This window comes from Dasypus novemcinctus, chromosome 16 (assembly GCF_030445035.2).
Source record: "Dasypus novemcinctus isolate mDasNov1 chromosome 16, mDasNov1.1.hap2, whole genome shotgun sequence".
NCBI classification, from domain to species: domain Eukaryota; kingdom Metazoa; phylum Chordata; class Mammalia; order Cingulata; family Dasypodidae; genus Dasypus; species Dasypus novemcinctus.
Window position 1 is genome coordinate 84,224,524 of NC_080688.1, and position 72,089 is coordinate 84,296,612.

The 72,089-nt window shown below is 37.8% G+C and overlaps 1 protein-coding gene across 1 annotated transcript; it reads right to left on the minus strand.

The window, feature by feature from the left end:
* Positions 1-29,023: 29,023 nt before the first annotated feature.
* DSEL (dermatan sulfate epimerase like) lies at positions 29,024-38,736 on the minus strand. The gene is made up of 2 exons (XM_058277877.2): positions 38,572-38,736; positions 29,024-37,745 (listed from the first exon to the last, which is right to left on the minus strand). Exon 2 carries the CDS (start codon positions 36,851-36,853, stop codon positions 33,215-33,217), a length of 3,639 nt encoding a protein of 1,212 aa, XP_058133860.1. The 5' UTR covers positions 36,854-37,745; positions 38,572-38,736; the 3' UTR covers positions 29,024-33,214.
* Positions 38,737-72,089: the final 33,353 nt, after the last annotated feature.

Consider the following 72,089-nt stretch of genomic DNA (forward strand, 5'->3'; position numbering starts at 1 on the left):
TGAGTAGGTTATCTTACATAAGACTCCATTTTAGCAGCCTGGAGATGCTCCCCATGGAGAAGCAAACAGCCATAGAATGAACGAACAGCCTGTGGAGAGAGCCAAGGCCCAGGAAATGTGGGCGGTCTCAAGTTGCCGAGGTGGCCTCCAAGCAACAACAGGACTCAGTTTGGAAGAAGGTCTTTCCCTAGCTGGTCCTACAGAGGAGGACACAGCCCAGCCGACACCTTGACGGTAGCTTTGTGAGAGCCTGCAGAGAGGATTCAGCTAGACTGTGTCTGGGTTTTTCACCCACAGAAACTGCAAGGTAATAAATGCGTGCTATTTTAAGTCACTAACCTTGTATATCCTTACTCAGCAATAGAATTTACATAGAAACAAAAACAATTCGGGCACATCTTTAAAAATGTTTAAGTAAACACTATGTTTTTTAAACTCTCCCAAGAACTGTCAAAAAAAAAAAGACAAGGAACATGAACACTTTGAATACCAGATGTGAAGTGGTCTCCCCTAGTGAGAAGTCAAAATACTTTAGTGCCTCAGTGCTGTGACAGCTAGCACCCTGGAGATAGTCTCTTTAAAGCAGCAAAAGACTGAGGAAATTAATGATATGTTTCTGTTAGACTCAACCTAAACGTCTACATATAAAATACTTGAATAATGTTTCCAAGCAGAGAGTCATGGAATCATATTTTCAAATGTGGAATACAGTAGTAAGAAATGCTAACTTCACTTCTGAATTTCCACTTCAGCAATGCTAGCTGATCAAGGTACCACATACAGTTTTGCCCTGAACCATGGTGCTTTGCCAAAAGGGCAAGTGGGAGCAGAAATTCAGCCAAAGGTCAGCTTACCAGCCAGCATGGGGCTGCAGCTGCCTGAAGGAAGAGGCCACTGCAGGGCTATAGAGACCCAGAGGGCAGCTACTCTCGTTTGCACAAAGATGCTCTAGGGACTCGTGACAGGTCTGCACACAATGTACAGATTAAATATCATAGAATTTTTGGCTAAAGTGGTGGGTTAAATAAATAAAATAAAGAAATAAAATAATAAGCTCACAATGGTTCTTCTGCATTATTTCAAGTAGTGATACTAATGATGACTGCATTTTGGATTTATTCAGAGTAGAAATTTGCCTGAAATACACTTAGGATTTCAGAACTTTTTAAAAAATTTCTATGTATTCATTAATTACTGAGATTTCAAAACTCAGGATTATTTTTTTTCATTTAATTTTTTGTTCTCTCTTGAAATAAAATACCCCTCAGAGATATTTTGTACTAATAGTTAACAGTGTTTTTATAATATGATTTCTTGCAAGCCTTTCTTGGTAAGCTATGAAGGGAAAATTAGATGGATATTCCAAGGTATACCTCCATGATCTGCCAATGTAGACTCTCCTTGTTCTGATATATGCTGCTGCTACACTTAGTCATCTGAATCATATTTAACCATGTCATTACTTGGATTCAAAATCTTAAGGTATTCCTATCTGCATGTAGTATGAAAACTAAACTTCAAATATGGTAGTATCAGCTAATCAGGCCCTTTGCCCTAATCTCCCATCACCCCACACATGTACCCTACACCTGAGCTACATCTTTAAATAATCTTCAAAAGAATAAGCTGCTGCTTTAATCTTTTTTTTTTTTCTTTGAACAAGCACCATTTTCTGTGCTTGAAAGAATCTACCCCACTTTATCTAACAGGCAATGTCTTATTCCTCCTTTAGATCTAGATCTGACTTTATGTTACTTTGTGAAATCTTTCATTAGCTAATACAGCCATTATAAGAGATACTATATTACAGTGTGATGTATTATTATATATTAACATGGCATGTAATTAAATTTCTTAAAGTTAAATTTTCTGAATAGAAATGTTTCAAGATGTCTGAAGTCATAGAGCATTCACCTTTTATTCTCCAGAGCATTTCACTGGTTCTTGAAAATATTATTATTCAATATGTACCTGTATAAATATAAGTTCATGGAGGAAAAATAAAGGAGGGGATAGAATAAAGGAAAAAAGTATGAATGAAAGATAAAGTAATTTGCATGCTAAGGGGAGAAGGGATGGAAGGTGGAAAAGAAGGAAAGAAAGGAGGAAGAGAAAAATTCACCTCAGAAAAAGTTGAGAATGGTTCTGAGAAAGAAAAGGTTACTAACTTCACAATCTGAATGATTCATCTCTGGTAAAGAATGAGAGGAAGATTAGGCTGCCAAATAAGCATTTTTAAATGAATGGATATGGACTGAAAATGGGCTAATGAATGAGGATATAATCCCTGGGACTCAAGAGGAGTTTGCTCCTACTCACAGGCTTTTTCTCCAGAGATATGGAAAGCTTTCCCCCAGGAACCCTACTGGGTACTTAGAAGAAAGACTGGATAAAGAGCAGGAATACAGAGCACGCACACCACTACCACCCCACCCCCACCCCCATTAAACAACACAGGAGTTGATGAGCAGCTGCCAACTCAGGAAAGGCAGAATATCTTGCCTCGGTACTTCTCGCATGGGAACAACAGTCTCGAGCCACTAAGGGAAGGGCAGAAAACCTGATCACCAGCAGGGAGAGGTGAAGAACCACTAGAAAAGGGAAAAGCAAGAGGAAAAAAAATGACCATCTGTGTTTAAGAAAATAACCAGGAAGCATCCTTGGCTCACTGTACCTCCTATTGCTGGAGTGGGGAAGGATCATTGAAAAAGCCCCACTCCTGAGACCCAGAAAAGTAAGACTTGATCTAGACAGCATAAAACCATCACCCTCCATCCCCCATCTAGCAGCACTGAACAAGTATACCACAGGTGCAGGAGCAAAAGCATTGAGAGATCTCCTCTCTAAGATGTAGGTCCACATGGAAAGTTAAAGCTGAAGGTAAAATGTGAGCAGTAAGAAGAATCATTGGCAACCTATTCCCCACCCTCTGCATAAGGTAATGCCAGGAGAACTTGAAACCAATCTTGCCTCAAAGATAAACCTCACAATAACAAAATCCAAGCCCAGCTCAAATCCTGACTAGACTCAATCAAATCTTCAGCATAAACGTATCCCTACTTCAGTTTCTATGGTACTACAAATTATTTTCTAGAGAAAATCGTTAAATGCACGAAATACATGGAAAAGGAAAAACAACCCACTATCAAAAGACTAGGAAATCAACAGAATCAGAGATATGCACCAGATGTTGGAATGGGCAGACAGAGAGACCTATGATTAATATGTCAAAAATTCCAGTGAAAAAGGCAGGCATAAATAAAAGGGAAATTTTGACAGAGAAATGGAAAAAATAATAAATATTACAAAGGAAATTCTAGATATTTATAAATATGGTAAAAAAGATGAAGATGCTTTTAAAGGCTCATTCATATACTCAACATAGCTAAATAAAAAATCAGTGAACTTGAAGATAGGTCAAGAGAAATTACTCAAACTGATACACAATGAGAAAGCAATAGGATATAAATATTAAATGATCTAATATATGTAAAATTGGTAACTGAGAAAAAAAAGAAAGGGGGAAAATGAGGCAAAAGGAATACGTCAAGACATAAAGAGCAAGATTTTCCAAAAATAAAGAAATGGATCAAACTACAGATCCAAGATATTCAGAGTGCACTCAGCAGGATAAATACAAACAAACAAAAACAAAACAAAACAAACCATTAACCTGGACATCTTATATTCAAACTTTGGGAAAACAAAGATAAAGAGAAAATTCTGAAGGTTGGCAGAGAAAAAAGATACACTGCACACCTAATTTAGAAAAAATAAAAGATAAGAATGCAGCAGACTTGTTAGAAAAATAGACAAGACAATGCAATGACATCCTTAAAGTACTCAGGAAAGAAAAGTAAATCCAGAATTCTATACCCAGTGAAAACTTCAAAAATGCTACTAACTACCTCAAGGACATCAGCACCATCCTCAGGGCACTGTCTTCAGTTTAGGACTACTATAGTGTCCCCATCTGTCCTTGGGCAGACCTCGCAGCTACTCTACCTGAAACATGAATAGGTCCTCCTTAATCCCCCAAAGCACAACTGAATCCTTCACTGAATTTAGCACAACTATCCTGAAGGCCCGGGGGAAAAGGAAGAGAAATTAACTCCAGAGTATCAGATCTGATGCCTGCCTCTGAGCTAGCCTGACTCAAGTTGGACAGGAGGCAGCTTGTTACTGATTGGTGATGGTTCAGACTTCTCCAGGGGCACTTCATGGCCCAATACAATGAGGAAGTGTTTTCTACATGTAGGATTCACCAATTCCTAGGATGATTAAAAATGAAAGCAAGCATTACCTCCAGAAGAGAGCCTCTCCCTGACAACCTAACATAATGGTGAGGCCAAGGCCCTGAAACAAAAACTTTCTGCCTTCTTTTTTCACCAGAGAGTTACATTCCAGATCACCAATGAATAAATGTAGAAAAATAAAACACATGTATTAACAGGGAAGTTTAAATGAATTTTAAGAAAAATAAATTTCTCTTTTGGAAATAATTTTCAGTGGGGTCATTCTACTGGAAAAAATATAAGTATTTTTATAAAAATGTAATTATTTGTTATATAGAGAAGACAGTATCACAGTTACAGGCTTCTCTTTTAGGGTTATTTTCCTTCATTTAAGTCATAAATTTTCCATGGGCAAATTGTTTCCTTGCTTCATTTTTAATAAGAAAATGTAGAATATAGAATAATTATTTTATGAAATGCCTTATAAACACATACATATGAAGTGTTTAAAAATCCAAAGTAAAATCCTGGAATTTGGATTCCAGGATCTAAAGTTTAATACATAGGTAATTTTGCCAGATAGTTACAAATTGCCTTTCAAAAGTATTTGACCAATCTGCATTGCCATCATTAGATATATGAAAGTTCATGTTTCTCCACAGCCTTGCCAGCAAAGTGTATTATTGTATTTCCCAATTTTTGTCAATGAGATAAAATAATTTTAATCTGCATTTCTTTGATTATGAGATAGACTGAACATCTTTCATATTTTTAATGTTTACAACTTTTTTTGGTGAATTGTTTATTTTTATTCCTATTTTTATGGGTTTCTTTAATATATTTGTCTCATTTATAAAAGGCTTCTTTATATTAGGGGATAGTAGTCCTTTCTGAGTGATATAAGTTGCAAATATATTCTTCCTATTTGCCATTTTTCTTTTGACTTTGCTTATGATGTCTTTTGCTCTGTGATTCTTTTTAATTTTATGTAGACAAATGTATTGTGTTTTCTTCTTCTTTTCTTGCATCTGAATTTTGCACCATTCTCCCACCCAGTCAATCAAGAAAGGCAGCTATGATAGCATTTTTGATGGGTTTCATTCCTTCCTGAATATCCAAATTTCTGTCTGTTTCATTTCTCTTCAGCCTGAAGAACATATTTCAGCATTTCTTATAACTCAAGTGAGCTGGTGATAAATTTTCTGTTTTTGTTCTTGAGAAAATATTTTTACTTCTCCTTTTTTTTCTGAAACATGTTCACTGGATACAGAATTATGGACTGACAGTTTAGTTTATTTTTCATTCAGCACTCTAAAGATGCTCACCCAATATCCTCTGAACTCCATTATCATTAAAGAGAAATTAGGAATCATTTGAAATATTATTCCCTACTTATTACACAATGCCATTTTCTCTAACTGATTTTCAATTTTCTCTTTTTTTTTTTTTTTTTTAAGATTTATTTTTTATTTATTTAATTCCCCCCCTCCCCTGGTTGTCTGTTCTTGGTGTCTGTTTGCTGCGTCTTGTTGTCTTGTTTCTTTGTCCGCTTCTGTTGTCGTCAGCGGCACGGGAAGTGTGGGCGGCGCCATTCCTGGGCAGGCTGCTCTTTCTTTTCACGCTGGGCGGCTTTCCTCACGGGCACACTCCTTGCGCGTGGGGCTCCCCCACGCGGGGGACACCCTTGCGTGGCAAGGCACTCCTTGCGCGCATCAGCGCTGCGCATGGCCAGCTCCACACGGGTCAAGGAGGCCCGGGGTTTGAACCGCGGACCTCCCATATGGTAGACGGACGCCCTAACCACTGGGCCAAAGTCCGTTTTCCTCAATTTTCTCTTTATCATTGGTTTCTAGTATTTCAACTATGGTGTGTCTAGGGGCACTATTTGAGGTTTCCTGACTTTACTGAATCTATAAATCTCTACTGTTCAACAAAATTGAAATAATTTCAGCCATTATTTCTTTAAATATTTCTGTTCCATTCTTTCCCTCTTTCTGGGATACCACACACATGCACATATATATGTTATTGCCTCACAGGTCACTAAATACCCTATTTTTTTCATCTTTTTATTCCATTTGGATTAGATAATTTCTATTAACCTATCTTCAGGTTCACTGATTTTTAACTCCACTATCTCTATTCTGTTAACTCCATCCAGTATTTATTTTTATACTTCACATATTCTATTTTTGAACTCTAGAATTTCAATTTATCTATATACATTTTTCATTTCTCTGCTTATATTTTCTGTTTTTCAAGGCATTACAAACTAATTTCCCTTTATGTCATGGAGCATGGTTGTAAGATCTGCTTTGAAATCCTCATCTACTAATTTCAACACCTTGATCTTCTCATCAGTCAATGTACAATGACTGTCAATCTTCAGAATAGCCACCTGTCTCTATTTCTTCATATATTATTGAATTTTTAATTATTTCTGGAAAATTGTGAAAATTATGTTGTGGAGAATCTGGTTTCTGTTATTTTTCCCTGAAAGGACATTTTTGTTTTATATTTAGTAAGCAAAAATTTCACTGTTCTCAATATACACACTCTGTCCTTTGAGTTGCAGGTCAAATCTCAGTTATTTTATCCTTGTGGAGCGACTGTTAAAACTTTGTCCTGTTTGTGGTTTAGGGGTCAGCCAATATTTGGGCTGAGTTTTTTTATAGAATCTGTGCCCCCTTCCTCTGACTCTTTTTCCCCAGTTTCTTCATTCACTTTTCAGTGAAGTTATTTTATTGGAGTTTAACCACCATGTAAGGTGTAGGCTACGTCTGCCTGCACAGGATATCAGTGCTGAAAATGGAAAATTCACTAATACAATTCCCTTCTTTTAATGGTGAAATTCTGACCAGTTTCTGCCAACTTTTGATGACTCTGATGTCTTCTAGTAGTGTTTCCTATTTTCTCTAGACTTTGGAGTTGTTATGTATGGAAAGGTTGGTCCAACAGGAGCTTTCCTGGCCCCTTTTTGAATCATAGCTAGAAGTCTTTTATTATGCTCTGGTTGAGGACAAGTTTCCCAAGCAATGAGTAGATTCTAACTAGAAGACATCCTAATTTTCTCAAATATTCACTTTCTACAAATTTCTCACTAACTTTTAGTACAAAAACAATTTCATTTAGCTAGGAAAAATGGTTAAAACTTTTGTCAATTATTGTAAAACTTCAATCTGGTTTTAATATCTCTTATGATAATAAAGTAAAGGTAACTATAATTCCATAGAAAAAGAATATTTTGGTAACTCTAAGAGATATCATAATCACTAATACAAAGCAATTTAATGTTCACTTTTAATTAAAATTAGGACAAAACATTATTATATCAATAATAATCTGTGTTCAGGAGAGGATGGATACTTTGTGGTGCCCTTAACTTTAGCAACTTGAGATTCGCTTTTATAGTTCTATGAAAGATAAAAAGGACTGGGGGAAAAAGTGACAAAATTAATGACAAGATCTGGGAATTATCCTTCTTTTGCATTAAGTGTCCCAGTTCTTTACTGAAAGCTAAAGAGTACTTTCAAGGATGCTTCTTTACCTGGAGACTGTTTGAATGTGTGTGGGGCTCTATGCTGAATGGTCCCTAAAGCTGTGAATAGTTACATTAGCATATTAAAAGCCTTCCAAAGTGTCTTTGAGAGATGTTTTTCTCTTATCTGAAGGTATTTTCTGTTTGGAAGAGGTTAGTAAGGAGTAAATCCTGGGATCTGAGTTTATTTCAGAGTTGTTGAAATATCACAGAAGTGCAGTCAAATGGAAAACTGATGAACAGTAGTATCCAGAGAGCACTTCTAGCAAGACAACCCTATATTTTCAAGCAATTTGAGAAGTAATAATGAAACATTTTTATTCTATTTTGTTGCTAGTGAGAATAAAAAATATAGTGATGGAAAGTCCTCATTTGTCCAAGTTTAGCTATATATTATAGATTTATAACCTTCTAATTCACTATGTATACATTATCATTTCACAGTGATAAGATCATATATTCAAGAGATATTTAGTCATTAAAACACCATTTTGCTGTCTAAAATATAATATGAAAAAAATACATTCATGCTCATTTTAGCAGTTTGAAATTGTTTATGAATTCCAAAAGTAGATATTGGATTATATTTGTAAAATGGTCTGTTCCTCTGGGCATATTAGATTATATTGGATTCAGAGGTTTCACTTTTACTTGATTAAATAATGATTAAGGCTTTGATTGGGCCATGTCAGCAGAATGTTGAGTCCCCATCCCCTTGGTGGGTGAGAACTCAGAGAAACTGCACTGAAGAGAAGGGACGTTGGAGTTTTGAGCTGGATGCCTGGGAATTATACACACAAGAGAAGAACACAGAGCAATGGAAATGGCTCCTTAGACATGGCAGAGGCTCCAGGAAGAGATATGAGCCATTCGCCTGATAGTCTACAGCTGGCCTTGCGGAGACAGCAAAGCACCTGAGCCTGGAGAAAAAGAAGCCCTGGGAGAGAGATGAGACCTAACTCAACCTACAGCTGATATTGGAAGAAGCTGGGACCATGGAGCCTTAAGAGTAAAAGGAAGCCTGAACCCTTGCCAACAGAGGCAGCCATCTTGCTGCAAGACATGGCAACAGACTTTGGTGAGGGAAGTAACTTATGCTTTTTGGCCTGGTAATTGTAAGCTTCTACCCCAAATAAATACCCTTTTATAAAAGCCAACAGATTTCTGGTATTTTGCATCAGCACCCCTTTGGCTGACTAACAGACCCATTTAGAATATTCATTGTTGTTGTTTAAAAGTAAACACTGGTAAACCAACAACATCTCTAATAAAGAAAAAAAAGTAAACTTCGGGGTAAATTTCAGGATGATTTCACATGCCCATGTTGTGATTAACTATATTTCCACAGAAAAGCTCACATACAGTATTTAAGCATAATTTTCTACATATATAAAATACCTGATTTAACTTTTCCTTCCAAATCTAAAGTTTTTATCATTGAAGATTGTCCACTTACAAGATAAAACAGTCTTAAAATATACAAATGATACAACCGAATTATACACTTGAAAGTATAAAATAGAAAATTTTAAATTGAATATATGGTGGTACAATAAAAAATTGTTAAATATATATAAAATAATATAAATGGAAAAGAGAACACACATGTTCTCATCACTGAGCTTAAGAAAATAAATATTATTTTGACACCAAAAACATCTGTGTGCTTTTAAGCAAGCTTATCTTAAATACAGTGGCTAAAATTTAGCCAGAAATGTGCAGTCTTGTCTGAAAAAACAGAAGGCAGATTTCAGGGCTAACTCTGAAACTAGAAAATTAACAAGTAGAAAAAGCACAGAAAAAAGAAAAACATAGAGAGACAGCACCAAATTCTCCATCTCTCTGCTCAAATTCTGCTCAAATCTCTGATAGTTGCAGAAACTATGCTTCCATGGCACTCCAGATGAGGCTGAAAGAAGAGCAGAGATATTCCAGCTGCTATGCACAGCAGGGGAAGGAGAGTTTAGAATTTGAGTCTGACAAGTCAACCTACTCAAACAAATCCAAACAAAAAGGCAGCTCTCTCTGGAAGAATACAACAGATCCAGTCACTGTGACATACCAGATAAAATGTCCAGAATAAAACACTTATTAGTTGACATACAACAAACTAAGAAAATGTGACCAATACTCAAGAGAAAAAATGACCACAGACACTAATAATAAGATGACTCAGATGTTGGAAATGGCAGCTTCTAAACTATGTCAATAACATAAGGGAAATATACTTGTAATGACAGAACACAGAGATAACATAAACAGAGAATTGGAAATCATACAAAATAACTAAATGGAAATTCTAGAACTGAAAAATGTCAGCTGAAGTTATAAAAATATCACTAGATGAGATTAAGAGCCAACTGGAAATGAGAGAAGTAGAAGACAATAAACATGAAGATATTTAAATAGGAATTATCCAAACTAAAGAATAGACTAAAAAAAGCTTTTTTAAAAAAATATCCTCAGTGAACTATGGGGCAAAAGTAGAGGGCTAAATGTGCTTATAATTTGAATTCCAGAAAAATAGTCAGGAAAATATGGGATATAAATATATTTGAAGAATTATATTTTTAAAAAATTCCCTAATTTGGTGACAGGCATAAATTTATGAATTTAATACATTCAGCAAATCTCAAGCAGAATAAATACAAAGAAAACCTAGGTACATCACAGACAAACTACTGAAAATAAAACAGAAAATTTTCAAAGAAGAGATTAATTATACAACACATTAGACACAGGGGAGCTGTGATATGAATCTGTTAACTTTTCATTAAAAAGAAAATGGAAGCTAGAAGAGAGTGTACCAACATTTCAAAAAGTTCAGGATATTTTCAAGCAATGAAAATATCTTTTAAAAATGACAACAAAATGAAAGTAGTTTCTGATAAGGGTGTTGGGTGGGGAAAGAAAGAATGCTTTATCAGCAAACCCATAGTACAAGAATACAATTTCAGGTTGAACGGAAATTAGCTAACTTCACCTGCAATTATAAAATACTCTACCCAACAATATCAGAATATGCATTCTTTTTAAGTGTACCCAGTACACTTAGCAAGATAGACCAAGTTTTGGGCCATAAAAATTCTCAATAAATATGAAAGTATTACAACCATGCAACCACAATTAAATTACAAAATTAATAAAAGAAAGATGTGGAGTAAAAAATCACAAATATTTGAAAATTAAAGGCACATTTCATAATAGCTCATGGACAAGTTTTAAAAAGCAGAAGTTAAAAATATTCTCAATTGAATAAAAATTAACTTGTATCAAAGTGTGTGGTATACACTAAGTCAGTGCTTAAAGGGAAATTCATAACATGAAAATACTTATATTAGAAAAGTCAAATTTTCAAATCAAACATCTAAGATTCCGTCTTATAAACCCACACATTCACTGGAGTGGTATGCGGTCACCCCTCGGGCTGAAGTGTGGTTTGCTGACCTGGCGGGGGGCTGTGGCCGCGGTAGGCCTATTCCAAACCGCTGCCCCTGTAATGGGGTGGTTGGTCGGGCCCACCACCACCCCTGAACGGAGCTCGGCATGGGCGCAGAGTGCCCTCGGGTCTCCCCTTCTCGGCAGCCATGCTTCCGCGGCCGCCCCTCCTCCCGGATGGCGCCACACGATGCCTGTGGGGCGGCACCCTTCTTCTTCTTTCTCCCTGCGCAGGCGCAGGGCGGAAAATTCCAGTCTGCCCTTTTCCCCTCCCCCGACAGCAGCAACAGCCAGGCGTGGGCGGAAAAATCCAGTCTGCCCTTCTCCCTCCCCCCGACAGCAGCAACAGCCAGGCGTGGGTGGGAAACTCCAGTCTGCCCTCTACCCCAGCAACAGCAGCCACCAATCACTAAACCCTGCCCCTTCCCCCAGCAACAGCGACAGCCAATCCCTAACCACCACCCCTCCCCCGTCCAGTACCACCCACTGACCTTTCTCCGGCAACCAATCAGAACAGGGCGTGGCTTCCACCAATCAGCCTTCCCCAGCCCCTATAAAACTGTTGCCTCTCCCTCAATAAAGTGGACTTGCGTGTTTACCTTGTCTCCGCGGTAGTTCTTCTGCCATGCGCCCTCCGGTCCTGAGAGCCCCCGACAAGGGCCTGGCCTCCCTTGTCCCCAGTTCGTCGCCTGCTTCTCCGGGCAACCCCCTCGTCGCCGGCTTTGCCGGGCGACCCCGTCAGCCGAACCGCGCAACCCCTGTGAGACCGACCCCTCGTCTGCTGCCGGACCGACCCTCATCCCAAGCGGGACCGACCCCTCGTCCCGAGCTGGACCGACCCCTCGTCCGCAGCCAGACCCCACCTCTACCCACCGAGCAAGCCGCCGCAGTGGTAAAATTTAAGACTGATTACAATCAAGTGCTGGTAAGATTGTGGAGGTACTGGAACTCTCATACACTACTGTGGAAATATAAAACAGTATAATATTTGGAAAACAGTTTGGCAGTTTCTGAAAATGTTAAGCATATACATTGTGGGGAAACAAAACTTTCCTGGATTTCTCCATATTTCTGTAAAAAGCCATAGCCGCTTAGAAATCTCCACAATCATGAGAATTAAATCTGTAGCCATTTTTCTAGTTGCTCGCTCTGATCCAAAGACAGTAAAACTTCTCCTATTCCATTGTTGGGAGGAGGTTCCAAGTGAATACTCCAACATATTGTCAGATAGGCTAGAGCTGCTATCTTCCTAGCTATTTACATTTCCAAGAGGAACTTGGAGACATCTTTCAGTCAAAAAAGAGGAGTCACACCCGGCTATCTGGCTCTTGGAGAGATTTTAAATACATAACAAAGGGTTGGAGTATAAAGGGGTAACTTTGAGGACGCTAGATTACAGTTGCCTGCTGTCCCTTTATAAGCAGAGAAAAAATCACTTTTCCTCATCTCTTGCATATGTGCTGCCCAGCTATTTGCATAGGACAGTTGATCTGCTCATTTCATTGCTCTATAGGTAAGGATTGGATGTGTGGGGGAGGCATACACTTATTAGTTATTGTGACCTATTTAATAAGAAATCTGTCTCTGAGGAAGGAAAGCTCCCATGTGCTTTCAGAATAAAATTAATAAAGGTGTTAAAAATTGAATGAACATACAACATACCACCCAGCCATTCCACTCCTGAATATTTACCCAATAGGAATGAAAGGACAGTGGAAGTTCAAAACTGCAAAATAATATCTTCCATTTACCAAGAACCTATAAGAACTATGCAGTGTATTACATATCATGTAATATTTGATAACTCAATGAAGTGAATCTTACCAATTTTTAAAATATAATTTAAATATATAAATATAATTTACCTCAATTGATTGAAAACAGTGCACAGGAGCATTTATGTTAGATAAAAACTTGATCTGAGTAATAGGTGACTCTATGTTCATTCAATTTCCCCACCAAGACCCCATTAGTCACTGATTTTTGCCTATGCAAACAGAAATAAGAGATAGAAATTCAGATCTTCAGGAAGGAGAGAAAAACATCAGAAACGGGAAACATATAGGTAAATATAAATATTATTTTCCCTCTTAACCTTTACAAAATGAAGGTTTAATATGTAAATATTTAAATAACCTTACAAAATTATATTGTGAGATTTAAATTTATGTAGAAATAATGCATACAATAACTATGCAATAAATGACAGGGAGCAATTAGGGTTTATACTGAATCTCTCAAAAGAAACAATGGAAGCCAAAATGTACTGGAAGATAACTTTACAGTACTGAAATATAACTGCTAATATAAAATCCTATACTGTCAAAAATATTCCCATAAAACCAAGAGGGAACACAGACATTTATACAACAACAAAGATAGATAATTCAGTAGCAACAGACTCACAGTAAATGAGTGTAAAGGGTGTATTCAGGCAGAAGGAAAATATCCCAAATGGAAATTCAGTAATGCAGAAGAAAATGAAGAACAATGGAAAGTATACATATGCGGAAATATGTAATTTTGATGTTAATTATATAAAAAGTAATAATGTCTCATGGATGAAAATATAGAGAGCATAAGAATATATATAAAATGGCAACAATAAACAGTATTTCTAAATATTAACAACAAATGAGTGGAAATGTAATTTTTAAAAGTACCGTTTCCAATGGCATTACAGTGGCACTTCATTCTATAGAATGATATATTTAGGGGAAAAACTAACAAAAGATATGCAGTGTTTGTATTCTAGAAACTATAAAACTACAAAACTACAAATAAAAAACAAGCCTGAGTAAGTGGAAAAGATTTACTAAGGCTAAGATGTGAATTTTCCCAAACCAATAGATAGGTTTAATGAAATCCCAAACAAATCGCACTAGGAACTGATTTTAAAAATCTATCTGGAAAAGTAAAAGAAATCAAATAAGCAAAACAATTTTGAAATAGAACAGCAGCATTGGAGAATCCACATTACATGATTTCAAGAATCACTCTAAAGCTCCAATAATCAAGACAACGTGGTGTCAAAACAAAAGTATAGACATAGGGAAGTGAATGTGGCTCAAGAGATTGGGCTCCTGTCTACCATATGGGAGGTCCATGTTTGATTCCCAGGGCCTCCTGCTGAAGGCAAGGTGGCCCATGTGGCAAGATTTTCCAAGCAGAGAATTGGCCCACATGGAGTGCTGGCCCATGCAGCAATCTGGCCTGAGCAGAAAGCTGGCACAGCAAGATGATGCAACAAAAAGAGACACAGAGAAGAAACAATAAGAGACACGGCAGATCTGGGAGCTGAGGTGGCATAGGAGATTGAGCACCTCTCTTCCACTCTGGAAGGTCCTGGGGATCGGTTCCCAGTGCCACCTAAAGAGAAAACAAGCAAATACAAAAGAATGCACAGCACATGCACACAGAGAGCAGACAATGGGCGGGGGGGGGGGGGGGGGAATAAGTAAATAAATAAATCTTAAAAAAAAAAAAGTATAGACATATAAAGCAATGGAATAGAATAAAGAGTCCAAAAGCGAACCCCACGTGTGTTCAATTAATTTTCAACATAAATTTCGAGGATATTCAATGGAAGAGTTAGTCTTTTCAACAAATGTTGCTAGAAAAATGGACATCCATTATTCTATATCTCCAGCCATATGTAAAAGTTAGCTAGAAATGAATCTAAGACTTGCATAGAAAGCTCCAAATAAAAAACTTGTGGAAATAAATACCAGACAAATTTTTGTGTGACTTGTAGTTAGAAAAAGAATTCCTACATGTGATACAAAAATAGAAACTATGAAAGAAAAAGTATATTATTGAATTCAATAAAAATTATAAGTTCTGCTCTTCAAAAGACACTTTAAGAAAATAAAAAAGATAAGCTGCAGACTGGAAGAAATATTTGCAAAACAAATACTTGATAAAGAATTGTATTCAAAAGAAAGAACTCTTAAAATCAGTAAGAAGACGAAAAATAGCCCACTAAAAAGAAAATCTAATCAGATACCCCAAAAGAGAAGATGAAATAGTAATAATCATACGAAAATGTGTTCAATATCATTTGTCATCACAGAAGTGCAAATAAACATCACACTTATTAGAATGCCAAATCTTTTTAAAAACGCAAATATCAAATATTGACAAGGAAGAATGCAGAACAACTGCCACATGGTTTGTTGAAATCTAAAAGGTACAGGCAGCCATGGTGGAGAGTGGTCTGGTAATTTCTTGTAAAGTTCACCTCACCTTTACACTCATTTCCTGGAGTTGTGAGGGTTATTCTCTAAAATGCAAATATCTTGCTTAAAATTCTTCAAAAACTCCTGGTTTCCACCAAGATAAAATTCAAATTCTTTATAAAGGCATGTTGCTACCTTCATCATCTTGCCACATCTTTCCTCCCTAAAACATCTCCTGCCTCGTGACCTCCCTCCCCAAAACCCTCCTTACTTGTTGAATAAGATTCAGCATCCTCAATAAAACAGGTTCTTTGCTTTTCCCCAAAACTCATCTTTCAATACATATCTCAGGATGGCATCAAATTTGTGAAATCCAGTCAACATTTATGTCTTTTTCCTCCCTTCTCCCATGGAACTTAAACTGTTTTCTGTTTTAACCATTTCTCCCATTTAGGTATAACATCCATGGAAGGCAAGAATTTGATTATCTATTGTTGCAGAGGGATTTTATGACCCTTCCTTTGTAATTATATTATCCTGGGAGATGAGGGAATTCACACAAATTAAATAATTACAGTAAGATGATAGCTTTCCATTACTGCTCATGAACTTTTGACCACAAGAACGTTTTGGTTTATATTTTATTTACCAAGCAAGATGAAATATTTGAACCAAGTACTATGTTAGGAAAGGGTTGAAGATGAACACGTTCAAATCAAAGCACTCCTACTTTGCCATGCCTTTTCTGCCCATAACACTAATAGCCCCACCTTCCATTAGAAATGCTACAGAAAAACTACTTATGAGTTTGATTTATTTTGCATAAAATTTGAAATAGAAATATACTCACACAAACACACACACAAATATTCTCAATGTAAACTCATCTAATTAACTTTAGATAATGACAGAGAAATACATTACTTATAATGTTAAGAAGAGAAAAATAATTTTGGTATTAATGTAGTGAATTGAGAAAGCCCATCTGTAATGCCCAATAATGAGCCTCTATTATGGTAGGAAGACCTGTCACCCACCAGATAAGTGGGGCAGTCTGACAATTAGCCCTAGCCTCATCTGCAGAGTGGTGGGTCTAACACCTGGGACCTATACTGTCAAAGAACTGAGCTGCTCGATGTCAAGGTGGTCAATTAAACAAGAGCCGAAATGAAAGCAGCAATTAAGACTTCTACTTCCTGTGCTAGTATATCAAGAGACTAAACAAAGACACTACCTCCCCCTGCCCCCAATGGTCCATTTTTCTACATAGAAAATGTATGTAGAAATACATACATTCACTGGATGAAGTCCAGGTGGATCACCGCTATTGGAAATGTGGTCTCATCGTCAAGGGAGACCAAAACCACAGGTTCCTGCCATTTTATGGACTCCGGCTGGGGAAGAGAGTGAAAATGTCTTCAAGGCCTTCCCCCAAGGTCTTAGCAGAGGTGCCTATGAAGGGACTTAGCAAAGCACCCAACCTCACCCCAAATGGAGACCTTTGAGTGGATACATGCAGATGTGTATAAGAATTTACACATATAGAATGCAGGTGTGTGTAAGAATTTGAGGGGACCGGAGTCTTTGACTGTACCTCCCCCATGCTGTAGTGCATGGGCTGTGTACCAAGTCTGGTTTGGGGGAAGGGACAGGCTTTGGGGAGGGTAGGAAACTTGCTCTGTGACACTTGCCAGGAAAAACCTTTGTAATTGCCTATAGCTGGACCTGAAATTGGGTCATACACAGAATTTGGGCTTGGGACCTGTGATAGTTTGAGGATTTTGTAGATCCCAGAAAATTATGTTCTTAAATGAATCCATTCCTGTGGGTGTGAACCTATTGTAGTGGGACCATTTGATTAGATTCAGTTAAAGGTCATTTTATTAGATTACTTCAGTAAGGCATGACCCAGATTGGGTCTTAATCCTCCTAACCAGAGATACAGAGAGAAACCCCTAGAAACTGAGAGAGAGAATCCCAGAAGCCAGAAGCTGAAATCAATGGAACCTGGGAGAGAGAAAGCCAAAGGAAGCCAGAAGCTGAAAGCAATGGAACCTGGGAGAGAGAAAGTCAAAGGAAGCCAGAAGCCCGAAGCTGAAAGACGTGGAGGAGAAGGGGGCAAAATAGATGCTGCCATTGTGCCCTGCCATGGGACAGAGAGGCTGGGATCGCTGGCCTGCCTGTCTTTAGGGAGATACCTTCACCTGATGCCTTGATTTGAACACTTTTCTCAGCCTCAGATAAGTTAATAAATCCCCATTGTAAAAGCCAATCCATTTCTATTAATAGTATATTGCCCTGGTAGCATTTATCAAACAAAAACAGCACTGGACTCCTTGCATATTCTGGCATCTGGTTATCATAATGAAACATGATAGACTTTCCAAGCAGGCAGTTTAAGATAGTAATGTTTATGACCTCGTAATTATTTAATCAGCACCCTTTTAGTGTGCATCTGTTTGTTTATGAGCCTAAAATACTGCTTTGATATACTAACATCCATGGAGTTGGAACTGGGGTGCCCTTGTCTCATTAGCCAGGAGCTGGCTGAGATTTTGTCCATTTTATTCTCCTTCTCTTTCTATCTGTCTTTAATAAGAGCAGTATATGGAGATGGGGAAAGTGGAAAACAATAAAATGCCTTATAAAATAGCCAAATTTTGGGTTGTTGTTTTTTTTTTTTTTTGGTTCTTCTCTAAAGAATTTTTGGCAAGAATATCATACAAAAAGAAAACTTTAAGATTTTGAAAATTAAACACTATGATGACTTCATTTGAGCAGCAAGTTTCTGATCTCACAATGAGAAAGAATATAACTACTTAAGCAAGTAGAAACATGAAAAAAGCATGCTAAGAGCACTTTCCCCCAGAAGCACAGTCAATCTGTTGCAGTATACCCCTCTTAATCAAACGACCAAAATAAAGGACTGCTGCAATCAGCTCACAGTAGGATGGCTCGAAGGGAAGGCAATGCAGAACTTTACAAAATAAAGGGACAGAGAGAGACACACACAAGAGAGGAGATAAAGATAGGACCAGGGGACTCACAGCTTCTGGAACTGAGAGCCTCAACCCTAGTTTCCACATCCCCTTTATTGGGAAACTACCCAGCAGCTGTGTGCTATTAGAACTGCAACATCATCACTAAAAGGGAAAATTTGCAACATCTACAATGGAACAGGTGTAACATTTACAATAAGGAACAGGTAAGCCAGATTCCCACAACAAAGGATGCAAAGTAAACAAAATATACTTGAAGCACACTTGCCACTAACATATGCCTTGCCATCACCACCAATTTTTAAATGGAAAACCAGGACACAGAGAGGATCCTGTGCTAAAAACAGGACAGGAAATAGAAAATCAGGAGTGACAAGTGGTTGATAATAACTATATTATTCTCTCTTGATATACTACTTCCTTTTTTTTTACTTTTTTAATTATATTTTTTTGAAGATACATATATCACAAAAAATGTTACATTAAAAAATATAAGAGATTCCCAATACCCCACACACCCCCTCCCCCTCCTCCTCCCATCAATGTGGCACTTTCATTGCATTTGTTGAATACATTTTGGAGCACTGCTGTACCACATGGATAATAGTTTACACTGTAGTTTACACTCTCCCCCAGTCCATTCAGTGGGTTATGGCAGGATATATAATGTCCGCCAATGTTCATAGTGGCATTATTCACTATTGCCAAAAGTTGGAATTAGCCCAAATGCCCATCAACAGATGAATGGATAAACAAAATGTGGTATATGCATACAATGTAATACTACTCAGCATTAAGAAGGAATACAGTACAAGCACATGGGATAACATAGATGAATCTTGAGGACTTCATGTTGAGTAAAGCAAGAAAGGCATTGAAGGACAAATACATGACCTCTCTGATATGAAATAACTACTTCCTTTTTCATTCACAATACCTTAAAAAAAAGTTCCTTTTATAAGATTGATGTTGAGTCTAATTTTTTTATCAATTTCTGTGGGTGGCTAGCGAAGACCAATTTAAACATCTTTTGACCATTTCATATAGATAGCTCTTTCTTAGAACAACCTGGATCCCTACCGTTACTAATAATTTAATTCATATTTAATTTAAAATCATCACTTAATAAATGGTCATGGAAGAAAGGAAAGGAGGAAAATGGAATAGTGGAAAAGAAGGAAGAAATGAAATATGTTTCATTTCTATTATAAACAGAAACCACAAAAGTAAGTCTAATCCTCTAAGGTCTAAGTCATTTCATCTGAAATAAGTTTGTAAATTAAATTAATAGAATAGAATATTTGGATCTTAATTTGACCTGGAAATGCTAAATGAAAAGCTGTTTACATTTTTAAGCTTTTAATATTTATCGCTATTTATTATTCATGAAAGATCTGTGAACAGTAGTAGTGTTTAAAGCCCTATTTTTCATATAGGAAATTTACTATTTTTTAGCAAAAAGCTCATTTCAAGTTGGCTTTTTTCTTTTTTTTTTTTTTTTGGAGATTCATTCACTTATTAGCTGTTTAAATTCCTTTTCTGAATTTTATATTGAATTCTTTTGAGGAAACCTTATTGATGTTTTTGAATTTTTATTTATTTTTCTTCTATTATTAAAAGAAAAAAGTAAAAGAAATCACCGTCCTGACATTTCAACATCCAGAGGTAACCACTATTAATACTTGACGTAATTTACTATCATATATAGCATGTAAGTACGGGTTTCACCCAATATAAAAATGAGATCATTTTATAATTCAATTATGCAATGAATTTACAAAAGATAATTTGTCACGGGGATTTTCTAATTAGCAAATACACCCCTTTATTGATGGTTTTATTGCACCTTTAGGGAGTTTTAAATGTTTTGTTTCTATAAATAATGTTTAATGACCATCTCTCTATATATCTTTTTGAAAAATTTTCCTTTGAGATAAGGTTCTTGTAAAAGGATATTCTAGACCAAAAGGCAGGCTTGTCTGTGGGTGGGGATGGGACTTTTTAATATTCTGCAAACAACAACTTGTTTTTAATAATGGATAAACATTTATTTTACCAAAGCAATAAACAACAATTTACTTTGGCTACATCTACCAAAATGAGTATTCCTTTTACTGGTTATAAACTAAGATGCAATAATGGTTCTGATTTAATTTTAATTTTTGTAATTAATAATGAGATTGACCATGTTAATAATTATTGATCATTTGTGACTTTTGTTTGACTTTCTAAATTGTACCTTATGTAGGAAGAAGTTCTATCTACTGTTCCTCCACCCTCCAAACGAAGAAACAATTGTGGCACAACCTTAGTTTTGCCATAAACTGGCGCTATTATTGGCTTGAGAGAAGGGCTCTTTTGTGGGTTGAGAAAAGTAAGGCTCCTAACTTTGGCCTGGGGTATAAAGCTAGTCAAGACTAGCTGGTCTCTTTACTGAAGGAGCCTAGACATTTTTTAAAAGTGAAGTGACCTGTAACCAAAATTTGAAGAGACCTGGAAAGTTTGGTTCAGCATGACTCCCAAAACAATCACGTGTGCAGGAAAGGACAAGAAAGTACCTGAAATAAAATTACCTTGAGGGGGAGATTTAGGCTGGTAATTAAGGATGGACAGAAGTGCCTAATGGTTTTTCAGGGAGATGGTTGATTTCTGCATAGTACCTAAAAGGCAGCCCTTCTAGACCTAGGAACAATGATGGCCCAGTGAGTTGTATTTAGAGAGTAAAATGAAGCAAAAAAAATGTGAACTAAAATGAACTGGGCAGAAACAGGATAAACACAGAATTCTGGTCTCCCTAGATAAATGTCATTTGTGGAGTTGGCAGGACCAGGTGCCTATGGAGACACTTTATACTAGTGAGAAGTAGTAGAAGGGATTATAGTTCTTTCTTCATTTAATGCCTGGAAGTAGTTCTGAAACCTTTCAATTAAACCCCCAGAGATTTAGACTTTTTCTTTTTTTTTCTTTTGTATTTCTTTTTCTCTTCATTTATTTAGCCATTGGGGTGGGAAATAGAATTCAAGTAAGAAATAAAACGGCATTTTAGATCTGAATTATAAAAGTAACAGAATTTGTACTTAAAATTGGCAAAAAAGATCTTTTTTTTTTATGTTTTATCACTTTCAATTTTTCCCTCTGTTTCAGTTGGAAGATTTGTTTTTTAAAATACAGATGTGTAAAATTGTTTTGCCTACATTAAGCTATTAAGTCTTTACCTGTTTATAGTTAAATTATTTTTTCCAATTTGGTGCTCTTCTTTAAGGCTGTTATTGCTTTTGTTTTGCTCTGTTTGGATGTAGAGAATATTAAAAAATCATATATGCAAATCTTTCAACCTTTTCTTCTGTGTTTCTTGTCTTTGGTATAATGCTTAGTTAGTTCTGCATTCTTTAACCTCAACAATATATAAACAATTACTTCTTCATAGTACTTTTGAAATATCTGTATTTACATTCATTATTATTTTTATTGCTGAATTGCCATTAATCTTTCTGAAATACGTTTTAGGATATTTGGAGGAAGTAGGGTAAGAGCGTATTATATGATATGTCTTATCCTCTATTTATTAAATTGGGGATCATAATGATAACTATTTTAGAGAGTTAAAGTGAAGAATAGACTTGAAATATATCTAAAACAATTACCAATTAGCCCAATAGTTGTAGTTACATTTAATAGTACTAAAATCTACATTTATCGTATACTGCTAACTGAAAAGTAGATTATAATTTGATCCCAATTCAAATCACTTTATCTACTTATGTATCTTTATAAACCAGAAAGTGAAAGGACACTCAGCAAAATAGTAGTTATTTCTGAGAGAAGGGTTTTGTTGCTTTTTATGTCCTTATTTTTCCAGCTTTTTCTGTATTTCCAAAACTTTCTTTAAGAATATACATTTATTTTTAATTAGAAAAAATGAAATTTTCTAATCTCTATCATCTTCTACACTATAATGAGAGGAAAGAAAATCACTCTAAAAAGGGGTTGAAAATGAGGAGGAGAATAAGACAAAGACAAAGATTGGTGCAAATCTGTGAAGGAGAGACAGAGTTTACTCATAGAGCAGAAGAGAGAACTGGCAGTTGCACAGAGGAGGGCGTGAATGCTGTAGCTATTAAAGTAGAGACCCCTTAGGGATAAAGAGCTAAGTAAAGTAAGAGGAGAAAGAGAACTTCACATAATTAACTGAAATATTACCTGCCTAATGCATGGTTCTCAATCCAGCCTGCACAATGGAATCGCCTGGAGGGGGAGCATTTTAAAAATGCAGATACCTGGGGACACCCCAGGCCAATGAAAAACAGAATCTCTAGAGGGAGGTACAAACAGAAAAGCATTACTAGAAATAAATCCAAGCATATAAATAATCACAAATGAATATAAGTAAATACTCTAGTTAAAAGACAAAGATTCTTAGAGTAGACATAAAAATCCAGCTATATTATTTTTACAAGAAACACTCCAAAAACATAAGGCCACAGAGAGGTTGGAAATATCAAAATAGAAAAGTACATACTAGGCAAATACTAAACAAGGGGAAGTTTGTATTAATCTAATAACATAAAAAAAAAAATTCTTTAAGCCAAAATAAATACTAGATAAAAGAGGATTACTTCATAAAGGTTCAAGTCACATACACGAAAATATACAACAAATCTTAGTTTGCATGCACCTAAAATATACACATGCACCCAATAAAATATGCCATTCATATTAATCAAAAGATTAGAAAAGTCTCTTAAAGATAAAATGTTTTGAATAATAAATTTGTTATTATATCCAGCGGACATTTTTAGAACATTTCACCAACAATGGGAATGTCTATTCTTTCACAGCACACAAGGAGCATTTATAAAAGTTTATCAGATACCAGTCTAGACCCAGGCTGAGAGGCTTACATTTCACAGAACTGGTGCCATATGGACTACAGGTTCTGACTACAATGCACTGAAGTTTAAAACAGTAAAAAAGATAACTAGAGAAACCCTATAAATGTATTAATTAATAACTTGTGGTCATGTAAGAAATCACATTGGAACTCAGAAAATACTTATAAAGGATAACAGAAAAACCGCATATTAAAATGCATGAATACAAGCAATATGGTAAATACAAGCAATAAAGGTAAATTAGTAGCCTTTAATGTACATATTTAAAAAAGAATAAAAGTTTAAAAATGAGAAAGAAAGCAGCTCTGAGATCAAGGACCTGGTCTGTCACCATTGACCAGGTCATAGAGTCCTCCTGTTGAACATAAATAATTTTACATTTCAAGGTCATTCTAACCACGATGAATCAAGACACAAACAAGGCTACTGCGTGATTATGCCTGAATGCAGACAAAACATAAATATTTACCAAACCACAAAATTTCATAAATCTCCCTTTCCCAGTTAATGTGAGTGCTGGTTTATTTGTTTGATTTTGCTTTTTTACCAAATACAATGTTAGCCTCTTTCTAGTCTTCCATCCTTCTTTATAAGAATTATGACATCCTCCATCCATAGAATTACCCCTGCTTCTTAACAGTTGCTAATCCAGAGCAAACCCTGCTTCCTTAAAGAGGCCTTCACCATAACAAGCAATAAATTGATATTGTTCCTGGTATTTTTTTTGAGTGCAGAATATTGACAAAAAAGGAGACACATATCTATAATAATTAAAGACATTAGAAAAAACAACAGCCAATTAAGCAAAAATAAAATAGAAAGAAGGAAATATGTAAGATCAGGAGCTAAAAGTTAGTGCAATAGCAAGTAAACATATAATGTGTAGCAACAAAAAAGCTACAAGTTTTCTTTGTAAAGATTTATGTAAAACACAAACCTCTTAATTAAGGAACACAAAGAAACAAGGCACAAATCCTCATTTTTTAGGGAAGCATAATGGGTATGGGGATAAGGAGATATCCAGCAGGACATATTTTGAGCTAATTTAGGTCAATAAATGTGAAAAAGTAAAAGAAAAACACACATTCTTAAAAAAATAACTTGCCAAAAAAGACTCAAAAAAGAAATCAAAGAACTAAATGTTATATAGCTATCAAATAAAATTGTATATGTTGTAAAAAAAAAACTTCCCGAAAAAAAACAACAGCCAGATGGTTTTACATATGAGTTCTAACAAACACTATTATAATGACAAAATATATCATTTTAATCTTACACAAACTCTGACAGAATATAAAAATATAACACCCTCAACTTATTTAATGTGACAAGCATAATCTTGCCTTAAAAATTAGACAAGTACAGTAAGAGAAAAGAAAATTACAGATAAATCACAATTACAAATATTGATGTAAACATCCTAATTATTAACCAACTGAATTTAGCAACAGCAAGACATACAAATATAACAAGTCATATCCAGGTTGGTTTTATCGTAGCAAGCCAAGTTTGGTATAATTTGAAAAGAAAAGTATTTTCATATAATATACAACATCAACAGATAAAGGCAAGGAAATATACAACTATCTCAACAGATACAGCAAAAGCATTCAATAAGCCCCATCTTGCATTCATGATAAATGTTATGCAAATGACATCTGTGACATGGAATAAAATTTCAATTGGTAACATCATATATAAATAGAAAAATTTCCTTATCTTAATAAAACTCCGAAGTTAAATGATAGTCATCAAAGTTGAAGATGTAAATGAATGGTCAGAATAAGATTTTGTTGAAATATGGACATGAAAAAAACAGCATTTATGAATTAATATATTGTATAATTTTGATCTTATGTTTGTGCAACTAGATTGACAAAGTAATTATTAAAATAGATGTTTGATTATTCGATTCATTTACCTTCACTTTATATGCTCAGATTATCTGAAAGGGTGTAGTATCTTTTATGGGAAAATGGTGCATCCCATCACCTTATATATGAGCTTTCTTCTTATTGGGTATATACAATAAAAGAATCAAAATCAATCTATCTCTACTGTTCACGCATTTTTCCTCTCTTCCTCTCTGTACCATCAATTAGAGATTGTCATACAAAGGAAATAACTACTATTATTAATTTTCACAGGTCATTTTATTTTATCCTTGCATCAACTCTGAAGGAGTTTGGGGAGTTTTACAGGTGGGAACATGGAGACTGCATAAATAAGACATTTGCTGCCTAAAACCCTATGGTTGGTAGATACAGAATGGTAAACTGTATTCAGCTCTGTTTAACTCAAAGCTCATTTCTTACAAAACTGTTGTGAACATGATCTTTTTCAATGGAAACATTCCCCATCAAAATAAGCAAGAAAATGGGGGAAAGGTACAAACAAGGTTTGTGAAATATCCAACAGTACACAGTCTGTTCATTATAGAGTGAAAACTGAGTCTCTTACTGCAGTGGAATTTTGCCAAGTGTTTGTGTATACAAGCATGTGTCTTTTCTACATGTGTCCAAGGAAAGCTAACCCAGAAAGACTAATTTATAGTTAATGTTGAAGAAAAGAGAAATGATTCAATGTTTATATTTTAGTTTTTTTGGTAATTCTAGACCAAAAAAAAGCATGTTTGTTGGTGCACATAAAGCAACTGTTCTGTGCTGTAGTTAGTATCAAATCAGTCAGCGTGCTCATGTTATTATTTGAACATGAACAAGAAAAACCATCTATTAATATTTTGTTTGCATGGGGTTAACTTTATTAAGTGCATTCTTTATGTGCATTTAGCTTTTCATGAGTATATTATGAAAGCAAATTATTTATTATAAATTCTCATGCATATGAATAAATCGCCTTCAATGTTCTGTAAAACATTAAAATAGGCACTAAATTTAAATGGCTCAACATTTAAAAGCCATATTTATTTAAAAGTTCTATATAATTTAAGGAAGTCTACAACAAAATTAATCTTTTGGAATAATGTAGAAAAATAAATACATAATTAAAACAAATAAATAATAATAATTGGGCAATAATCTTGCAGTGTAGTACAGTAATTTAGACTGTTATTTGAGACATGCAACAATTATGGGAGAAGTGTCTTATGCACTGCCCATACAGGGATACCAGATTTAATGCAGGGATTAGAGGATTTATATTACTCACTTAGCACCATGAGGAAAGTGACAGCAATGGAAGCTGAACTGACTTCACAAAGAGGTAAGAAGAGCATCACAGATGGCATTGCTATGTTCCCTTCTTTATAACATAATCAATTAATATATGTATGTGTGTGTGTGTGTGTGTGTGTGTGTATCCCAAGTTTAGAAATAGGAAGAAAACGTACTGGAGAACTTCAAATATCAAAGACATCTGAAATCTTTAGAATTCAACATCAGTGTTATCATACTTGAGAGAAAATGTCATTTTATTTCAAGAGCATCACAACAATATATAGTTTAATGGTACATAAAATAGAAAGGTCAATGCAATGCACTATGAAACAGATATGCTCAGATTATAATTTGTTTCTTTTGTATCCAGGTTTTATCTACACCAAAATTTCAAAGAGCCTTTTAAATATTTTATAAAAAATTAGCATGATTATGACAGGAATAGTAACTCTGGTACACTTTATTTTCTGCATTCAGATTTAGGTTCAGAACATTTATTTTGGCATTATTAGCAGGGTGGGTCTGGTAGATTGAATTATGTATCCCACTTTAGACATGTTTTTAATCATAATCCTCATCCTGTGAATGTGAACCTATTTTAAAAAGGATACCTTGAAGATGTTATTTTTAGTAAAGGTGGGCCCGGCTAAATAAGGATGGACTTAATCCAGATTAACGAAGTCCTTTATAAGTGGAAGAAAATTAGCTAGACTTGAGAATTTGCCATAGGGAAGAACCAGAAGCTGTAAGTCAACACATTCCAGAAGAGAAAGGACATGGTCAAGTGATAAGAGGAAGGTATACAGCCAAGAGTCTTCCACAATCAGCACCAGAATGTTAACAGGCTTTCAAGAGGAAGCATGGCCTTACTTGAGGCCTCAGTTTTGGAATTCTAGCCTCAAAACCATGAGCCAATAAATTCCCATTTTTTACGTCAATCCATTGTATGGTATTTACAGCAGTCTGGTAAACTAAAACAGTGGGGAAAAGAACAGATTGCTCTATTTTTCCTAAAAAGAATTCTATTTGAATACATGTGGTTGACTTATTTACAGAATTAGCAGGCACCTTTAGTTCTGCTTTCTGTAGGCTCTTCGTGCTATTTTTGAAAAGCAGAAAATGACCATGTTTCCTCACAGTCCCTGCTGGACTATAAATTCCTTGAAGGTAGGGTCCATGTGTGTGCGTTTTATTCATGAGTGCATCCCAAAATTGAGATCTGTACTAGTACTGTGATCTGGAGTTACCTGGTGGTGGAAAGATGTTTTGGCTTTAGCCAGCTGGATCCTGGATCACATACATTGACCTATTCCTCATATTGCTATTGTTAGCAATAATCTGCATGCACACCCATCAAATCACACTCAAGCATCCTTCTCTCTTCAGGGGATGCCTGCATATTCCCTTATCGATGAGTTTAATAAATGTGTCAAAGTAGTTGAGTGAGTGGGAATGGGAAGAGCGCAAATGTTTGAGCTTTTATTTGCACCCTGAATCTCTTTTGAACGTCTACTTATTGACAGGATGTACTATGACGATAACCCTATTTAGAACAATTATACAGTCAAAACATAATTAAGAAAAACTAGATGATGTCTATCAAAATTTACCCAAATAATATTTAACTAGATAACCCACTCCCTTTCCTCACAATCACTCTATTTTGGAAATAAATAACTAAACCATTTCTACTACAGAACGGATGTTTTCACTTCTTTCCTTTGGGTGTATATGCCCCTACTCTCTTTCTCTTTTTGATGAGTTTCTACTAGTCTTGAAATCTCTAGAGAGACTGCCAGTTTATCATAGGACTGGATCATGGTCAACTGATTTTTGTGTTCTTCCCTTGTTCTAGTCAGTCTGTACAGTACATACTCAAGAACTGTGCTGAATGATAGGGTGGATGGATAAATTACAAATATACTCAAAATTCTTTAAGAACATATTCCTTACATATACATAAGAATACATATACATGCATATACATATGTACATAGGAATACATATATTCCATGTATATAGATACATACATGTATGAGGGGGGGAGTGATGTTGTGAAGACTTTGGTGAGATATATATAAACTTTAAGTGCAGTTTATTATATCTGCTAAGTGATTAATTCTTGCTAGACTCTTCTCTTTAAAAATTGTTCTAACCCCTACACCACCTATATTGTGTCTCAAGAACCTGTAAGAAGTTTCTTTTTTCCTAGCGATATCCAGCCTGCATGACTTTACCAGTGGCAAGAGGGAAGATGCAGAGCCCCATATAGAATATGGGGACATCCATGACATTTATAACGTCAGAGTGATGCACTGAGAAGACTAAAATGGACTGAATCCAGGTCAGAGACAGGACTTGGCAGAGAGATGGGGAAGCTGAGACCAGACTCCTTCATCAACAGGGAGTGCAAGGTTAGTGACTGAAATTGTCAGACAGGGTGTCAGTATTCAGCTTGTCCTGCATTTCCCAACTTCTGCCTTCTCAGAGCTATACAAACGTGTAACACCATCACTCAAAGACCTAAGGAACAGGTGTGTGAAAAAATCATCCCAAACATAACCAAGTTGCTTTTAGCTTCTTTTTATTTACTTACCATTTTAAGTAATAGAGGAGTCTGGCTACATGTACAGAGCCAATAAAGTTGTTTATGATCTCTGCTCTGTGTTCCTTTGCTGCATAACTGGATAAAGTGTAAAGAAACAAAACTAAACAAAAAGACCTATGCTTTGGGTCTGAATCTATCTTTGTAAGGAGAACCAATTTCATATATATGTATTTGTTACTGGGACTAAATACATTAGCCAGCTCTCTACAATTACTTAAAGAATGTTAGAATCTATTGTTTGAATTTCCTATCATCCTTTGTACAAAAATCCAAACATTTATGTCTTAATAAATCATTTGGGAATTTTTCCTGCCCAAATTAACTGAAATAATGCTACTTGTCACTTACTAAAAGAAAATTTCCTCAGCAGCTATTTTTAGACATATTAACTTATATAGCATACATAATTTGGTCAATATTTAAATAAGCAGTAAATGTTGCATGTATTACATTTCTTGATATATCTTAGAATCCTAAGTGTCCTTATTTCTTAACTGTTGCTGCAACATATTGCCTTTTATTTATATTTTCTCCTAAATTTAGACAGTGAATATTTTCTAGTTATGATCAGAATCAAGTCAAATATAGCAATCTTAAAATTATAATTAAATGTTTACTAACTTACTCATAAACGAATGTGATGTATTTTCTATGAAGAATGGTTGAGCTTTGACAATGTATCCAAATCGCTAGGGAATGACGATGCCAATCAATCATCATCCCAGGGTCCACAGAATGGAGGAACAAAATATGGATTAGAGTGGACTTAGTGATATTCTACTATAAAACTGTTGTGACTAGTAATAGAAGAAATTGTAGCATTTAGGTGGAGAAAGTGGCCACAGTAGTTGCTGAGGACAGGGAGAAGGAAGAAGAGACGTGCTGTGGGGGCATTTGGGGGACTTAAGAGTTGTCCTAAATGATATCGCAGGGTCAGATGCTGTACTTTATATATCCTGTCATGACCCACTGAATGTACTGGGGGAGAGTGTGAACTACAGGGTAAACTATTATCCATGTGATGCAGCAGTGCCCCAAAATGTGTTCACTGAGTGTGAGGAGTTTGCCACAATGATGGAGGAGGTGGTTGGTGTGGGAGGAGTGGGGTGGGGGTGGGGGTATACGGAAACCTCATATTTTTTTTTAATGTAACAGTTTTTTGTGATGTATCTTCAAAAAAAATACAATTTACAAAAATGATGGGGTGGGGGGACAGGATGGGTTATATGGGAACCTCTTATGTTCTTCATGTTTTATAATGTAATGTTCTTTGTGATCTATTAACTAATTTAAAAAGTGTAGAAAGTAAGTGGCAGAGGAAGGGTGGCATTTCTACAAAAGGTGAGTTTTTAAGATATGCTGGTGTTGGTGGTAGTGTGGGGGATAAATTCCTCTTTGAATGTATTTGCAGAGTGTGTTATGGCAGTTCCTTTGCCATTCCTGGGAACCCTATCCAATTCCTCAATTTTGTCTAAAAAGAAAGTCAATCAAGCATTTAAAATTTTGCAGTCCAATCCTATCATATACATTCTCATGTTATCTAACTGTAGAGTGTTAAAAAATGTGACTGTTTAAGTTTTCATAAATTAAAGCCTATTCATCTATTTAGCTTCCTTCTTAATAGATTTTATAAGAAATCTCTAACTTTTTATCTTCACTGGAGTTTTCATTTCAGCAAAGTCAATTCTTAATATGGCTCTTCTAGTTAACCCTAAGTGAGTGTATTTGCATTCATTGAAAGTTTTGATAACTAGATGCTACTTTAGTCAGTAAAATTAACCTTCTTTCAAAATTTCAAGAATTGCTATTATTTTAACAAAAGGTTTTTACCGCAATTGGACATAAGTTTGGGAAAGCTAAAGAAATGTATTGGTCTTACAGACCGGAAATGTCAGATATCTGTGACAATCCCTCCTTTATTTTCAAGATGTTGAAAGAACAAAAGTATAGAGGCTACTAGAATTTTCCTACGGTTAACACCCTGAAAGTCCAGGACTTTGGATGATCTGAGTCAATGGACAAAGAGGGGAGAGTGGGCACATCTGAAATTTTCCCTTGTAGCAAGAGTAATGTGGGTATGAAAACAGGGAAACTGCACTACTACGTGGGATTTAAAGTTAGGATACACTCTGGACATGACTTTGGTAGGCATGCACCTTTCTGTGTCTACCATGTTTTACTTGTCTTATACATTCTCAGAATTATTCTCCATTCCACCCACACTCATTTCTTCTCCCCTATCCCCTCACATACCCAACCTGGCTCTCTTCTATCGACAGCTGATGTTCCTGTAGAACACTATAACAAATGCAGTGGTAGTAGCTTCTGCTTTCTCCTTTGTTGCCTGCACACATGTAATTCTTACCTTTGTAAGACCTAAGACTGCTGCCAACTCTGAGAGTGTCTTTATTTATTCAGATTCAAGATCATACATCCTGGGAATTGAAAGCAAACACTGAGACTCGGCAGATAATAGAAACAGTGTTTTCATCCATGTAGCAATTGTATATGCTTGTTGATAACCTTGAGATAGAACAAAGTCTTAAGAATAATAGCATAGATTCAGGTCTTCAGTGCCTTCTCAACCTATATAATTAAAATATGATTTTCATTCATTTTGACATTACAGACTGAAAGTGGTGAGAGCTAAAGGGAGTAGATGGTGTGAGGGGAGTTCCAGGCATATTATAAGGGAAGAAAAATGACAGCATAGTCAGGTTTAGCTGGAATGTAACATATCCACAGCTTTATCACTCTGGAGGCACAGTTTGACATAATAACAAACTACTGAGAAAGAACCACTTTTATCTAGGTCAGAATGACAGACTCCCCAAGTGTTAGAGCTTGGGGAACTACAGTATGAAACATCAGGAAGGAGACTGCAATCTGTACAGCAATTTTCATCAAGTCTTGACACTACCTAATAGTTTTCAACTAATACATTGGAATTAGTCCACTGGCTCATAATGGCATACATAGCATTCTGATTTCAGAGCCTACCCAAATAAAATGAACCACACTTTATGACAACTACATTTATAATAAGATGCAGATGGTAAAAGAAACAGATGCCTCTGACATCATCTCCCTTTTGCCTTCAACTTTTGCAGACACTGGCAGTCTGTAAACTCATTCAAAAGGATGTAAGATAAGTCAGGCAGTTTTCCAACTCTGTTTTCAGTCTAAAAAAATACTGCCAGCAGTGGCCTGCTTTCTTTGAGCCATACAGTGATGAGTCCACAAAAAGAAATTTAAATCTAAATCTATGACAGGTCTTAATGGAAAATTAGTAATCAGGAAGAAAAATCCCCACAAATATATTGGGAGTTTAGCAATTAGTAACTGCTGATTGTTTTGCTTGACAGTGACAGTGGGAGTGTTGTGATGACAAACATCTGTGGCTCCAGGGAAGCAAAGCAAGTAGACTTTTAAACAGACAAGTACAATTCTAAAAGAAAAAAAAAAACTACCAGCCCTTGATACCCAAACTGTTCAAAGCCTTACTTATTATTTCTAAGTAAAAAACTTTAAGGAGGCTTTTCAGGTCAATTTTTCTGATTTCAAAAAACACAATCTTTCTGTATTTCCAACTGTATTTCCCAAAAGAATCTGTAACGTTGACAGAAGCTTTCACCATTTCCCCAGTGATATCACCACACATTATACACAGTAAAAGGATTTTTGTGAGTGCAAGATAAATGTGTTACAAGACCTTGAAAAAAAAGTTAAGACTCTTTTGTAGTTCATCCTGAAAGCAAGAGATACTTGGGTAAAGCAACAATTGCATGGCCTTTAGCAGTATGTGAGATCCCAAGATAGATTAGCACAGTTACAGATGACGGAGAGACACACAAGCCTTTAAAATCTTCCCAACTCCCCTGACCCCATGATATAACTTCATCTACACCTTTGTAGCAGAAACATTTAGCAGAAAAAGTTTCAGAACAAAAAGGTAAGGAAAGTGTTGATGCAAAAATGAATCCTGCTAAGCCAAACAGGGAGCCTATTTTTAAAAACAATCTCTTTGTGCAAGTAACACACTGCACACACACACACGCACACATTGTACAAGAATAAACACACTCTTCTAATTCGTATCCACAAATTAGGCTGGAAAGCATTAGTGCAAATTTCTGCTGACCTGCAGCATTTAGTCCATAAACTTTGGATATCCTAGACGATCCATAAGTGTCCAACAGATGCTTTCAATCAGTTTAATTTCATCCCTAGGCAAATTTTGTTTCCAAACATTAATATTGGTTGGAGATATTTCCCCTTCATAGGGAAGGTAAAAAAGGTTTGTGGAAGTAGCAAACAATATTTGGTTTAAACTAGCAGGAGACAAAGGAATTCCAAGAAAGGCAAAAATCCTTTCAGTGGTTTTCTGAGGAAAATGCACAATATCTTCAAACCTGACCAGCTGGTAGCTGGTAGGCAGCAAATCTGTATTTATTCTCAAGGCTGCTGCTGTGTTCGCCAGCCACAAATGAGACAACAGTGAGACTGCGTTTGATTGTGATTCTGATAATTCTTTCCTCAGTGATTCATACTCAAAAGCATAGCCTGAATTTAAGTTACATTTGCCTTTTCCTTCCTCTATTTTAAACAATTTCCCTAAGTGCCCTGGCACATTCTTCAAGGAGTAAAGACTTGGTTTACTACTGTACAGCATCGAATAAATCCATGCCCGAGGGTCCCTTACTACATACAATGCCCTCATTGAAGCACCTAAAACTTCTTGAAAAAAATGAAGCTTCAGTGTCCAGCTCCCACTGCTTAAACTGAGCACAGGCCGTGCGCTTGGGTAATAGACCAAGTGTCTCCTCAGAGCCCTAACGTACTCAGCATCTCTATCAAAGGCGCCTTTCGTTCTACTTCTTTGTTCTGGCAAGGACTCTCTCCTTCTTAACTTCCTTTTTTTGTCCTTATTTGCTGTAAAATATTGGGCCAGTTTACCCCTACTGGGTTCATGTAGATGGATGTTTTGCAAATGCAGTTTTGTGTCATGGACTAAGGACTGTAACCAGCCTTGGAGTAAACGAAAATGCCCACTGCGTATATCTGACACCTTCCATTCACAGGCATCTACAAACGAGTTGATTTCAAATTCAGTTTCAGGGATTCCAATGTAAGCTGTGGGAACCCTGATGTAGAGAAAATCACTACTGTTGAAAAAGAGTTGTTTGAGAATTTCGGCTCCTGAACCAGGAAGTGAGGTAATAACAACATCGGGAAGATCAACGTGGTGCCCCAAGGAAGACAAAGCTTTCTTGCTTGCCTTGGCCTCTTTCAGTGTCCATTTTGCACAGATGGGTTGAGTGCAAGTGCTCCACACATCCAGCAGCTCAATAAACCACAGGGCAATAACAAGGATTAATATCCATCGCATCAACTTTCTAAAAGAAAGATAAAAATGCCACTGAAAAGCTAAAATCACCAAACTAATGCACAAAATTAACCCAACTGCTACATTAAATTTAAATCCAAAGGGGAAAATAACTATATCACGTCTTAGAGGGTTTACTATTGCTTGAGTGCCCAAGCCAAATCGAGTTACTTGGCTTTGATCAGCCAAACTGGCATAGCCACCAAATCCCAGGTAGTTGAACCTTGTCTTCAGATTATGATAGTCAGTTACAATGGAAACAACATATTCAGTATTATTGACACTGAGAGAAATCTGAAGTCCAGACTTGGAATTATCAATAAATCTGCAGCTGGAGACATTGACATATGGCCCATAAAAGACATATGCAATTCTTGTAATTGTGGATTCCATCTGAAATGTAACATTAACAAATTGAGTCCACCGTTTCTTAAATTCAGCAGCTTGCTCTGCTTCCTGGATACTAGCCATGGGACTATTGCCACGATGATCAAACCAGAACATTTTGTAGTGAGCATCCCATACATCCATCATGGCACCATTATATCTGTTCATAAACTTATATGGGATGTATTTAAAATCAATATCCAGATTATGAAAGAAGGCACTGACAGAATTTATTGGGGAATCTTCTTGCCTCTCAATGTGATCAACAACGAGCAAAGTTTGGGAATTTAAGAGAAGCAAAGATCGATACACACTTTTCAGTTTCAGTGCTGAAGAATAAGCCGGTACTGCTTCCCCACTCACAAACATCATGTCCCCATGTTGAGAGGCAGTGATGATTTCCCCAGCTGCATCACCAACCTCCTCACCAGTCCACTTGAGCCACTGTGCACATTCTCCCAGCTGGCCTTCCCAGGGCTTATTACACTGGCTTGAGGGTGACGGAGCAAACACTAACACATTGTTAAGGTGGCTCAACTTGGGTCCATAGAGAGCTTCAGAAACAAATACTTGCCCATTGGGGGCAAAAGTAAATGAGTTCTGATCTGGATGTTCATGGCCTGGGTTAAAGCTTCTCCATCCATCAATCCAGGAGTATGGTTGAAAGTGAACTATGTCATACACAGCTCGGCCCCCTAGCTTCCCAGATTTAAAAGACACAAAGGTATTGGTCTGTGTGTTGGGCAACCCAGCCCCATAAGTGACAACACCCCAATTAGGGAATGTGTGCATTTTTGCTGTGCCATATTCAGCAGGAGGCTGGGGGGTGAGATGGGGATCATACCAGATGTATTCAGTGTGAAGTGTACTCCACCTCTGGGCAGTAGAGGGAACCATAGGTCCATCCTTAGGTCGGTGCTTTCGAATTTGCTGGGCTAACCAATTTCCAGCTCCACTCTTTAAGATGAACTTATCCAAAAAAACAAGTTGGCTCTCTGGACCATAAAACCAATTATAATTGGAATCTGCTATACCCACTGTTCTTTGGAAGCCTGGTAAAAGAGTGGCATAATAGAACCAGAAGTGTGTTTTTAACCAGTTATTATCCAAGTTGTTGATATTAAAATGACGCTGGGCCAAGAAAACATACTGTGTGACTGACTTTGCTGTATAGCTACCATAGGCCACACCTTCGTCCAAAGAACCATCGACAATATGATTCAATAGAAACATCGTCTTTTCCATCACATCTACCACAACCTGTTTCCATATATTTGCTTTAGACTCTTTATCTAGCCCAGTCACCAGGGCCCCAGTGAGTAATGCTATCATATTAGTAGCCTGGTGGTTGTGGAGAAGTTGTTTGCCCCATGAACGGACCTTGGAATACTCATACATTTCCTCAGTAATAACCCATATTTTTTCCAGGTATTTTTGTCTTCTATGATTATCTAATAAATTATATAAAAAGTCAAAGGCAGTGGCAAAACCTGTTAAGGAATGGCCAATTGGAACCTCGTCCCCTGGAGCATTCTCAACTAGCCAGTCTTTGTAGCCAACCATCCGGTCCATATATTCAAGGACAAATTCAAAGGCAACTTTGTCTTCTGGGCATAACAAACAGTACAATGCTAAAGGAGGCAGATTGTTACCATAAATTTCATTCCACTTAGAAGCAAAATCAGCATGCTTGGGTGGAGGTAGGTAGTATGTTGGGTTGGACAGCATAACTGTCACTGCACTTCTGATAGCTCTAAAAAGATGCAAATGGCTTGTGCGAGACTTCTGTCTCATTGCTGGGATTTCTCCAGCATCAAAATATAAACTTGGACGAAGCACAGTTCTCTTCAGCTTTTGGTTGAGTCTGAAATCTTGCACTTTCTGTGTCTTAAACTGGTCTATATCATCTGTGAAAACTGCCCATTCAGAGTAATTGCTCACAGATTCCTCAAAAGTAGAGAAATCAAACATCACTAATGCTAAAAATAGGAAATGTCCTGTAAACATTAACGCCATGATCCATCAGGGAGTTCTTTCCTTAAGCATACATGTCAAATACAGTGTTCAATGCATTTCCCATATGGTGATTACAAAATACACATTTAAGGCCTTGATAAAACAAACACAGTAAATCACATATACTGTGAAATCCAGCTGACATTCGGCTCACTCAAATCAAGTGCAGGTGCCAAAAAGAGAAAACTTACATTGTATATCTGTGTCCCTGTCACGGTTTTAATTCCAATAAAACTTCAAGGAATGTTAAAATCACTAATTTTTCCAAAATACACAGAGAATATATATAGATAGTCAGACATAATATAGATTCAATATTTCCTTCCTTTACATACATATTTTATCTAAAATGAAGAGTAGAATCATGTGTTGTAAAAAAGGAAGGAAAAAAAGCACTAAAAAAATCCACATTAAGAGTCATTCCTAAATTGAGAACCATCACTGGTGATGAATTCGCCAAACAAAAGTATGATGTATTTGTGTGTTTCTCCAAAGAAGTTGTTGAAGTACTAGAATTCTTGGAGTAGACTCAGTTGCTATTCCTCTCAACATTTTACATATCTTGCTTTGAGAACTTTTTCTTCTTCCATTTTTGGGAGAAAAACATCCTCAATACGTGTTCAAAGTCCTACTTGGTTTACAAAACACAAAAATTCCTGCTCTCATTTCAAATCTGTCTTTTTCTGGCTTACTCATCAGGCTATTACAACCCATGGAGGCATTTTCATGTTGTCTTTTACCATCTTCATCTGTACTACTGTAAAAAACTAATCTCTTCAGCCACCTAGATATTTCTCCTCTTCCCATCATGAAGTAACCATCGACTGGGAAGTAAAGCTCCCGTTTCACCAACTGACGTCTCTTTTCTGTTCCTTTTTCATGACACTCCTTTCTGGGGGAAAACAAAACAAAGAAATTCTCTGAGGTTACAGATATGCTAGGTGTAGATATAAACTGGGAACTTCAATATTCTAGGATCACGATAGAAATTTCCGAATCACAATAAAATGTTATTAAATACAATCTAGGTTAGTTAAAGTGATGCTCCTTTTCGTTCTCACTACACTTTTCCCATGCACGTATTAGGATTTCCGTGAATGTCATCAGGTGACAAGTAGAAGATATAACTTTCCCGACAGTATCAAAGGCTGGCCTGCATTTATTATTTAAAAATGATTTGATTCAAATGCAGTTACACAAAGATGAGTCCTGCTATTACTCTGGTTATTTCCCTTACAAACGACTCAGAATAAAAACAGGAAAGTGGAGAGGATTTAAAAATATATATATTTACGGTTGAAGGTTTGGCTTTCACGGGATCAAAAGGTGTCCTTGTCACGGGCGATAGTGAGACGAGGCATTTTTCTCAAAAGAGGAATCACGACCAGGCGTGGGAGACAGAGGAAACGCAGTCCCGCTCCCACCTCACCTGTAGCCTCACGGCGCAGCCTTACCAGGCGCCACCAGAGGGCGCGCACACCAAGACTGAGGGCGCAGCTGCTGCCTGCGCCCGTCTGGGGGCTGAAGAATCTAACCAAGTTTCGGTCTTGAGCAAGTCTCCTCACTGCGCGGAACGTGAACGCAGGAGTTTCCAGACCCGCCCCGCCTGTTGCATTTTTTCTCCATTTCCCACGAACATGCCTCCACCATCCTCCGCTCCCCCGCCCCTGACCCGTGGCTGCGGTCTGGGGAGCCCCCGTCTCGCCGAGTCCGCTTACCTGAAGCAGGTCCCGACGGGGGTCTCACCGCCGCGCCGGGCCCCCACAGAGGGGGAAGCGGAGAGTTCGAGAAAACTCTTCTGCCAAGCGAGCGGGGCCGGCGCGGGGCCCGCAGGGCTGCCCCCCGGCACTGCACGGCACGGCGCCCCCCGGCGCTCCAACCGGCTGCGGCCCCGCGCCCCGTCCCCTCAGCAGCGCTCTGTCCCCGCGCTGCCCGGACACGCCGCACCGCCTTCGGGGGGCGCCGGACGGCTCCTCGGGAGCAGCCCCGGATCGCGGGAGGCAGATGCGCGAGCGGCAGGCGCGCGTCCCGCCGAGCGCCGGGGTCTCCAGGCCGCGATGCCGCCGCGGTCGCCGCTTCTCGATGCGCAGCTCCGGCCGCGCGGCCCGAGGGAGAACGAGAGACTGCGACGCGAGGCGGGGGGCGGGGCGGGGCCAGGGGCGGGGCTCCCGGCCCAGGGGCGGGCGAGATTCCGAGACGCCCGCCGCGGGGCGGGGCAGGGGCGGGGCCAGGGGCGGGGCTCCCGGCCCAGGGGCGGGCGAGATTCCGCGACGCCCGCCGCGGGGCGGGGCAGGGGCGGGGCCTCGCTGCCTCGGGGAGAGCGAGAGACTGCAAACCGAGCCGGGAGGCGGGGCTAAGTTGGGGCGGGGCGGGGGTCGGGGATACTCGGTCCCAGTGAGGGCGGGAGAGGGTCGCGCGGGCCGGGGGCGGGGCCGGGGCCGGGGGCGGGCCGGGGGGCGGGGCCGGGGGCGGGGCCGGGCTCCTAACTTTGAGAGCCCCGGGAGGAACGCGTCCCTCTGAGGGCCGAGGTGGCAGCGCACTCCGGGAAGTTTGCCGAGTTTGGCAAATGTCTGGACACTTCGCAGGGAAAATCGGCTCAGGCTGGAAACCCCCATATCTTATCTGATAGCAACCTTTTCGTTTGGGGTAGAGGACAGCTTGAACGGAGGCTGGGCGTTGAGAAGTAGACGGAGAAGTTTCCGGGGATGATTACAAATGGGTGGGAGAGGCGGGGGTGGCGGGAATGACGCGGTGGGACGACTGTCCTCGCGCTTTTGGAAGAGGAAAGACTTGAGATGGAAAGAAGAAGAACTCCGTTGGGTGGGAGCCAGCCTGGCTGATGTGCCGTCGCTTTAGAAAAGCAAAATGACGACACCGATATTAATTTGTCAAATGACGTTGGGAGCATAGATGCTAAACATCAGGAGGAAATGAAAGAGCCTAATGCGCTGTACTGATTGAAGATAATTTCTCTGGCAATATAAATATGGGGAAGCATGGAATAAACAGGTAGAGCCTCTTTCTCTAAGAAAATAGAAACTGGTCTTTTGTGAAGACCTGCAGATGGGAGAAGGCAGTAAGCGTTGGTGTTTTGACATGCGTGTGCAATTCCAGGGTTTGAAAATCCTAGAGCAGCTGTGAACTCTTATACTCAACATATGGAATTTCTCACACATATCCGAGATTATGCTTCAGCATGAGCCAACCCTAAGTCTGACCTCAAATGTCACAAATACTTTTCTCAATAGTAATACGACAGTAAAAATATCAGGTATCACAAATGAAGACTTTCATCCATCATTAGGAATTGAAAAGCCTTTGCTCTCTTGCCACATCCCATTTTGGTAATAAGGACAGATGTATCCATTAAAAGATGAGCATCTTGCTTAGATCATGTCCTGCTAAAAATCAAGCAGTAGATCATTGCTAGCATAATGAATTTCAAATAACTTGGAAGGGAAACTTAGCCTCTACATCCTCATCACTTTGTCCCCATGGGAACCCTAATCCGAGTCTAAATGGCCAGACCTGGCGTTTGCTTTGGTGGCTCGGTGTTTGTTTATGCCTTCCTTCCCTCAGTGTCCTCTTCCCAAGTGCATTAGCTGAAATTATTCTATTGGAGTACTCTTATTCTCAGAGTCTCAGCTCACATGCTTAATTCCTCTGTAAATATCTCCTGAGTTTCCCTACTAGAATGAATTACTCCAGCAGTATATTATTTGCACCTATATGCAGCCCTTAAATTGTTCATTTTATACTTATTATTTCACCTGACTGACTCCTGGGCTCTATGCAAAGCAGCTCTTCAGGTCTTGAGTAGTTACGCAGTCCCCTTCGTAGGTGTTTGAAACAAGTTGAACCTTTAACAATTAGGTTCACATAAGAGCATTATCTCCTTCACTGAGATTCATTCCAAAAAAGCAACCTCCTTCCACTCAAGAGACAGCACTTCCTGTGAACTTCTGGACTGTCCAACTTGTGCCATCCAAGATGCCTGGAGAAGACCTATAGCTTCATTTATGGGAAAAAGTAGAGCTGGGGGCAAGCGGAGCCTGACTGTAGAGATTTCTCTATTTTCTGTAGTGAGGAGCTTTAGAAACTGCCTAGAAATGAGTGTCAGTAAACTCAGTAAATATGCAAACCATTTCTCAGAGCAGATTCTGTGACTGGGGTATTTTATATTGTGGCTCCAAAGTGATTCCTGACACTAGGGCCAGGTGGAGTATGGAAAATTATCATGTGCACTTACATCTGCCAGGCAGATATTTTAACTTCCATCCAATCACATTTGTTCAAATTTATGAACAGCAATATGATCATTTTCACTTTACAGATGACTGAATTCAGGTACAGACGTTGTGACCTTTCAGTTCTGCCCCATTCACCTGAAGGTGTGGGAAAGCAGCTCACCTCTCAGCGTTCTAGGATGAGCTTTCAGGCTAATTCATTGTGAACACGCATCTTTTCAGATGTGAATTGTGAGTGCATTGGGAAAAAAAAAAACAGGAGCTAGAGCTGAGAAATCCAAATCATTGGCAGAAAGGGTGGAAGGTAAATAGCACTATGAAAAATAAAGAGTCTTCTTTCCCAGAACTAAAAATGGATAGCTCCAATTACTGCACCTTCCACAGATGAAGATAGTACAAAGTTAGCTGATCATAAATAATGCATCCAGCCATAGAAGGGGTGATCTACATGCTATGTTACTGTACATTAAAAACCTTTATGAGTATGGCAAGAGACACATATACCAACAGCTGCTAAATTCAGAATCCTGGAGCAATATCTCATTTTAATGTAAGCGAAGAACAACCATACAGTCTTTCTCTGGGGATCTCACTCTATATAAAAAGATTTTAAATCTATATGAGGTTTTATTCAGTGATTTCAAAGCATTTATAAGAATCTATCTTCTTTATTTCCATGTATTTCAACCCTCCTCCTTCCCACCCCACTTACAACAGAGATAATGCTTTCCAGACTAGATTCCTGGGGCAGGAGTCCTTTCTTTTTTTCTTTTTTCCCTTCCTTCTTTTCATTTTTCCTTCCTTCTTTTCCTCTTTCTTTTTCTTTCTCTGTTTCTTTCTCTCTCCCTCTCTTTCCCTCCATCCCACTCTCCCTCTCATCCTCTCTCCCTCTCCTCTCTGCCTTTTTTTTTTTTCCTTTTAATTCCTCAGCACCTAGCACAAAGCCTGGCATGTTGTCTATGCTCAGTAAAAGTGTGCTGCACTTTGAACATGAATAATAATGCCCATTTCTGAGCAAAAGAGAAAAAGCCATAAAGACCTAAAGTAGATTTCTGAGTTCCAAGCAGATTCTGAAAATTTTACTCCTAACTGTTCTGAGAAGCTTGTTACCACAGAACCCATAGCTGGAGCTATTTCAGGGGTGACTTGATTCAAGTCTAAGACTTGGAAGTCGACCAATATTTTAAGAATTTCTGCAAGAACTTTATGTCTTGAGATAGTTAAATTCAAGTTTTGCATCTTAGAATATACCAAAAGATAAAGTGCAAGCAATCAAACAAGTCGAGGCGCTACCTAAGGTTTTGGACTGCAATCTTATTTGTCCATATCTGTGATTATTGGACTCTTAATAATTGGAGTAAAGGTAGCCAATTAGTAATCACCGTGCATTCAGCAACTGACCATGACAATGCCAGATCTCCAATGAACAGACATTTGAATCTAAGGATGACTTTTTTCTCCTTCTCTTAGCATACTCCTTCATTTTTATGGCTTAGACTGTGAGAGCTCAGATGCAGAATTCTTGAACTTCTTACCAGGGTCAGATATATATTATACTGATTCACCAGCACTATTAGAACTAGTGTTCTATAGAACTATGCCCCAGAATTGAGGGATATAGCAGCTGTGACTATACAGAAACAGACACCAAACTTAAGCTGCAGATTTTATTGCACAATTGGCCAGCAGGAATAGGCCGTGCAAATAATAAAGACGAAACTGCAGATTTAAAGCAGGCAGTAGAATCTGTACATACTCCTTTTGCAATTGCTTTGAATACAAAACATCCCCAAATGAGAGGGATTTTGCCTGCAGAGTTGCTAATGAAGCTGTAGCTGAGAGTGTTCTTGAGTTTGTTTATACAGCTGTACAAGAGTCAGTATGACAGTAACTGGAATTATAAAAATTTGAAACTGCTGAAGCCAAATTCTGAGGAAAGGAGTTTCCCCATAAGTCCACTAAAGACCTGGGAAGCTTTATTGCTACCACATCTGCTTACATACCAGTTTTGCTTTTGCTATGAAAGAAAATTTTAAAGAAAGTTAACCTTGCAAGGACATTGGGGGGCTCTTCCTCCCTTCCTTCCCCCACATATCCCTTCACTTATATCAGTGTTTTTCAACTGTGGACATTATTGCCCCTCGGGGGATATTTGGCAACATCTCAAGACATTTTTAATTGTTACAAATGGGAAAGTGGATGCTGCAGGTGTCTAGGGGGGAGAGGCCAGGGATGCTACTACACTTTCAACAAAGTCAGTACAGCCGAGGCTGAGAAATTCTCCCTAGACTCTTGACTCTAAAAACTGATTATGTGCAATTGTTGATAGTTGTTCAAATCAAGTCCTGAATTATCTCCTGGGTGTCACAATCACCTTTTAGCAATTCATTCTTAACTGATTCATTCGCAGATGGCTTCCTGTTTACCTTGTACCCAGTTCATTTCTCTTTCCTTGATTTAGGATACTTCTATACCCAGTTGTCTTACCTCTTAGTAAAGTCTAGGCTATGCCTTCAGGCAGAACTGGCAATAAACAATTGTTATAAACTAATCATGGGAATGATGTGATTTTTAGGGATATCAGCAATGCCCTTCTGATGTTAAGAAGGCATACTGGTTGGTGCTGACTCTTGACTGGAAGGCCTCAGTGTCTTTCCATGTGGGCTTTCCATGGGACTGCTCGAGTCGCCTGATAGCATGGTGGCTTGGCTTCCTCAGAATGAGCTATTGAACAGACCAAGGTTGAAGCTGCAATTCCTTTCATGGTCTCACTTTAAGAGTCACACACTTTAATTTCTGATGTATTTTATTATTCCCATATGGCCAGCTCATTGTAGGAAGAGATGACATAAGGGCATGAACACCAGATGAGGATCATTGGCGGCCCTCTTGGAAATTGGTGACCACAGCATTTAATCAGTCATTAATTGAACAACATTACAAACTAGATACTGTGAGGAAAAAAGTGAGAAAGAAAGCATACTCCTCCCAGCTACACACACACATAAACACACATAGGGAACCATGGCATTGATGGTAGGTAGTTGAAAGTAGAGGCAGGAGAGTAGAAGGTGGGTGGTTGTTTTTTGACACATTAACATAATTTATTAAATTTACCATATAAAGAAGATGCCACAGGAAAAAATATCAGTCACAACTAGAAGGGACCTGGGAGATCATCTGGCCCAAACCCCTCATATTTTATAAATGAGGAAACTATCTGAAGACCCCAAAAACTCTTACGGGCAAGCCAGGATGAGAACCCAGTCTGCATACACAGAAACACAGAATTAAGGCTTCTAGGTTTGAACCAACTAGAATTTAAAATGATAATCCTTGTTTCTTTTTTTTTTTTTAATGATTATGAAGATAGGTTAATTTTTATTGGAATAATTCCTTTTGATGCGATTATTCCATCAACTGGATGCATATTTGTGTTAATATGTTTCACTTTATTTCAGCATTTGGATATTGTTCTTTCTGATAATTTTGATTTATTTATTTTAAAGAAACATTAGATTACATACATGTTACATAAAAAAATATAAGATATTCCTTTATGTCCCTCTCCCTTCCCCTCTTACACTTTCCCACATTAACAGCATCCTTCATTATTGTGGTATATTTGTTAAAATTGATGAACACATATTGAAGCATTGCCTCTAACCATGAATTATAGTTTGCATTATAGTTTATACACTGTCTCATGCAACTTTGTAACTTATGACAAAATATATAATGGCCTGTATCCATCATTGCAACATCATGCAGGACAATTACAATGTTCTGAAAATTCCCCCTTATTATACCTATTGTTCACTCTCCCTCCCCTTATATCCTCTGGTGGCTACTACCTTTATATCAATGATAAAATTTCTTCCATTGTTAGGATAACAAAATGTCTATAGTAGAATAATAGTAATTCTACATTAGTCCCTTTTTCATTCCCCAATCCTGAGGATTTGGGGGGATGGTGATGCCCACTCTGCCTCTAATTGAGAGGGGGCTTAGATCCCATGGGGCAGTTAGATGGAACTATTTTGCCTGCAGTGTCAGCCTCTCTCTGTTCCTTAGGATGGACATTGCCCATCTTCATCACTTGTTAGTTGTCCTGGGTTAGTCCAATACACTGGAGAGTAGGTGTTATAACTGCTGAGATTCAGGGCACAATTGGCATATGAACAGACCAAAGATTTAAAGCTCTTGGATATATAACTATCAAGTATAGTACTAACTGTAAGTTCAAATAGAAAGGGCAGAAGAGTCATGTGTAGGGAACCACAAATGAGTCCAACTCTGTCACACTGGGGAGCATAAATTACAAGGTAAGGCCCACTGGTAGGACACCAAATTCCTGAGCTGTCTGCCCAGCCAATGGAGTCTGGATGTCTCTAGAACCCTCAGGAGCCCTGCTATTTGAGGTACTATTTATTGTGGCAGTCAATGAAATCCTGCTGAGACATGCATAAGCATAACCTTTGAAATGACCTTCTGATTCACTGTAAAATCTCTTAGCCATAAAAACTCATTTGTGTTTACCATTTCCCCCTTATGGTCAAGGTCTTTTTAGATGTGTTGCTAATTACTCTTTGGTAAAAATTCCTTGGTGCCAGGGAGACTCATCCCTGGGAGTCATGTCCCATGCCAGAGGGAAGGTAATGTGTTTATATGCTGATTTTGGCTTAGAGATAGGCCACATTTAACCAACAAGGAGGTCCTCAGGAGGTACTCTTAGGCAACATATAATACTAGGTTAAGTTTTAATTTCAAAAAAAAAAGGTTCATAAGTACAAACATCAATATCAAGGGCCCAGCACAATGGTCTATGCTCCTTCACTAGGCACTGCCTCTGTACTCAGGGGATTCTTGCTATCCCTTTAGAGAATGTAGCAGAAGTCTCTAGGATGGGAATTTGATATTCTTTTGGTTATTAGGTGGCTTTCCAACTGTGACAATGCCCCATGAACACTTGAACACATTCATATGCCTTAGAGGCATGCCCCAGATGATCCCCCTCCCTGCATTCCCCCATCACAGTCCCTCACATCAATGATCCTCCCCTGCTACAGTAGTGACCCTTCTGTGATCCAAAATCTCTCCAAAGATGAAGACAAGAAAATAACCAAATAAAAACAATAAGAAAATTAAATAATAATGATAGGTTTTAAAAATAACTTATAATGTACAAAACATTATTTTTAGACATTGTCTTTCATCACTGTGACAAGGCCTTGTCTGTACAGTGAAATTTTATTCCATATATGCTCCCAGTGTCTTTTTTTTTAAATTTTATCTTCAAAGAAGCTTTACATTACAGAAAAGCACATAGAGAATACAGGGGATTCCTGTATACCCAACGCCCTCCCCATTTCTGCCTCTCCTAATAACATTTTGCATGCAGATGGTACATTTGTTACAATCGATGTACAAATACTGAAGTATTGCTACTAACCATGGTCAATGGTTTACATTATGATTTACGTTTTGAACCTTAAACTTTTATAAATTTTGATGAAATTTAAAATGGCCTGTATCCATTATTGCAAGATCATGCAGAACAATTTCAGTCCCCCAAAATGCCCTATGTTCCATCTATTTTATTCTTCACTCCCACACCCCTGAGAACCTGTGGTAACCACTAAGTCTCACTTTTTGAAGAATAAGACTCATAGTTACTTGCAATAATATTGAGGGCTTGAGATATTGGTCTTTCTTTTATTAGGCACTGCCTATGTTCTTGAGAGACCCTTGCCCTCCGTTTGAGAATATAACATGATTCCCCAAGATGGGGAGTTCAATATTTTTCTGTTTATTGTTTGGGTATCCACCCACTGACATAACACACTGTGACAAGAAGAACACTTACATATTCCACAGAAGCCTACTCCAGGTGTGCCCTGTCCTGTATATCACCTCCCATCCAACACCCTACACCAGTAATCATCCCCTGCCATATTTGCCAAAAGAACATTCCTAATGTTGTAGTTTTATCCACAGACCTGTAAATCCCCAGAGTTCACCTGCTCCTTCCTACAACCCTCCCCCAGTTCAATGGATAAACCAACTCAACCCCCCCCCCCCACCCTACCCCTCTCACAGAACAGCATGCTGAACCCAACAGCATCACTGCAATACTGTCATGCCCATCCACACCACAGCTAAGCCTTCCACCTTATTGCAGATTTTGCCCATATGGGCATTGGCTCACAACCCTCTACTTCCTTTCTGTTTCCTCTAAACCAAATGTTCCAGACTCTAGCTCTTTGAGTCTGCTCAATTTATTTAATTCATATCACTGAGGTCATGTAATATTTATCCTTCAGAACCTGGCTTACTTCACTCAACATAAGGTCTTCAAGATTCATCAGTGTGTTAATACTGTATTCCTTCTTACAGCTGAGACATATTCCACTGTATGTATATACTGCAATTTGCTTATCCATTCACCTGCTGATGGACATTTGGGTGACTTCCAACTTTTGGTAATAGTAAAAAATGCCACTATGAACATTGATGTGCATATACCTATTCATGTCCCTGCTTTCAGTTCTTCTGGATATGTACCCAGCAGTGGGATTGCTGGATCATATGGCAGTTCTATAGTTAGTTTCCTGAGGAGCCACTAAACTGTCCTCCACAATGGCTGCACCATTCTGCATGCCCACCAGCAGTGGATAAGGATTCCCTTTCCTCCACATCCTCTCCATCCCTTGTGGTCCTCTGTTTTTTTTTAATAGCCCCCAGTCTAATGGGTGTAAGATGATATCTCATTACAGTTTTGATTTGCATTTCTTTAATAGCTAGTGATGTTGAGCATCTTTTCATGTGCTTTTTAGCCATTTGTATTTCTTCTTTGAAGAAGTATCTATTCAAATCACTTGCTCATTTTTTAAAAATGGGATGTTGTTTATTTATTTTATTTTTGTGATGTAGGATTTCTTTATATATGCTGGATATTAGGCCCCTGTCAGATAGATGGTTACCAAATATTTTTACCCATTGAGTAGCTTGCCATTTCACTTTCTTGACAAACTTCTTTGGAATGCAGTAGTTTTTAATTTTGAGGAGGTCCTATTTATCTATTTTTTTCTTTTGTTGTTCACGCTTTGGGTGTAAAGTTTATGACACTATGACACTATTTCCTACTATAAGATCTTCTAGATGCTTCCCTACATTTTTTTAAAGATTTATTTATTTAATCCCCCCCCCTCCCGTTGTCTGTTCTCTGTGTCTATTTGCTGTGTCTTGTTTCTTTGTCCGCTTCTGTTGTTGTCAGTGGCATGGGAAGTGTGGGCAGCGCCATTCCTGGGCAGGCTGCACTTTCTTTCGTGCTGGGCGGCTCTCCTTATGGGGCGCACTCCTTGCGGGTGGGGCTCCCCTACGTGGGGGACACCCCTGCGTGGCACAGCACTCCTTGCACGCATCGGTACTACGCATGAGCCAGCTCCACAAGGGTCACGGAGGCCCGGGGTTTGAACCGCGGACCTCCCATGTGGTAGACGGATGCCCTAACCACTGGGCCAAGTCCGTTTCCCTTCCCTACATTATCTTCCAGGAGATTTATGGTCTTGGCTCTAATATTTACATCTGTGATCCATATTGAGTTAATTTTAGTATAGAGCATGAGATAGTGATCCTCTCCCATTCTTTTGGGTATGGATATCCAGTTCTCCAAGTACCATTTGTTGAAGCTGGCCTTGTTTCTTTTTAACTTATCTGTTTTCAGGCTCTGGTGCTTATCTATCTCCTTTTTAAGGCTGAAGGAAGAGCCCTACAGAAAACGCAATGAGCTTCAGGGTCATTGCAAGTTAGAAAAGTTGATTGTTATGGTGCAGAGGTGTACAGAAGGGTGATGGGAAGAGCTCAATCTCTCCCCAGAAAGAGTCTTGATGGCCCTCTTCCCCCAAATAACACACTTTCAGACTTCAGTACCTCAGGGAAAGTATGCTTGCTTCATCAAGATACAAAGTGGCTATGGAGGAAAAAGAGAAAATAAACTAAGAGAAAGGTTTATAACAATGTCATTGCGAAATCAGCGTGTCCAGTGAAAACACTCTTTTCCCAGTTTTGAGCAAATGTTATTCCAAAAAGGTGGTGGTGGTGGCATATGTTGTTCCAAAATGTCGACTAGTCCCATAAACTGATTCTTCCTTCTTACCCCACTTTGAAAATCATTCCTTTAGTAGAATATATTAAATTTACCTGTTCATGAAAATCACCTAGAATTGTTTTTATAAAAATACACAAAAGGGGATTCAAGACCCAACCCTAAATATATGGAGGTAGGAATCCATATTTGTAAATGTCATAGGAGGTTCTTGTGATGAGTCAAATTTAGCAAATTACCCTTACAACCATAACCCTTGTAAGTATTGCTAGCTGCTTACAGTAAAGCATGAATTAGTTTCAGATCCAGAGAGCAGAATTTGATAGGGATAGAAAGGAAAAACAAAAAGGGCCTGTGTGCTGCTTTAAAGTTAGCTGTGCTGGCCAGTATGGTAGTCACTATCCACCCATGGCCAGTTAAATTGAAGTTATTGAAATTAAATAACATGAAAATCCGGTTCCTCAGTTTCACAGGTTGGTAACAATAGTAGTGGATAGCATAGGCAGAGAACACCTCCTTTCCCGCAGAAGGTTCTATGGGTAATATACCTATTGAGGGAGAAGTCAAGGCAGGAGAAAGACGCTACAATATTTATTTCAGTGGTCTCAATCACAGACCTATGTGGATGTGGTAGATAGTTATCATAATGTTAATGATACTGATGTAATAATCCTAAGGATAATAGCTGACTCTTACCGAGCACATATTATGTGCCCAGAACTGTTCTGAGCACACTCTATATAACCTTCTCCAAACAAACTAAATACTACCCTCTGTACCTCACCGCTCCAGTAGCTAATGTGTATGGACGAGGATGAGTTCAGCCAGTTGGGATGGAGCCAGATTGATTTCTCAAGGAAATCCGGAAATCTGGATTTTTATGTGAAATTACCATGTTTTTTTAAATGGCAAAATTTTTCAAAGGCTATATATCTGTGGGATAGATTCAGATCATAAACTGCAAGATTTTGACTTTTGATTTCAAAGCTGGGCACACTAAAAAAAAATTTCCTGATTTTGCCTTTGCAAACATAGGCAAAACTCTGCCCCAAGAGTTCAACTCCTCATTTTAATGTTGGGGTGAGTGTCATCTTTTATCTTAATTAATCTACCACTAAATTCCACTTAGTCTGAAACAGACTGATGGAGTGTTCAAATAATCATATTTTTTGACTTTAGAAATTTAAACTATATTCTCTTCATTTATTCCATAAATATTTATTGGGTGCTTAATAATATGTTATGCCAGGCACTACTTGAGATATCTCTGGGGAAATTTTTTTCCCCTCCAAATGACGTTTATAATCTTGTGGCTATTAGAGGCATAAAAATGCATGGATTGTTGCTTCAATTTTTAAATTTTATTTTAATTATTACTTCATCAGATTTAAATGTCTTTGAAGGATCCTCTATATGTTACTGTCCATTATTTTCAAAACTACATTTACATTGATGAGAAAGTCAAATTAGTAATGACTCAGGAGCTGAGAAAATGGAAAAACAGCCTAAATGTGAGAAATCTCTCAAACGTTTGCATTTTTTTTTCAGAACGGCACCCCTTCTGTTATAATACCTGGAGTCCAGCCAAACACGAAGGATGCTGACTGACTACTGCGAAAAGATTCCTGGAACCTGTCTGGCTGTTTCCAGAGTTTCCCGCACAGCTAGCCAGAGACGTCCTATAGGCAATGAGAGAATTCAAAAACAGCAAATGTGGAAGTTCAGCTATTTATCTAGGATTCATTCGGGAGAGGACTAAGGCTGTTTTCCCCGTATCTGGCTGCAAAGCAAGCCATGGAGAAGGCTCAGTATGAAAGAACAGGACAGGAGTGTTGGCATAGGTCTCATTATGGGCCAGGCAATCCCCAAATGCAAAATGGAGACCATCTTTCTCATTGGTAAGCATTTTAAACATAGTAAGTAGAAAAAGATGGTCAGAACCACTTTTTTCCCAAAGTCCTTGAGGATGAGAATCACAAAGGGCATTTAATAATCTCCAGTTTTGGAAATGCAGATTCAGGGGTCTGGAATGGAATCTGGAATTTGGTGTTCTTCATAGGTACACCAAGGGATTGATATCACCAGAGAAGTTTAGGAAATGCTGGAGTAGAAGGACATTTATTCTCTCTCTGTTATGGTACTGCTCCCAAACATTGATTGGTAGGTTTATTTTTGTTGGCTCTTGTAGGTTTCTATTTACATGCTTAGACTTTCAAGAGAGACAGTCCTGAGCCTGAATCCAAGCTCTAAGACTAAAGCATAATTTTCTTTGACACACTGAGCCAATTACTTAACTTTTCTAAATATAAGTATCCTCATCTGTAAAATGGGGTTTTGATATTACTAAGTGCATAACATACTTGGAAGGTTTAAATGAGAAGAGGCAGGTCCTTAGGGGAGAACTTTGGGGATTTGAAAAGCAATTTTATATACTTTGTCTCCTTTAAGCCTGTTAACAATCATGTGAATGATATATGATTAACTCAATGTTGGATATTAAAAGAACTGAGGAAGAGAAATTCAGGATAGAAATTATCATATCTTAGGAGAGCATGACAAAAATAGTACACTGGTGTCTAGCAACTTGCTTTCTGAAATTGTCTAATTTTAAAGACTGGGAATATGTTAAGAAAACATTCAGTGTAGTTGTCTCATTTTACTGCTGAGAAATCTGAGGTCTCATTAAGTAAACTGATTTTTTCACTGTGAGAGAGAAACAAAAACCTGGATCAGAACCCAGAGTTTTTCACTGTCAGTCTGCAGCCTCATGGTGACATTGTTCACAAGGCTATTTATTTTTAAGCATATCCAATGATACGTGTTTTTGTTTTTCTTCTTCTGATATTGTATATATATATGGATGGATGTATATTAACTTTTCACTAAGTGTCCTCTATGCTTTGGAACAGTTTTTCAAATGTTATCTAGGGCCCATATGGCCCATATGTACCAAATTTCTTTCACCTTTTTAAAAACATAGATTACTGTGTCCATCAGAGACACTTTTGAATCTGAATCTTGAGTGGGGCTTGGGAATTTGTATTTTCATGAAGTTTATCAATTAAAGTTTGAGAACCAGCTAATTAGACCATTCTGTCCTTGAGGCCAGAAAGTACACATTGTCCTTTCATATTTTCATCAGTTCCAGTCAGCATTTTAGGCATTTTTCATTCAGCTAATTCTCATTGAACTGAACTGTAGTGGAATCAATTAATGGTCAAATGTTTTGATTATACAAAAATTTGTGAAGCACATGGATGAATGAATCAGTTCCAATGATATAGTTTATGTAATGTGCTCTAAATTAGAAGTCTCACTCTCCTGACAGATATATATCTAAAGAATATGTACATAGATAGAGAATGCATATATATTATATGTGTATATAAATAATTATATATATGTATATATGTGTTTGGGGAGGTGTACTTCAAATGAAAAGTGAGGAAAATTAGCTTTCAGACAAATGGAATACGGTTTTTCATGGAGGATCCAAATACCATGGTAACTCTGAAGAAATGTTAGCTTGGGGATTTGTTATCTATTGCTACATAACAAATTATCCCAAAAATTGGCAGCTGAAAACAAAATTTTACTTTCCCATACATTTTCTGAAGATTAAGAATCCAAGAGCTGCTGAACAGGATAGTTCTTGCTCTGGGTCTCCTAGGAGGTTGTAGTGAAGATGTCTTCTGGGGCTACAGTCTCTAAGAGCTTGAGTGGGGTTAAAGGATCTGCTTTCTAGAAGGCTGTTGGTATGAAGCTTTCATTCCTCACTGACTGTTAGTTGAAGACTTCTGTTCCTCACTGTGTGGACACCTCCATAAGGTGGCTTGATTGTCCTTACTTCATAGCAGTTAACATCTACCAGGTGAGTATTCTATACAGAGAGAGAGACTGAGAGCAAGGTAAAAGCCACACTTCCTTTTATGACCTAGTTTAGGAAGTTGCTAACATTTCCTTCTCATACTACTCATTGGAAGTAAGTTTTTCAGTCCAGCTCACATATTTTAATCCTTCCCAGCTTGATCAGCATTGTTCTCTCCAAAAACAGGTAACTAGGATCTTTTCTCAGATTATGGTTAAGGCAAAGCTGACAAGAGGGAAAAATAAATGGTCAGTTTTGTAGTTTGGTTGGTATTAAGATTTCCTTTTATTTTGTTACAAAAACAGTCAAAGTTGCAGAAAAGAAAGGTAATTTCTCAACTTTTCTATGTGATCAAAAGATGAGATCTAGGACAATACCAGGAATTGTTATTATATCAAAGCAGTCTCTTAAAAACACAATATGCCAAATTCTTTGGCCAACAAGCATGTTTTCTTGTTTCCTTGTTAATTAATTCAACAAGTATTAATAGAGTTCCTATGATGTGCCAAGCTCTGTCGCAAGCACTGGGTAGAGAGCAGTAAAACATAAAAATAAAAAGGAACACAATCTCAGTTCTCACTGAGCTTAGATTCTCATGCAGGAAAACGTCCCATTAAAATATTCACACAATGAGTATATAGTTGAACACTGAATTACTATCAAAGCAATTTTCATAGTTTTATGGAAGCAGAAAGGGAGTGGGGAGTGGTATCAGGGAAGGCCTCCTGGATCCTTGCGCTGAACCCCGAATGATGAACTATGGAGGGGCTGAGCAAATCAGATCATCCGTAATCAAGGGCTTTTTATATAAAATATTCAAAAAGTTAAAAATCACAGTTAACAAAGGAATCCTTCCTTTTTACTCCCTCAGACAAATATTATCCTTTTATAACTATTTTATAAATTCTAAATACATTACTGGGAAGATACTGCAATTATTTTCAATGTGCATCCCTGTCAAATAACTATTTTGACATTTACTAGCTTATATCACAAGCTCCACTTTCCCCACATCCACTAAGGATTGCAATATTTCACTTTTGCTTCTAGAAATGTTGTGGAGTTCCTCCTCCCCTTCTGACCCCAAGAAAAAATATGGGAAATAGGCTTGGTTCGACTTAGGTGTTAAGGAAAGCTTGTCATTTCTACAGGTTAAGGTACTTGGGTGTGGCAGGTCCAGTCTCCAGCTGGTGAGTACTCACCTGCATCTTTCCTTGAGTGAAGCCATTATAAATGAAAATGTCTTGTTTTTAAGCACTGAAGCTCTGGTGTTTTTTTCCCATAGAAAGGGTGAGGAGAGGGAAAATGTTCATGTGGGTAGAATAGCAAGTTTTCTGACTGTGCTAGGTATGTTATAAGAAAACCAGAATTGTTTATGTGGATAGGAAGAAACTGAGAATACAGTGATATGAGAGAAGACTGGAGATGGATGAAGCAGCTAAACCAAGTAAGATCTAATAGAAAGGGTTATAATCAATCCTGCTTGACTCAGTTTGCCTGGCCCTACATTAGCTTTCCCAGCATAATTTTAAATAGTGCTTCCTATCTCTCTCCAAAGTCACCTAGTTTGGATGACACATTAAAGATTTTGGTCTTTATCTTCAAAATAATAGGAACCATTAAGGGTTTTTAGCTCAGGGTAACCTGAAGATCATATTTTCATTTGGCCCCTTATGCCTCTGAATGTCTTGGGTAGAACAAACCAACAAGGGATCGCAAAGTGTACTAAGAGAGCATTTAGTCTGTTGCAGTAGCTCTGGCAATGCATAATGGCATTTTAGTTTCCTGGCTACTAAAACAAATACGATACAATGGGTTGGCTTAAACACTGGAAATGTACTCACCCAAGATTTCGAGACTAGGAGAAGTTCAAAGTCACAGTATAAGCAAGCAGTGATTTATTCCTGGACTGGCGTTCTTGGGCTGGCTGCCTTGGCTTTTCCATCACATGGGAAGCACTTTGCAGCATCTTCTCTTTTCTTGGTTCAGTTGACATCTGAAGCAGCTTCTGGCTGCTCCCCGTGACCTCTTCTTCCAGGCCCAAAGTGCTTTTTTTTAAAGGACTTCAGCCACATTAGATCAAGGCTCACCTTCATTCTGTTTGGGCACACCTTAACTAGTAACATCTTCGAAGGTCCTACTTACAGAGGGGTTCACACCCACAGGACCAGAGGTTGGGACCTGAACATGCCTTTTATGGAGGTCATGAGTCCCAACAAGCAGCTTAGATTTGTTTGGTGGCAGTGAGGGTGGACAGAAGTGGGCTGATTCAAGACCTGGACCATCAGTTCTGCAGTCCTGTGTATGATTAACTGACCTTTTCATCCTTATGACCAGTATAAGCTTTTTATCATTTTCTTCTAAACTAGGATCCTGCTCCCACTTGAAGACATTATCCTTCTCATTCTCAATAGGAGAAACTGTTCCCTTTTTCCTCAAAAACCAAAATTAATAGACAAGAACAGCTTCAGTCTGCAATGACTGCAAACTTACCTACTGCTGCGCAGTCTTTCTTTTTTCCCCAACTACTATATGTGCTAATATCATTCCTCTTACATAAAGCCAATAAATGCACCTCTCACTTGGATCTCAGAAACTATCATTTCTATAGCACTTGATGCTGCATTTTCTCACCTCCCACTAATTTTTAAAATTCAATCTAGGAGGTTTCTTCCCTTGTCATTTCTCTCTCTAAAGACACTGGTGACATCTGTGTCATTATACCCAATTGATCTTTCCCAGGTCTCATTTTGGCCCCTCAGCAGCATGTAATGTTGCTGTCACTCCCTTCACTTGAAACCCTCACTCACACTAGCCTCCATGACAGCTACATTCCTTGTTTTCCCCCACCACCTTTTCAGCAGCCGTTACATGTTGGAGATCCTCAAGGCTTCTTGTGCATCTCTTCTTTTGGGGAAGTAAATCCGCCCCAGCTATACAATCTTATCTATGCCCATATGTGTAATAGCCATCCACAGATTGCTAATTTTCAACATTTGTACATCCAGCTCAAGGTAACTGAATGCCTTCTTAAGGCAATTATCAATTGACTATCTCAAATAAAGCCAAAAATTCGCATAGCTAAACTCAAATTGTGATTTCTTTCCACCTTAAACTTGATCTTTTTCCATTGCTTTGTATTTTAGGGAATGATACCAGCACACATGTAGCTACACAAGTTGGAATGCCAGTCATTTTTTTATGCTTCTCTATACCCATAGTTCCTCTTTCACTAAGTTCTGTCAAGTCTATTTCCTAAAGATTTAAGGTAATGACATTTGTTTATTTTCTTATTCTCTACAGTAGCAATTTATGGTGTGGATACAATCGTGGAGAACGCTAAAGTTGATCAAAGATTTGGCTTTGCCAAAGAGGTACAAGGAGATTGTGGTATTTATAGCAATACTATTAAAATGTTGCATCATTAATGTAGTTGGAGAGAAGGAGCAATGAATACGGCAAACTTACTATTGATATAGCTGGCAAATGACTTTAGGGAAATCACCATTTAAGTAAGCTGGTAGGAAAAAAGGATTTTCAGAAAATAACTTTTTTTTTTTCATTCTATCTGGACTCAAAACTTGCGGTCACCCCTCGGGCTGAAGTGTGGTTTGCTGGCCTGGCGGGGGAGCGGCCGCGGTAGGCCTAATTCTGCTGCCCCCATAATAGGGTGGTTGGTCGGGCCCACCGCCACCCCTGAAGGAAGCTCGGCATGGGCGCAGAGTGCCCGCGGGTCTCCCCTTCTCGGCAGCCATGCTTCCGCGGCCGCCCCTCCTCCCAGATGGCGCCACCCGATGCCTTGTGGGGCGGCACCCTTCTTCTTCCTTCTCCCTGCGCAGGCGCAGGGCGGAAAAATCCAGCCGGCCCTTTTCCCCTCCCCCGACAGCAGCAACAGCCAGGCGTGGGCGGGAAACTCAAGTCTGCCCTCCACCCCAGCAACAGCAGCCACCAATCCCTAAACCCTGCCCCTTCCCCCAGCAACAGCGACAGCCAATCCCTAACCACCACCCCTCCCCCATCCAGTACCGCCCACTGACCTTTCGCCGGCAACCAATCAGAACAGGGCATGGCTTCGACCAATCAGCCTTCCGCAGCCCCTATAAAACTGTTGCCTCTCCCTCAGTAAAGTGGACTTGCGTGTTTACCTTGTCTCCGCGGTAGTTTTTCTGCCGTGCGCCCTCCAGTCCTGAGAGCCCCCGACAAGGGCCTGGCCTCCCTTGTCCCCAGTTCGTCGCCTGCTTCTCCGGGCGACCCCTTCGTCGCCGGCTTCTCCGGGCGACCCCGTCAGCCGAACCGCGCAACCCCTTGTGAGACCGATCCCTCGTCTGCTGCCGGACCGACCCCTCGTCCCAAGTGGGACTGACCCCTCGTCCCAAGCGGGACCGACCCCTCGTCCAGAGCTGGACCGACCCCTCGTCCACAGCCAGACCCCACCTCTACCGACCGAGCAAACCATTGCAAAAACTAAAAGTAGATCAGCAGATCAAACAAAGACCCTGCCCCCATGGAATATTACCTTCAAGTGGAAGTGTATCATTCAATAAAAAAATATACAAATAAACATAAAATGTTATGTCATAATAAATACTAAGAAAATAAAACAGTTTAATGAGCAACAGAACTACTGGAATGCTAATTTAGATAATGTCTGAGTGGGTGATGTTTGAGCAGAGAGCAAAGGAAATGATGGAATAAGGCAGGAGAATTTAAGGCTGATAGATCAATAAATCCATAGGCCTAGAGGCAGGTGAGTGCTTAGCACATCCAAGGACTAGCAAAGAAGGCAATGTGGCCAGAGTGCAATCGGGTGGGAGTGGGAAGTTGGCGAAGTAAACAAGGACCAGTTGACTCACGGCCTGTGGCCCCAGGATTGTACTTTCAAGTCATGGGAAGTTATTAGATGTCTTTGAGCAGGGAACTGCCAAGATCTGAATTATATTTCAAAAGAATTTCTCTGATGACCATGTGGAGAATAGGCCATGGTGAAACAGTAGTGGCATCAGGAAAACCAGAGCAGGATGAAGAAATTAGCAACTTGGAAGTTGGAAATTAGCAATTTTGGATAATGAAAAGGAGCAGAGCTTGACCAAAGTTGTAGAGTAGAGCCTAATTTATTGGAACGATGTGTTCTTACCGAGAGGCTGTGAAAAGTTCATGTTTGCAGGACTTTAGGTAGTGTATTCTACATATGAGGAGGAATCCCTGTGAGGTTCTTGTTGACAACAGGGATGGACAGAAGGTCGTTGAATAATATTATTTCAAAGGGAAATCAAGGGGAAAAGTGTTTTTCAAGGGTTGGAGAGAGAATGGTCTAGAAGTGGCAATGGGAAGCAAGGAAGTGCTAACCTGCAGTTTCCAGTTCAGAGGATCATGATTGGGAGAAAAAAGAAGACAACTATACTTGAAAGATCTGCCCAGTGAAGCAGATCCTCAAAGGAGATCTACTTTTCACGTAAAACAATGAGGGAACACAGAACGCTTAGAATGTTGAGATATGGAGGAATTTGCTAGTTCTGGAATAGAAGATACAGAAGGTCCACGGGTAGGTTTGAAAGATAGAAAGAATGGAGATTTCGGTCTGCATCAAATTACAAACATTATGAGGATGATGGTACAGTAGAAGATCAGTACCTAGGATGATGGATGGAGACCTTAAGACATGGAGGGTTTAGTGGTAGTGAGAGGTAAGACAGCAGTCTGAAATGTTAGTAGGTTCAGAGGTGTACTTAGGCTTTCTGCATTTATATAGCCAACCACGGGTACACATCTAGAAGCATAAGTATGAGCGTGAACAGTTTGTTCAGTTCCTTGTAGGCATGCATAACTCACACACAAGTAGTTGCTTAATTAGGGTAAATTTACCTCTAACTATGATACAACTGATTCTCATTATCAAAATGCCCTAAGGAGAACTACTCCTTTGATACATATAATGAGTGAACCCTAAATCTCCAAAATAGTGCAGCTTTATATTTTTCTATTCTATAATTTCCTTCAGAAGGCATACATTAAGAATAGCATTAAATTATTTTATATTTGCATTTATCTATTATGAATCCATGGTTGGCCATTCCAGTCCCTATAAGGAAAATACAAAATCTCTCCTGTTAAGGAGATCAAGGTGAGACATTTATAAAAAATGTTATTCATGCCTTATAGAGGAAGAATTAATTAAGCAATTGTGGTGAGGGGAGGAAAGAATGTGTACTCCTTCTTAGAAAAATGTTTAAAACTCTTTGGGTCATGAATATTTATCCTGGAGTCAACTACAGATCTTACATGAACTTAAAACAAGAGGTAAAGAGTAATGATATTCAGAACTAAACAAAATACTGTTTGCACAAATGATGAATAATGTAACATGATGATAATTACCATTTTAAAGCAAAATCTCCCTGCTAGAGAGAGAGAGAAACAGAGTGAAAGAGAGAGAAAGAGAGAGAGAGAGAGAGAGAGTTGGGTCAATTTAGATGTTAAGAGTTAAGCCACAGATTAAAATAATTCAAATTACATTACTGTTTTATCACAAGCATTTATTCAATTTTACATCAAGTAATACATTTAAATTAAATTAAATTTCAGCTTTTCCCTCTTTATATGAAAAAGTTTGGGTAATGAATGATGGTAATGGTTGTAGAACGTGGTGAAAGTAATTTACAACACTTATTTATATAATTGAATATGGGGGAAGAAAGAATCCTGGACATAGGATGTTATAAATATTAAATATACTTCAGAATATAAAAAAAGTTCATTGAACACAGTTTGTTTTAGAAATGAGATAAATATTAAGGTTTAGTAATCGCCCTTGTAATTAAGTAATTAAGTAATTAGTGCTACTTAAAAAATGAGGATAACCTCAAGTAGATTAGTTTTTATTGTTCTCCTTAAAATAGATTTTAATAATATTCTTAACATTATTTAAAGTTAGCATGTATACTATTTGCACACAGGTTTCCATGTTGCTTTTCTGTCATTAATCAGTCCACTATCTAAACTAAAGGGATGTGAATACTAATATAATAAAAAAATATGAAGACCACTAAAATGATCTCAGCTTGTAGGAGGAGACATGCCGAGTGCTGCCATGAATTAGCATTGGAGCCATTGCTAGAGCTGAGTATCTAATGTTATACAGAGGCCATCTTTTTTTTTTTAGATTTATTTATCTATTTATTTATTTCTCTCCCCTTACACCCCCCCCCCCCACCAGCCCCGGTTGTCTGTTCTCTGTGTCTGTTTGCTGTGTCGTCTTCTTTGTCCACTTCTGTTGTTGTCAGCGGCCAGGAATCTGTGTTTCTTTTTGTTGCGTCATCTTGTTGTGTCAGCTCTCCGTGTGGGCGGCGCCATTCTTAGGCAGGCTGCACTTTCTTTCGCGCTCTTGACCCTGATTTGGAGCTCATGCTAACGAAAGTCTCTCTCTCAATGGTAAGGTCATCTGGATGGCACAAGACTCATACATGAATCCTAATTTTTGAAATTCATTTTCATATATGTTTGTTTATATTCTCTATTGGGAAACTTATAAAACTTCTCTTAGGTTTTATAAAAGAATAAAGAACAATGCCACAGGAAGAACTTTATACTAACAGGGAACCAATTTTTCTTTTTTTTTTTTACTAAGCTAATAGTTACATAGTCTCTTATCCTTGTCTCTCCAAACTGCTCTTCTGTGTTATAAGGCAATTTAAAATTAGGGAGTTAAAATTTTCTTAAATACATGATTTTAAAAGAAAATCTTAGGGGACTTAAAAATGGATTCAAAGAGCTGATGTAGCTCCGTGATTAAGAGCCTGCTTCTGCTTCGCATGTATGAGGTCTTAGGTTCAATTTCCCGGTACTGACTAAAAGAAATGATCCAAGCACTATTTGCTCAATCATATAGTTCACTTAATCTCCATTATTCATTCCAGATGCCATTATCTTTGCCATTGATATCTGTCCTATGAATAATATAATCCAATGTGCATTTAATTTGGACTAATTTTTGTTTTCTAAGTAATATTATTTTTTAAAGCATGAAACCCAATATAGTTTAATAGCTTCAAATATTTCATTTCAGCTTTCTCTGTTGTTTAAATTTTTATAGCCTTTAGGATTATATAATTATGGAAAGACTGCAAGAAAAGAAAACAACATAATTTCTTCATTCCCCATATATTTCTTCTCCTTCTACATGAAAGATATGTCAGTGAGGAATCTAACTAAATCACATCACCTTTATATTTGTAGATTTAATCACACCACTTGCTTTTGTGAGAAGCAAAGAATTTTGGCTATCACTGGAATTAAACTAGATTGGAAAAAGTGAATTTAATTAGAAACAAATAATTCCTCAGAAATTCTTGAAGAAAACTTTACCATACATATTTTCTTTTTTTAAGTTTGGTAAAACTATTTGCCATTACCATGTAGGCTACTAGCTAATTCTGCAATCATATAGATGACTTGGAAGCTAAAGGAAAGAGTTTTGTGAAAACAGGCTTAATTTTTAGAAGTGCCTCTGTATAATTGTGATAACATTTTCTCTAGAGTTATGTTGATTATTTGGTTGCTACTAGAATACTATTGCTTTCACAACTTGGCACAGATAATGATTTGAAAAGGAAAATAATCTAAAATTAAATTTATAAAATATGAGTCATGCAAATGTTATCTTTTGCTTAATCAAAAAGAGAAATAAAGTGCCTATATTTTGTATAATTGTTAAATAGTATCAGAATACTTTAAAAATAGGTGTATATCTCTATTACTTAGAATCTTTTACTTTACAAAAGTGTTGACATATTCAAGTTACCTCAAATGCTAAGAGCTTAGTTTCAGAATATTTGTAAAAATATAGAAGTACAGACAGTATCTTATGAGTCCCGTAAGAAACTGGAATTTTGCTCAAGATACTCTAAAGATCAAGCACTTAGATATTTTGCCAATTCTAAACTCCATTTACTATATTTTGCCATTATTATTCTGAGTCTGCTTCTATGACTATTGACAATAGAAATTCAGTCTCTCTCTAATGGCTCATACTAAATGATCCTCCCCCCCACCCCCCAAACACTGGATTTGACAGAATCAGTCTGTGCAGAGACTACATTAGCCAGTGCTTGCATCTAAGTCCTACTCAAAATACCCTGGCATGGTAAAAACCATAATGACCTGTTTGAGGGCTGCCTTGGAAGGGACCGGTATATGCACATTCCTTTCATTGTCTTAGCAATCTTGCTAATTCTTTATCCTAACATTTAAGACCAGGAAGGAGCCTTAGTGGTATAAACCTTTGTTATGAAGTGGGGAAATGATCACTGTTTCTATTTTATGACCCTACCTTCTTTACAGAATCCAAAAGCTCTAAACTGCTATTATTCCAAACTCAGCCCTTGCCAGGTAAAGATGAAAGAAGATTATGAAAAATAGAGAATTTCAGGACTAATAGCAGCAGGAGACTTTTAGCTAAGCAATTGTTAGGGATTAGGAAGAATCAGTACATACATACTGTAAATCACACTCTATAGTTAGATCACTTGATTAAGAATGTAGCAGAACTGGAGAGCAGGACTCAGTCCTGTTCCAGACTCTTATTACCTTGTTCATGCAGCTCAAGGCAAGTGCACTTATAGACATGGTACTGAGTCACCCATAATGCTGTGTAGAGCCCTGACTGGTTTATACTATTAGGGATAATAGAATTTATTATAACAAATTTTTCCTTTGGAGCTAATTGAATTATAAAGGGAGGTCATGTTAATTTTTGTGATTTACGAGAGTCTAGAATCATTGTGAGGCTGGTAATATTTTTTATAGCAGATTCATTTCTGAATAAGGCATATCAGTTTGCTGAGTGAGATTAAAGGAAAAATGGAGAAGGAGACTAACTGTCCTCTGATTTACATGGCAGTATTTATGCCCCTTTTTATAATGCCAGAACATCAGTTTGAAAGTTAAAAGAAAGTCAAACACACCCTGGCTTTTTTGCATCTAAAGTGTCAACTTGTATATAGTTTTTGTTTTGTTTTCTCACCAAAATGGATGTTTTTGTATTATTAAGAAACTGTCCATATAGCAATACATATTCTAGTCTGATCAGTTCAAACAAAACTACAGTCCATGCAGGTATCTGATGTGGTGGGGAATAGGACAATTGAGTGAATTGATATATTTATTGCACAGTTAAGATGTTACAGGCAGCATGCTAGATTTGTTAGCAAGAGAGTTAGAGCAGAGATTCTCAAAGATTATTATCATCATTACTTGAAAAATTCACAGTTTAGCAATGAAATACAGAAATAAAAAGGAATAATTATAACATAGGATTTGGACTTTGGTTAAAAGGTCTATGGAAATAGGGTTTTTCTCTAGATTGGATGCTGTCAGGAAATGGACAATTCTATGGTTGGATAGGTCAATAAATCTGTATGGAGGAGAGACTAGAGCAAAGCTAAAGTTTCCTTTGGTAAAGGAGCAAGTCCCTCATTTTGGCCGAGATGGTGCAGTGACCTTGCTTGCTCTGTGCTTAGATATCATTATGAAGTGGGCTTGCTTTGCCTCATTTTATCATGGTCTCAGAGTCCTCCTGTCTGGGCTTGGTATTCTGTGAAGTTATGTCCAACAGGAGTAAAACACGGCTTGGGTGTGGATGCCAGGTCAGCTGCCGAATGACAGGGCTGCTTGTTTCCACTTTCTCTGACACATTTGAGCTGAACCTTGAAAGAGGGTTAGAACTTCATCCCATGGAGAAGAAACTGAAAAGTACATTCCAAAATGGATGAACAAAGGAAAAATATGAGGTAAATTCCTTGTAAGCACAGAATTAGTACAAAGGTTTGAATGGGAAATGGGAGGCAAATGTAGATAGGCATAAGATTGAGAAAGGCTTTGGATCCTGTGTCAAGGATTTATAATTTGCAGCTAATCAGGAGCCCAAACAAAGCAGAAGGATGTATTAGTATATTCTACTTACACAGTTTATATAGAGAGGAGGTTTCTGGGCAAATATCTCATGACAAATTCTACTGAAATTTAGGAGTTGTTTAATGGAAATTTGTATTCAGTGGACAAAATATTTTCTTGGAACATCTCTATGTTGGTGGTAGTATGCCCTAAATTTGATGAAGGAGATGCTAAAATTCTATTATTTTATTTATTTAACATCAATTAGATGTATAGTTCACCTGAAACTGAAAGGTCATTTTTTTGATCAACACTTTGAACATGCAAATATATCTGTTGCATATTTGTGTAGATTTTAGTGTCTATTAATCATTTTTACATTCATTATATCATTTGATTCACACAACAATGCACTAAGATAAAAGGAAGAGGAATTTTTCTTCCCATTTTACAGATGAAAAATTTGAGACTTGGGAATTAAGTGACTGACCAAAGTCACACTCCAGGTGCATAACAGCTTCAGATTAGGAGCTGGGTCTTCTGAGTAGACCAGTAATCTTTACATTATTTAACACTACCTTTCTATCATGGGACATATTGTTGTCTTACCTATTGAATGCCAGAGGGCATTATATCTACAGAAGGCATTATATCTTTCAAGAAATCTTTCAAATGCCCTCGTCTTCATGCTTAGATTGTAGTGGGGAGACATGCTCTCAACATACCAATTGCAACAGAAATCCAGGGGTGAGAAACACAGTAATGCTGGGGAATGCAGAGAAGGCTTCCTGGAAGAGGTGACATGATCACTGAACCTTGAGGAAAGCACAAAATTAGCCAAGTGAAGCACTGGAAAGAGTAATAAAGACAAAAAGGTAATGGTGTGTGTGATATTACTGAGCCATGAAGTCACTTGTAGCTTTGAGGAGACATGGGTGGTTTGCTGTGGCTAGATTTCCAATTGTGAGAAGAGCAAATCATGAGGTTGAAATGGAGAAATAGGCTAAGCCAGGGAGGATTTTTTCACCAATGTCACTCAAACTTAAGTATGCATCAGCATCACCTACAGAGCTTGCTACAACACAGACTCTAGACCCAGCATCCCGAGATTGCCCATAATTTCATGTAAACAGTCTACCAGCTGTTTCCAGGTTGGTTCAGGATGGGGCCAAGAGCCAGCATTGCTAACAAGCCCCCAGTTGACTCAGATGTTGCCTTTCCATGGACTGTGCTAAGAAACAGATGTGATTCCACACGTCTGGTTCCGTGGTTCTCAAAGTTTACACTCATCAGAACTGCATGGAGAGCTTCTTAAAACACACACTGTTGAGCCTTGCTCCCAGGGTTTCTAATCTGAGAGAATGGGGTGGAGTCCAATAATTTGCATTTCTAACAGTTCCCAGGTGATGTCATAATGCTGATCCCAGGAACACACTTTGTGAGTTACTGTCATAAACAGGGATGGGAGACTTTGAATGATTTTAAGCCCTCTAATGTTTTATCTCTCTCTCTCTCTCTCTGGCTTTCCATTGAATATCAATGTGGAAGGCAAAAAAAAAAAAAAAGATTGCCCTGGATTGCAAATTACAGGAGTCCCAAGGCACATATGGAGAGTTAGCATCTTGTCCTTAGTGGTGAAGAGATAGAGGATGTATTCACCAAATATTTAAGAAGGCAGGATTCTTCCACAGGAAGAGGGATGATGCAAAGCAAACTATTAGGCTTCTGAGAAAGATAACAGAGCAAAAGGTCAAGTTTACTAAGTGAAAAAAGAAATTTAAAAGGAAGTGTGGTTTCTGGGAAAATCAAAAGTTCACTTTGGGAGAAGAGATATCTGAAATTAACATATTTCTAAAAAATGTAATTCCAACAAACTGTAACTATGTAGGTTTGATTTCTGTATTTTGGGAGAATATACATTTTTTTACTTTGAAGAAAAATCAGTAAGCATTTTGTGTATGTTTGTGTGCATAAGATAATTAAATCCAATAATTAAATCCAGTAAAATATATTCCAGAGGAAAAATAGTATTTTTTGAACATTTTTGAAATGCAAATGTAAATTTATAATTTCAAATGAAGTATTTAAATAAATTGCATATAATTCCATATAAACATACTTCATTAGTTGTTTCCAGAAATGCTATTTTGTTGAAAGACAAATTCTAAATACAAAATTCTCAAAAATTTCATTTCCATATGGAAATATGGGTACCTTTATACAATGTTTGTGATTGTGAACCTTTTGATGTTACTCTGGTTTCCCACGTAAACTGGCACACACCCATAGATTTAATCATTCTAGTCCCCTTGCTGATTTTATTTCTAATAAAAAATTGCAAAATTTGTATGCTGGATGATGTACTAAATTATTTTGAATTTGGCTAATTCAGTGTTATATCTGTAGAAATGGCTTTAGTTACACTGGGGCCTCTTTTTCATAATTACAAAAATGAGACCACCATTGTCAACACTCTTTTTTCTTTAAATTGTTTTATGCAGGCAGTTAATGAGGCACTTGTTATGAGCTGATGAATGATAATAGTTAAATGAAATGCCGTAGCATATTTGTTCATAAGATCCTTATATGATAAAAAGGAGTTCCAAATTGTTTCACTGGATTTTGTAAGTCACTTTTTCCGGTGTGATATGAGGCCAGATCATTCAATAGTGAAGCCTGTTTTGGAAGTGTGGGAGACAAAACCAGAGGGTAGGAGGCAGATTTAGTATTGTTGATATGCGATTTTATGTACATAAATGGAAACTTCCAGGCAATTCCTCAAAAGCAGGTCTAAAGTATGCATGAAAGGGAGAGATGGATATTGCCAGAGCTGCTTTGGCTCTTTTGTTTACTCAGGTATTGGACTGCCCTTTGTTACTGTTCCCCAGTACAGTGTATTAAGTTGGGGAAACATCGGGGACATCAGCCCCCCCGTGGACATTTTGCAGGAAGAAATGAACCAGGAATCTGGATTGTGATGAGGATCTGGTTAAGATGCCATCGTGCTTATAAGCACTTTTGTCTCCCTCTCTCTCTCTCTTTCCTATTTTCTCATCCACCTCCCTCTCTTTCACTCCCCCTATATTATGCTGAAGAAATACCAGAAATATGTATATTCTGAAGCATTTTAATAATATTTAAGTAATGTCATTGCTTGCGAAATGCAAATGAATCTTTTTCCAATACCTTAAACATCAAGGCTTTAACAAATTAAATGTACGTACCTATGGTTGAATACATTTTGGGGGTGGAGTACATTCCAAATGTGTGTATGTGTATTTCTTACCAAAACGATTCCTGGAAGAGTGTAATTGAGTTTTTCCGAATCCTGCCTTCTGGTGCATTGGTTCACTAGGTTTGCGGCATGACAAAGGAGATTCTGGATCATGGTGCAGCCAGGGGCTCTTGCTACATAAACTTCTATCTTGTATCCCTTTAACTGTAACACGGTTCACATATTTTAATTTCCCTGACAGTCTTTTTCTAGATGTAATTGCCACAGAAATCTAAAACAAGAAGCAAAGATAAAAATTTTAATATTTATTCTTAACATGTATAAAGTAAACCTTGTTTTTGATTGAACATAAATTATAGTCCTTGTATTAGAGTGGGAAACATTTTCTTAAAGACCTCTAGAAACATTAGTGGTCAAGGAGAGAACAAACATTAATAGCAAGAAATAAGAACAGGAAAAGAAACATCCCAATGCAGTTAGACATAAGAAAGAACATGGACTTAAATTACCAGATTAAAAAAAGAGAGAGAGTGAGAGAGAGAGAAAGAGAGCAGGCCCCAAGGGAGTAAACAATGAAAGGAGGATGTTCCCAAAGCAGAGATGCTTCAGAATACAGAGACAAAGCAGTCAGGGATCTAAGGTCAGGTTAGCATTTTTGGAAGTTACAGACAAAAAGCAGTAAAAGGAAAATAGGATCATGAAATTTAAAAATATATATGGCAACATGGAATTAGTGATGTACATACAGAAAGTAAGAAACAGGTGCAAGGGCATCAATGGGATGCAAGTTAGGATTTGAAATCAAGCATCTATCTCAAAAGAAACATTTTTTGTTGTTGTTCAAAAATTTAAAAATATATATATACTCCTAAGTGTTCTGGAACGAATGCCCTGGTTCACTGGACTTTTATTTTGAGATAGTAGTTAATCCTTGATAAGAGACAGACTGAACCATGCACATGGGAATTCCTTCTGATAATGCTGGAATTTCTACATTTCTTTTTTAGTGTACATGTTTTTTACATTTTGCCACAAGGATCCTTGTCAGACAATACCATATTTGTAATCAATATTTAATGTATACTTGTATTATAAATATTATGTATTCATAATTCATTTTTACATCTCATGATAGAATTACTAAAACAAATAAATTGGAACTGAATTTTGCTGCACATAATTCTATCCTAAGAATACTACCTTATTCAACCATTGTGGCCACTAATTTATAATAGATCAGTGATTTTCATCCACAGGGGAATTGTGAGAAAGCGATCATATTGTAGAAAGAGACCTGGAAATTGGTAAATACTTGAAGCATGCATTGCTGGTAATATCAAAATAGAAACTTATCAATGGTGGGATAATCGTGTATGGGAATTGTTTTCAAGACTAAAAATAAACTTCCTATTCACTGATCTAAACACTAGTGTTTATATTTTTAAAACAATGTTGCATTTTGATAAGCAGTAATTACCTGGGAATAAAATTATAAAATGTAATGTTCAAAAATAGTGGGTGTACTGAAGGAAAAAACAGGGACATTTGTTTAGAAGATCAGATATCATGAATTTATACATTCACATTTCTAAAGAATTGTTAAATATTTTTGAAATTTTTATAACAGCTTTGTACCTATTTTTTTATGTAGATAAAATATATCCAAATGCTAGGAAATGCTCTGAGAAATGTGCTGTTTTCTCTTTGGAAAATCAAATGTGAGAAGTGGGAGTATTAATCAACATTTCAACCACAGTCTTTTAAGTATCTACAGGTGCTCTGCTTCATGCTTAGTATTGAGTTGAGTATAAAGTGATACATACATGAAGACAAAGGACTTGAAGTGCTGAAACCTCCTCATGAAAACACCCAGAAAGCATGCATGTATGTGCACATACCCATGCATGTATACATGCATGTATATATCATACCTGATACACATGAGAGATACTTTTAACACACACATAGATATACATATATATAATTGTGCCATATGGAATAATGACTCTTAAGCAGTGTAGAATAAGAAAAAATTAAATGGTCTTGGTGGACTTAAAAAGTAAAGAAAGGCTTCATGGAGATTGTATTTTCTGACTTGATTCTAGATGGTCCTCACTAACTTTGACTGAACTAACTCATTGATTTAAACTAATAATCTGACTGAATGTTTTTTCATGATGAATGCAACAGATTTTGGATTAAACAGTTCAAAGCTTTCCACCATGTCTCCCAAGAATATAACAGAGATCACATATATTATCTTATTGAGTTATCAATTATAACTACTATGTTATCTGACTATTGCACTATTGGTTGTTTCCTGATGTTTCAATATTTTCATATGGAAAACTTTGATATTGATTTCATAATTCTAATATATGAATTAGAGGAACTAAATAAGAATACATGGCCGATTTTGAATTACATGAAAAACTTAATTTGAAAAGTACCTTTTAAAACCAGATAAGTGTAAACCAGATTTTTACACTTAAAATAACACTTTTACTGTATATAAAATTATTTACTCAATCTACTATGGTAAATTCTGATAAAAATCACTATTACAATGATGATTGTTAAATTGTGAAAATCAAAAGTGAGTGTGGTGCAAGTATTATTTAAACAAGACATTCACTTTATAATATTTGAATGGAAGATAAGAGTTTGCAAGAAATTAATATTACACATCCCACTAAGATCAAAGGCATTGATCTAGTAGAAATTTTAATTTTTTCTCAACTATTTTGCCCTGTCATTCTCTTTTCTGGAAAATATATAACAATATAGCTAAAACTAATTATCAGATTTGACATGTTTGATGTCTTGAGTGAAGGAAATAACATGTAGTTACTTTGGTAGCACAGGTGCCCAGGTGGAAAACTGCGTGGCCTCTTTGGCTCTGCCATAATGAGTCCTCAGGGACTTTGGTTTTCTCAGTGTCTCACAGAACTTACACTACTCCATTATGTCATCATGATGATAAGATCTAGTGATAAAGAAGTAGCATATGTTCTAGGTATCATGTTATGACACATATAAGCCAGAGCATATGACACAACACATGCAATTTCAAGAATCTATCAGACTACACCCTCTAAAGTTAAAGGCAAAATGTAAATGCTTATAAGCCTTACCACTTACAATGAGGCATGAAAATTGATGGGTCACACTGAATTTTTCAGTGTAATGGATCACACTGAATTTTGGAGAAACATTGTATCTGCCCTTGGGTGAGGTGCTTCAAACCATTTATTAAATAAATAGGAAGGCACTCAGCTTGGAATGTGGCTGAGAGAGAAGGCTCTCTAGGTGGCACAAGCCATAGTTCGGGCCACTTGGAAACTTGATTGATTTACACTGACTGACCCAGCATTGCTTGAAGTGTCTGTAATTGGTTAGAATGTTATATGAAACCTGTGGCAAAGTCCAGTAGTAGAAACACAGTGTTGACTTCTAGAATTTAGAGCAAAGCAATTTCTTTTTCCATGCTATTTATTTAGTGAGAAGTAGCTCTTTCTACCGGAAACTTGTTGACAACAAAATACCAGATGTGGGTGTGCTGTCTGATTCACAAGCCATAGTGGAGATTGTACACAAACCCATTGTCAGGAAGAAGTGAAATATCAGCTTCCAACAGATGCTGAAGATATGAGTAATGTGCTTTAGCATGCGCTCTTTCTCCTACTGCACCTACCTCCATTGCATGGTATTCTTTCCTCGCATGATCCTGAACTCACTTCCGTGGGCTCACAGAGTGTTCCCATGACTGAAAGGCTTGAATCTGCAAGAATTTTAGCCTCAGTCACCACTGAGCTGATGATGGTAGAATAACAGGTGTACAGTCATGCTCAGGAAAGGCCATGCTGACTACTGAAGATGAGAAACCCACCGGTGGGGAGAATTTTGTATTATATATTTATGACCTACTTTGATTGTAAGTAAGGGCATTCTGACATGCATATCTACACTGAATGGCTAGGCCAGATAACTGGAAACTTTGAAGAAATGACATGGGAAGTTGGATCATGTAAAAGTAAAACTGGCATCTGATTCTCCTTCATTTTAAGTATGAATGTACATTTTGCCCCACTGTCAGAGAAAATATATATTTTTTAAATGTTTCACATCAATGCAAAGAGTTGGTGGAGGGGTGAGTGATGTATGAGACCCCTGTGTTATGTTATGTATGTTTGTTTTGTAAGTTCACAGTCTTTACCATACACTTATTGTTTATGTGTGTTCATGTATGAATGATATACTTCGATTAAAAAAAAGTACTCTAAGATTTTACAAAGCTGCCTTCTCATTCCATTCCCCAAAATAAATGAAACCTAGAAATTTTCCTATAAGTTACTTCTTTAAAGAAACAAACAAACAACAATGAAAAACCTGTGTCCATGAGTTTTTCAATGTTAATATTTGTGATGACTTTTGTAAATATGATCATTCCTGTTTTCCCATCACAAATAGAATTCCATGTTCTTCCTTCAAGTAAAAAACGGTTAGACTAGGACAATGTTGGACCAGTTTAATAGACTCTAGAACTGTAGTAGGAAAACAACCCTTAAGAGGTAGGGGTTCTTTCTTAAACACTGCCATATATACTATGCACCCTGACCAATATCTGTGTTTTGTTTTTCTCCCATGAAATGCGTCTGTCTGGAAACAAATAGGGGACAGCAGAAATATCACTTCTTGATTGCAAAGTATTTGTTTCTTCTGCTCTTGGATTTGATGGTTTAGAAATTTTAACACTGGAGGGAGGACTGTTTCCACCAGGGGACAAAACAATTGTTCCACTGAATTGGAAGTTAAGACTGCTTCTGTGCTATGCCGTCCACAGGGCTCCACAATCCCTGTGTCTCATCACCTTGGTTGTCATAGTTACCAGG

Excerpts from the sequence above, each read along its gene's own strand:
- DSEL (XM_058277877.2), bottom strand. The coding sequence starts at position 36,853 with ATGGCGTTAATGTTTACAGGACATTTCCTATTTTTAGCATTAGTGATG.